The sequence below is a fragment of the Schistocerca gregaria genome, chromosome 3, assembly GCF_023897955.1.
Source record: "Schistocerca gregaria isolate iqSchGreg1 chromosome 3, iqSchGreg1.2, whole genome shotgun sequence".
NCBI classification, from domain to species: Eukaryota; Metazoa; Arthropoda; class Insecta; order Orthoptera; family Acrididae; genus Schistocerca; species Schistocerca gregaria.
Genome location: NC_064922.1, coordinates 32,037,878 through 32,109,966, shown reverse-complemented (window position 1 = coordinate 32,109,966; position 72,089 = coordinate 32,037,878).

Below are 72,089 nucleotides of genomic sequence, written 5' to 3'. Positions count from 1 at the left end.
AGTTTACGCTTTGATTGTTCCCTGGAAGACCAGTAGTACTTTCCAATGCACATCTGTGGGCATTCTGTAATCTGTGGACATTCAAGGTGTTGATGAAACACAGAAATTGCATCGGGATTGATAACAACAGTCACCATGCGCACATTCCTCCATGGGAGTAATGTCTCAAACAGTCTACGCTTTGATCGTTCCCTGCAAGACCAGTAGTAGTTTCCGATGCTCATCTGGTGGCATTCTGTAGTCTGTGGACCTTCAAAGTGTTGATGAAACACAGAAATTGAATCGGGATTGAATACAACAGTCACCATGCGCACTTTCCTCCATGGGAGTAATGTCTCAAACAGATTACGCTTTGATCGTTCTCTGGAAGACCAGTAGTAGTTTCCGATGCACATCTGGGGGCATTCTGTAATGTGCGGACTATCAGAGTGTTGATGAAACACAGAAATTGCATCAGGATTGAATACAACAGTCACCATGCGCACTTTCCTCCATGGGAGTAATGTCTCAATCAGTTTACGCTTTGTTCGTTCCCTGGTAGACCAGTAGTAGTGTCCGATGCACATCTGGAGACATTCTGTAATCTGTGGACCTTCAAAGTGTTGATGAAACACAGAAATTGCATCGGGATTGAATACAACAGTCACCATGCGCACTTTCCTCCACGGGAGTAACGTCACAAACAGTCTACGCTTTAATCTTTCCCTGGAAGACCAGTAGCAGTTTCCGCTGCACATCTGGAGGCATTCTGTAATCTGTGGACTATCAGAGTGTTGATGAAACACAGAAATTGCATCGGGATTGAGTACGACAGCCACCATGCGCACTTTCCTTCCTGGGAATAATGTCTCAAACAGTCTACGCTTTGATCGTTCCCTGCAAGACAAGTAGTAGTTTCCGATGCACATCTGGAGGCATTCTGTAATCTGTGGACCTTCAAAGTGTTGATGAAAAACAGAAATTGCACCAGGATTGAATACAACAGTCACCATGCGCACTTTCCCCCATGGGAGTCATGTCTCAATCAGTTTACGTTTTGATCGTTCCCTGTAAGACCAGTAGTAGTTTTTGATGCACATCTGGAGGCATTCTGTAATCTGTGGACTATCCGAGTGTTGATGAAACACAGAAAATGCATCGGGATTGATTACAACAGTCACCATGCGCACTTTCCTCCATGGGAGTAATGTCTCAAACAGTTTACGCTTTGATCGTTCCCTGAAGACAAGTAGTAGTTTCCGATGCACCGCTGGGTTCATTCTGTAATGTGTGGACTATCAGTGTGTTGATGAAACACAGATATTGCATCAGGATTGAATACAACAGTCACCATGCTCTTTTTCCTCCATGGGAGTAATGTCTCAAACAGTTTACGCTTTGATCGTTCCCTGGTAGACCAGTAGTAGTTTCCGGTGCACGTCTGGAGGCATTCTGTTATCTGTGGACTATCAGAGTGTTGTTGAAACACAGAAATTGCATCGGGAATGAATACAACAGTCACAATGCGCACTCTCCTCCAAGGGAGTAATGTCTCAAACAGTTTACGCTTTGATTGTTCCCTGGAAGACCAGTAGTACTTTCCGATGCACATCTGTGGGCATTCTGTAATCTGTGGACATTTAAGGTGTTGATGAAACACAGAAATTGCATCGGGATTGAATACAACAGTCACCATGCGCACATTCCTCCATGGGAGTAATGTCTCAAACAGTCTACGCTTTGATCGTTCCCTGCAAGACCAGTAGTAGTTTCCGATGCGCATCTGGTGGCATTCTGTAATCTGTGGACCTTCAAAGTGTTGATGAAACACAGAAATTGAATCGGGATTGAATACAACAGTCACCATGCGCACTTTCCTCCATGGGAGTAATGTCTCAAACAGTTTACGCTTTGATCGTTCCCTGGAAGACCAGTAGTAGTTTCCGATGCACATCTGGGGGCATTCTGTAATGGGCGGACTATCAGAGTGTTGATGAAACACAGAAATTGCCTCGGGATTGAATACAACAGTTACCATGCGCACTTTCCTCCATGGGAGTAATGTCTCAATCAGTTTACGCTTTGTTCGTTCCCTGGAAGACCAGTAGTAGTTTCCGATGCACATCAGGAGGAATTCTGTAATCTGTGGACTATCCGAGTGTTGATGAAACACAGAAATTGCATCGGGATTGAATACAACAGTCACCATACGCACTTTCCTCCATGGGAGAAATGTCTCAAACAGTTTACGCTTTGATCGTTCCATGGAAGACCAGTAGTAGTTTCCGATGCACCTCTGGGGGCATTCTGTAATGTTTGGACTATCGGAGTGTTGATGAAACACAGAAATTGCATCGGGATTGAGTACAGCAGTCACCATGCGCACTTTCCTCCATGGGAGTAATGTCTCAAACTGTCTCCGTTTCTATCGTTCCCTGCAAGACCAGTAGTAGTTTCCGATGCACATCTGGAGGCATTCTGTAATCTGTGTACCTTCAAAGTGTTGATGAAACACAGAATATGCATCGGGATTGAATACAACAGTCACCATGCGCACATTCGTCCATGGGAGTAATGTCTCAAACAGTTTACGCTTTGATCGTTCCCTGGAAGACCAGTAGTAGTTTCCGCTGCACATCTGGAGGCATTCTGTAATCTGTGGACTATCCGAGTGTTGATGAAACACAGAAATTGCATCGGGATTGAATACAAGAGTCACCATGCGCACTTTCCTCCATGGGAGTAATGTCTCAAACAGTTTACGCTTTGATCGTTCCCTTTAAGACCAGTAGTAGTTTCCGATGCACCTCTGGGGGCATTCTGTAATGTGTGGACTATCAGTGTGTTGATGAAACACAGATATTGCAATAGGATTGAATACAACAGTCACCATGCGCACTTTCCTCCATGGGAGTAATGTCTCAAACAGTTTACGCTTTGATCGTTCCCTGGAAGACCAGTAGTAGTTTCCGATGCACATCTGGGGGCATTCTGTAATGTGTGGACTATCAGAGCTTTGATGAAACACAGAAATTGCAACGGGATTGAGTACTACAGTCACCATGCGCACTTTCCTCCATGGGAGTAATGTCTCAAAGAGTCATCGCTTTGATCGTTCCCTGCAAGACCAGTAGTAGTTTCCGATGCACGTCTGGTGGCATTCTGTAATCTGTGGACCTTCAAAGTGTTGATGAAACACAGAAATTGCATCGGGATTGAATACAACAGTCACCATGCCCTTTTTCCTCCATGGGAGTAATGTCTCAAGCAGTTTACGCTTTGATCGTTCCCTGGTAGGCCAGTAGTAGTTTCCGGTGCACGTCTGGAGGCATTCTGTTATCTGTGGACTATCAGAGTGTTGTTGAAACACAGAAATTGCATCGGGAATGAGTACAACAGTCACCATGAGCACTTTCCTCCATGGGAGTAATGTTTCAAACAGTCTACGCTTTCATCGTTCCCTGGAAGACCAGTAGTAGTTTCCGATGCACATCTGGAGTCATTGTGTAATCTGTGGACCTTCAAAGTGTTGATGAAACACAGAAATTGCATCGGGATTGAATACAACAGTCACCATGCGCACTTTCCTCCATGGGAGTAATGTCTCAAACTCTCTACGCTTTGATCGTTCCCTGGAAGAACAGTAGTAGTTTCCGATGAACATCTAGAGGCATTCTGTAATCTGTGGACCTTCAAAGTGTTGATGAAACACAGAAATTGCATCGGGATTGAATACAACAGTCACAATGCGCACTTTCCTCCACGGGAGTAATGTCACAATGAGTCTACGCTTTGATCATTCCCTGGAAGACCAGTAGCAGTTTCCGCTGCTCATCTGGAGGCATTCTGTAATCTGTGGACTATCAGAGTGTTGATGAAACACAGAAATTGCATCGGGATTGAATACAACAGTCACCATGCGCACTTTCCTCCATGCGAGTAATGTCTCAATCAGTTTACGTTTTGATCGTTCCCTGGAACACCAGTAGTAGTTTCCGATGCACATCTGGAGGCATTCTGTAATCTGTGGACTATCCGTCTGTTAATGAAACACAGAAATTGCATCGGGATTGAATACAACAGTCACCATGCGCACTTTCCTCCATGGGAGTAATGTCTCAAACAGTTTACGCTTTGATCGTTCCCTGGAAGACCAATAGTAGTTTCCGATGCACCTCTGGGGGCATTCTGTAATGTGTGGACTATCAGTGTGTTGATGAAACACAGATATTGCATTAGGATTGAATACAACAGTCACCATGCGGACTTTCCTCCATGGCAGTAATGTCTTAAACAGTCTACGCTTTGATCGTTCCCAGGATGACCAGTAGTAGTTTCCGATGCACATCTGGAGTCATTCTGTAATCTGTGGACATTCAAAGTGTTGATGAATCAGAGAGATTGCATCGGGATTGAATACAACAGTCACCATGCGCACTTTCCTCCATGTGAGTAATGTCTCAAACAGTCTACGTTTTGATCGTTCCCTGGAAGAACAGTAGTAGTTTCCGAAGCACATCTGGAGGCATTTTGTAATCTGTGGACCTTCAAAGTGTTGATGAAACACTGAAATTGCATCGGGATTGAATACAACAGTCACCATGCGCACTTTCCTCCACGGGAGTAATGTCACAAACAGTCTACGCTTTGATCTTTCCCTGGAAGACCAGTAGCAGTTTCCGCTGCACATCTGGAGGCATTCTGTAATCTGTGGACTATCAGGGTGTTGATGATTCACAGAAATTGCATCGGGATTGAGTACAACAGTCACCATGCGCACTTTCCTCCATGGGAGAAGTGTCTCAAACAGTTTACGCTTTGATCGTTCCCTGGAAGACCAGTAGTAGTTTCCGATGCACCTCTGGGGGCATTCTGTAATGTTTGGACTATCGGAGTGTTGATGAAACACAGAAATTGCATCGGGATTGAGTACAACAGTCACCATGCGCACTTTCCTCCATGGGAGTAATGTCTCAAACAGTCTACGTTTCTATCGTTCCCTGCAAGACCAGTAGTAGTTCCGATGCACATCTGGAGGCATTCTGTAATCTGTGGACCTTCAAAGTGTTGATGAAACACAGAAATTGCATCGGGATTGAATACAACAGTCACCATGCGCACATTCCTCCATGGGAGTAATGTCTCAAACAGTTTACGCTTTGATCGTTCCCTGGAAGATCAGTAGTAGTTTCCGATGCACCTCTGGGGGCATTCTGTAATGTTTGGACTATCGGAGTGTTGATGAAACACAGAAATTGCATCGGGATTGAGTACAACAGTCACCATGCGCACTTTCCTCCATGGGAGTAATGTCTCAAACAGTCTACGTTTCTATCGTACCCTGCAAGACCAGTAGTAGTTTCCGATGCACATCTGGAGGCATTCTGTAATCTGTGGACTATCAGAGTGTTGATGAAACACAGAAATTGCATCGGGATTGAATACAACAGTCACCATGCGCACTTTCCTCCATGGGAGTATTGTCTCAATCAGTTTACGTTTTGATCGTTCCCTGGAAGACCAGTAGTAGTTTCCGATGCACATCTGGAGGCATTCTGTAATCTGTGGACTATCCGAGTGTTGATGAAACACAGAATTTGCATCGGGATTGAATACAACAGTCACCAAGCGCACTATCCTCCATGGGAGTAATGTCTCAAACAGTCTACGTTTTGATCGTTCCCTGGAAGAACAGAAGTAGTTTCCGATGCACATCTGGAGGCATTCTGTAATCTGTGGACCTTCAAAGTGTTGATGAAACACAGAAATTGCATCGGGATTGAATACAACAGTCACAATGCGCACTCTCCTCCAAGGGAGTAATGTCTCAAACATTTTACTCTTTGATTGTTCCCTGGAAGACCAGTAGTAGTTTCCGATGCACATCTGTGGGCATTCTGTAATGTGTGGACTATCAGAGTGTTGATGAAACACAGAAATTGCATCGGGATTGAATACAACAGTCACCATGCGCACTTTCCTCCATGGGAGTAATGTCTCAAACAGTCTACGTTTTGATCGTTCCCTGGAAGAACAGAAGTAGTTTCCGATGCACATCTGGAGGCATTCTGTAATCTGTGGACCTTCAAAGTGTTGATGAAACACAGAAATTGCATCGGGATTGAATACAACAGTCACAATGCGCACTCTCCTCCAAGGGAGTAATGTCTCAAACAGTTTACGCTTTGATTGTTCCCTGGAAGACCAGTAGTAGTTTCCGATGCACCTCTGGGGGCATTCTGTAATGTGTGGACTATCAGTGTGTTGAAGAAACACAGAAATTGCATCGGGATTGAATACAACAGTCACCATGCGCACTTTCCTCCATGGGAGTAATGTCACAAACAGTCTACGCTTTGATCTTTCCCTGGAAGACCAGTAGCAGTTTCCGCTGCACATCTGGAGGCATTCTGTAATCTGTGGACTATCAGAGTGTTGATGAAACACAGAAATTCCATCGGGATTGAGTACGACAGCCACCATGCGCACTTTCTTTCATGGGAGTAATGTCTCAAACAGTCTACGCTTTGATCGTTCCCTGCAAGACCAGTAGTAGTATCCGATGCACATCTGGAGGCATTCTGTAATCTGTGGACTATCAGAGTGTTGATGAAACACAGAAAATGCATCGGGATTGAATACAACAGTCACCATGCGCACTTTCCTCCATGGGAGTAATGTCTCAAGCTGTGTACGCTTTGTTCGTTTCCTGGTAGACCAGTAGTAGTTTCCGATGCACATCTGGAGACATTCTGTAATCTGTGGACCTTCAAAGTGTTGATGAAACACAGAAATTGCATCGGGATTGAATACAACAGTCACCATGCGCACTTTCCTCCACGGGAGTAATGTCACAAACAGTCTACGCTTTGATCTTTCCCTGGAAGACCAGTAGCAGTTTCCGCTGCACATCTGGAGGCATTCTGTAATCTGTGGACTATCAGAGTGTTGATGAAACACAGAATATGCATCGGGATTGAGTACGACAGCCACAATGCGCACTTTCCTTCATGGGAATAATGTCTCAAACAGTCTATGCTTTGATCGTTCCCTGGAAGACCAGTAGTAGTTTCCGATGCACCGCTGGGTTCATTCTGTAATGTGTGGACTATCACTGTGTTGATGAAACACAGAAATTGCATCAGGATTGAATACAACAGTCACCATGCCCTTTTTCCTCCATGGGAGTAATGTCTCAAACAGTTTACGCTTTGATCGTTCCCTGGTAGGCCAGTAGTAGTTTCCGGTGCACGTCTGGAGGCATTCTGTTATCTGTGGACTATCAGAGTGTTGTTGAAACACAGAAATTGCATCGGGAATGAGTACAACAGTCACCATGAGCACTTTCCTCCATGGGAGTAATGTTTCAAACAGTCTACGCTTTCATCGTTCCCTGGAAGACCAGTAGTAGTTTCCGATGCACATCTGGAGTCATTGTGTAATCTGTGGACCTTCAAAGTGTTGATGAAACACAGAAATTGCATCGGGATTGAATACAACAGTCACCATGCGCACTTTCCTCCATGGGAGTAATGTCTCAAACTCTCTACGCTTTGATCGTTCCCTGGAAGAACAGTAGTAGTTTCCGATGAACATCTAGAGGCATTCTGTAATCTGTGGACCTTCAAAGTGTTGATGAAACACAGAAATTGCATCGGGATTGAATACAACAGTCACAATGCGCACTTTCCTCCACGGGAGTAATGTCACAAAGAGTCTACGCTTTGATCTTTCCCTGGAAGACCAGTAGCAGTTTCCGCTGCTCATCTGGAGGCATTCTGTAATCTGTGGACTATCAGAGTGTTGATGAAACACAGAAATTGCATCGGGATTGAATACAACAGTCACCATGCGCACTTTCCTCCATGCGAGTAATGTCTCAATCAGTTTACGTTTTGATCGTTCCCTGGAAGACCAGTAGTAGTTTCCGATGCACATCTGGAGGCATTCTGTAATCTGTGGACTATCCGAGTGTTAATGAAACACAGAAATTGCATCGGGATTGAATACAACAGTCACCATGCGCACTTTCCTCCATGGGAGTAATGTCTCAAACAGTTTACGCTTTGATCGTTCCCTGGAAGACCAATAGTAGTTTCCGATGCACCTCTGGGGGCATTCTGTAATGTGTGGACTATCAGTGTGTTGATGAAACACAGATATTGCATTAGGATTGAATACAACAGTCACCATGCGGACTTTCCTCCATGGCAGTAATGTCTGAAACAGTCTACGCTTTGATCGTTCCCAGGATGACCAGTAGTAGTTTCCGATGCACATCTGGAGTCATTCTGTAATCTGTGGACATTCAAAGTGTTGATGAATCAGAGAGATTGCATCGGGATTGAATACAACAGTCACCATGCGCACTTTCCTCCATGTGAGTAATGTCTCAAACAGTCTACGCTTTGATCGTTCCCTGGAAGAACAGTAGTAGTACCGATGCACATCTGGAGGCATTTTGTAATCAGTGGACCTTCAAAGTGTTGATGAAACACTGAAATTGCATCGGGATTGAATACAACAGTCACCATGCGCACTTTCCTCCACGGGAGTAATGTCACAAACAGTCTACGCTTTGATCTTTCCCTGGAAGACCAGTAGCAGTTTCCGCTGCACATCTGGAGGCATTTTGTAATCCGTGGACTATCAGGGTGTTGATGATTCACAGAAATTGCATCGGGATTGAGTACAACAGTCACCATGCGCACTTTCCTCCATGGGAGAAGTGTCTCAAACAGTTTACGCTTTGATCGTTCCCTGGAAGACCAGTAGTAGTTTCCGATGCACCTCTGGGGGCATTCTGTAATGTTTGGACTATCGGAGTGTTGATGAAACACAGAAATTGCATCGGGATTGAGTACAACAGTCACCATGCGCACTTTCCTCCATGGGAGTAATGTCTCAAACAGTCTACGTTTCTATCGTTCCCTGCAAGACCAGTAGTAGTTCCGATGCACATCTGGAGGCATTCTGTAATCTGTGGACTATCAGAGTGTTGATGAAACACAGAAATTGCATCGGGATTGAATACAACAGTCACCATGCGCACTTTCCTCCATGGGAGTATTGTCTCAATCAGTTTACGTTTTGATCGTTCCCTGGAAGACCAGTAGTAGTTTCCGATGCACATCTGGAGGCATTCTGTAATCTGTGGACTATCCGAGTGTTGATGAAACACAGAATTTGCATCGGGATTGAATACAACAGTCACCAAGCGCACTATCCTCCATGGGAGTAATGTCTCAAACAGTCTACGTTTTGATCGTTCCCTGGAAGAACAGAAGTAGTTTCCGATGCACATCTGGAGGCATTCTGTAATCTGTGGACCTTCAAAGTGTTGATGAAACACAGAAATTGCATCGGGATTGAATACAACAGTCACAATGCGCACTCTCCTCCAAGGGAGTAATGTCTCAAACATTTTACTCTTTGATTGTTCCCTGGAAGACCAGTAGTAGTTTCCGATGCACATCTGTGGGCATTCTGTAATGTGTGGACTATCAGAGTGTTGATGAAACACAGAAATTGCATCGGGATTGAATACAACAGTCACCATGCGCACTTTCCTCCATGGGAGTAATGTCTCAAACAGTCTACGTTTTGATCGTTCCCTGGAAGAACAGAAGTAGTTTCCGATGCACATCTGGAGGCATTCTGTAATCTGTGGACCTTCAAAGTGTTGATGAAACACAGAAATTGCATCGGGATTGAATACAACAGTCACAATGCGCACTCTCCTCCAAGGGAGTAATGTCTCAAACAGTTTACGCTTTGATTGTTCCCTGGAAGACCAGTAGTAGTTTCCGATGCACCTCTGGGGGCATTCTGTAATGTGTGGACTATCAGTGTGTTGAAGAAACACAGAAATTGCATCGGGATTGAATACAACAGTCACCATGCGCACTTTCCTCCATGGGAGTAATGTCACAAACAGTCTACGCTTTGATCTTTCCCTGGAAGACCAGTAGCAGTTTCCGCTGCACATCTGGAGGCATTCTGTAATCTGTGGACTATCAGAGTGTTGATGAAACACAGAAATTCCATCGGGATTGAGTACGACAGCCACCATGCGCACTTTCTTTCATGGGAGTAATGTCTCAAACAGTCTACGCTTTGATCGTTCCCTGCAAGACCAGTAGTAGTATCCGATGCACATCTGGAGGCATTCTGTAATCTGTGGACTATCAGAGTGTTGATGAAACACAGAAAATGCATCGGGATTGAATACAACAGTCACCATGCGCACTTTCCTCCATGGGAGTAATGTCTCAAGCTGTGTACGCTTTGTTCGTTTCCTGGTAGACCAGTAGTAGTTTCCGATGCACATCTGGAGACATTCTGTAATCTGTGGACCTTCAAAGTGTTGATGAAACACAGAAATTGCATCGGGATTGAATACAACAGTCACCATGCGCACTTTCCTCCACGGGAGTAATGTCACAAACAGTCTACGCTTTGATCTTTCCCTGGAAGACCAGTAGCAGTTTCCGCTGCACATCTGGAGGCATTCTGTAATCTGTGGACTATCAGAGTGTTGATGAAACACAGAATATGCATCGGGATTGAGTACGACAGCCACAATGCGCACTTTCCTTCATGGGAATAATGTCTCAAACAGTCTATGCTTTGATCGTTCCCTGGAAGACCAGTAGTAGTTTCCGATGCACCGCTGGGTTCATTCTGTAATGTGTGGACTATCACTGTGTTGATGAAACACAGAAATTGCATCAGGATTGAATACAACAGTCACCATGCCCTTTTTCCTCCATGGGAGTAATGTCTCAAACAGTTTACGCTTTGATCGTTCCCTGGTAGGCCAGTAGTAGTTTCCGGTGCACGTCTGGAGGCATTCTGTTATCTGTGGACTATCAGAGTGTTGTTGAAACACAGAAATTGCATCGGGAATGAGTACAACAGTCACCATGAGCACTTTCCTCCATGGGAGTAATGTTTCAAACAGTCTACGCTTTCATCGTTCCCTGGAAGACCAGTAGTAGTTTCCGATGCACATCTGGAGTCATTGTGTAATCTGTGGACCTTCAAAGTGTTGATGAAACACAGAAATTGCATCGGGATTGAATACAACAGTCACCATGCGCACTTTCCTCCATGGGAGTAATGTCTCAAACTCTCTACGCTTTGATCGTTCCCTGGAAGAACAGTAGTAGTTTCCGATGAACATCTAGAGGCATTCTGTAATCTGTGGACCTTCAAAGTGTTGATGAAACACAGAAATTACATCGGGATTGAATACAACAGTCACAATGCGCACTTTCCTCCACGGGAGTAATGTCACAAAGAGTCTACGCTTTGATCTTTCCCTGGAAGACCAGTAGCAGTTTCCGCTGCTCATCTGGAGGCATTCTGTAATCTGTGGACTATCAGAGTGTTGATGAAACACAGAAATTGCATCGGGATTGAATACAACAGTCACCATGCGCACTTTCCTCCATGCGAGTAATGTCTCAATCAGTTTACGTTTTGATCGTTCCCTGGAAGACCAGTAGTAGTTTCCGATGCACATCTGGAGGCATTCTGTAATCTGTGGACTATCCGAGTGTTAATGAAACACAGAAATTGCATCGGGATTGAATACAACAGTCACCATGCGCACTTTCCTCCATGGGAGTAATGTCTCAAACAGTTTACGCTTTGATCGTTCCCTGGAAGACCAATAGTAGTTTCCGATGCACCTCTGGGGGCATTCTGTAATGTGTGGACTATCAGTGTGTTGATGAAACACAGATATTGCATTAGGATTGAATACAACAGTCACCATGCGGACTTTCCTCCATGGCAGTAATGTCTGAAACAGTCTACGCTTTGATCGTTCCCAGGATGACCAGTAGTAGTTTCCGATGCACATCTGGAGTCATTCTGTAATCTGTGGACATTCAAAGTGTTGATGAATCAGAGAGATTGCATCGGGATTGAATACAACAGTCACCATGCGCACTTTCCTCCATGTGAGTAATGTCTCAAACAGTCTACGCTTTGATCGTTCCCTGGAAGAACAGTAGTAGTACCGATGCACATCTGGAGGCATTTTGTAATCAGTGGACCTTCAAAGTGTTGATGAAACACTGAAATTGCATCGGGATTGAATACAACAGTCACCATGCGCACTTTCCTCCACGGGAGTAATGTCACAAACAGTCTACGCTTTGATCTTTCCCTGGAAGACCAGTAGCAGTTTCCGCTGCACATCTGGAGGCATTTTGTAATCCGTGGACTATCAGGGTGTTGATGATTCACAGAAATTGCATCGGGATTGAGTACAACAGTCACCATGCGCACTTTCCTCCATGGGAGAAGTGTCTCAAACAGTTTACGCTTTGATCGTTCCCTGGAAGACCAGTAGTAGTTTCCGATGCACCTCTGGGGGCATTCTGTAATGTTTGGACTATCGGAGTGTTGATGAAACACAGAAATTGCATCGGGATTGAGTACAACAGTCACCATGCGCACTTTCCTCCATGGGAGTAATGTCTCAAACAGTCTACGTTTCTATCGTTCCCTGCAAGACCAGTAGTAGTTCCGATGCACATCTGGAGGCATTCTGTAATCTGTGGACCTTCAAAGTGTTGATGAAACACAGAAATTGCATCGGGATCGAATACAACAGTCACCATGCGCACATTCCTCCATGGGAGTAATGTCTCAAACAGTTTACGCTTTGATCGTTCCCTGGAAGATCAGTAGTAGTTTCCGATGCACCTCTGGGGGCATTCTGTAATGTTTGGACTATCGGAGTGTTGATGAAACACAGAAATTGCATCGGGATTGAGTACAACAGTCACCATGCGCACTTTCCTCCATGGGAGTAATGTCTCAAACAGTCTACGTTTCTATCGTACCCTGCAAGACCAGTAGTAGTTTCCGATGCACATCTGGAGGCATTCTGTAATCTGTGGACTATCAGAGTGTTGATGAAACACAGAAATTGCATCGGGATTGAATACAACAGTCACCATGCGCACTTTCCTCCATGGGAGTATTGTCTCAATCAGTTTACGTTTTGATCGTTCCCTGGAAGACCAGTAGTAGTTTCCGATGCACATCTGGAGGCATTCTGTAATCTGTGGACTATCAGAGTGTTGTTGAAACACAGAAATTGCATCGGGAATGAGTACAACAGTCACCATGAGCACTTTCCTCCATGGGAGTAATGTTTCAAACAGTCTACGCTTTCATCGTTCCCTGGAAGACCAGTAGTAGTTTCCGATGCACATCTGGAGTCATTGTGTAATCTGTGGACCTTCAAAGTGTTGATGAAACACAGAAATTGCATCGGGATTGAATACAACAGTCACCATGCGCACTTTCCTCCATGGGAGTAATGTCTCAAACTCTCTACGCTTTGATCGTTCCCTGGAAGAACAGTAGTAGTTTCCGATGAACATCTAGAGGCATTCTGTAATCTGTGGACCTTCAAAGTGTTGATGAAACACAGAAATTGCATCGGGATTGAATACAACAGTCACAATGCGCACTTTCCTCCACGGGAGTAATGTCACAAAGAGTCTACGCTTTGATCTTTCCCTGGAAGACCAGTAGCAGTTTCCGCTGCTCATCTGGAGGCATTCTGTAATCTGTGGAATATCAGAGTGTTGATGAAACACAGAAATTGCATCGGGATTGAATACAACAGTCACCATGCGCACTTTCCTCCATGCGAGTAATGTCTCAATCAGTTTACGTTTTGATCGTTCCCTGGAAGACCAGTAGTAGTTTCCGATGCACATCTGGAGGCATTCTGTAATCTGTGGACTATCCGAGTGTTAATGAAACACAGAAATTGCATCGGGATTGAATACAACAGTCACCATGCGCACTTTCCTCCATGGGAGTAATGTCTCAAACAGTTTACGCTTTGATCGTTCCCTGGAAGACCAATAGTAGTTTCCGATGCACCTCTGGGTTCATTCTGTAATGTGTGGACTATCAGTGTGTTGATGAAACACAGATATTGCATTAGGATTGAATACAACAGTCACCATGCGGACTTTCCTCCATGGCAGTAATGTCTGAAACAGTCTACGCTTTGATCGTTCCCAGGATGACCAGTAGTAGTTTCCGATGCACATCTGGAGTCATTCTGTAATCTGTGGACATTCAAAGTGTTGATGAATCAGAGAGATTGCATCGGGATTGAATACAACAGTCACCATGCGCACTTTCCTCCATGTGAGTAATGTCTCAAACAGTCTACGCTTTGATCGTTCCCTGGAAGAACAGTAGTAGTACCGATGCACATCTGGAGGCATTTTGTAATCAGTGGACCTTCAAAGTGTTGATGAAACACTGAAATTGCATCGGGATTGAATACAACAGTCACCATGCGCACTTTTCTCCACGGGAGTAATGTCACAAACAGTCTACGCTTTGATCTTTCCCTGGAAGACCAGTAGCATTTTCCGCTGCACATCTGGAGGCATTCTGTAATCTGTGGACTATCAGGGTGTTGATGATTCACAGAAATTGCATCGGGATTGAGTACAACAGTCACCATGCGCACTTTCCTCCATGGGAGAAGTGTCTCAAACAGTTTACGCTTTGATCGTTCCCTGGAAGACCAGTAGTAGTTTCCGATGCACCTCTGGGGGCATTCTGTAATGTTTGGACTATCGGAGTGTTGATGAAACACAGAAATTGCATCGGGATTGAGTACAACAGTCACCATGCGCACTTTCCTCCATGGGAGTAATGTCTCAAACAGTCTACGTTTCTATCGTTCCCTGCAAGACCAGTAGTAGTTCCGATGCACATCTGGAGGCATTCTGTAATCTGTGGACCTTCAAAGTGTTGATGAAACACAGAAATTGCATCGGGATCGAATACAACAGTCACCATGCGCACATTCCTCCATGGGAGTAATGTCTCAAACAGTTTACGCTTTGATCGTTCCCTGGAAGATCAGTAGAAGTTTCCGATGCACCTCTGGGGGCATTCTGTAATGTTTGGACTATCGGAGTGTTGATGAAACACAGAAATTGCATCGGGATTGAGTACAACAGTCACCATGCGCACTTTCCTCCATGGGAGTAATGTCTCAAACAGTCTACGTTTCTATCGTACCCTGCAAGACCAGTAGTAGTTTCCGATGCACATCTGGAGGCATTCTGTAATCTGTGGACTATCAGAGTGTTGATGAAACACAGAAATTGCATCGGGATTGAATACAACAGTCACCATGCGCACTTTCCTCCATGGGAGTATTGTCTCAATCAGTTTACGTTTTGATCGTTCTCTGGAAGACCAGTAGTAGTTTCCGATGCACATCTGGAGGCATTCTGTAATCTGTGGACTATCCGAGTGTTGATGAAACACAGAAATTGCATCGGGATTGAATACAACAGTCACCATGCGCACTATCCTCCATGGGAGTAATGTCTCAAACAGTCTACGTTTTGATCGTTCCCTGGAAGAACAGAAGTAGTTTCCGATGCACATCTTGAGGCATTCTGTAATCTGTGGACCTTCAAAGTGTTGATGAAACACAGAAATTGCATCGGGATTGAATACAACAGTCACAATGCGCCCTCTCCTCCAAGGGAGTAATGTCTCAAACATTTTACGCTTTGATTGTTCCCTGGAAGACCAGTAGTAGTTTCCGATGCACATCTGTGGGCATTCTGTAATGTGTGGACTATCAGAGTGTTGATGAAACACAGAAATTGCATCGGGATTGAATTCAACAGTCACCATGCGCACTTTCCTCCATGGGAGTAATGTCTCAAACAGTCTACGTTTTGATCGTTCCCTGGAAGAACTGAAGTAGTTTCCGATGCACATCTGGAGGCATTCTGTAATCTGTGGACCTTCAAAGTGTTGATGAAACACAGAAATTGCATCGGGATTGAATACAACAGTCACAATGCGCACTCTCCTCCAAGGGAGTAATGTCTCAAACAGTTTACGCTTTGATTGTTCCCTGGAAGACCAGTAGTAGTTTCCGATGCACCTCTGGGGGCATTCTGTAATGTGTGGACTATCAGTGTGTTGATGAAACACAGAAATTGCATCGGGATTGAATACAACAGTCACCATGCGCACTTTCCTCCACGGGAGTTATGTCACAAACTGTCTACGCTTTGATCTTTCCCTGGAAGACCAGTAGTAGTTTCCGATGCACATCTGTGGGCATTCTGTAATGTGTGGACTATCAGAGTGTTGATGAAACACAGAAATTGCATCGGGATTGAATACAACAGTCACCATGCGCACTTTCCTCCATGGGAGTAATGTCTCAAAGAGTCTACGCTTTGATCGTTCCCTGCAAGACCAGTAGTAGTTTCCGATGCACATCTGGTGGCATTCTGTAATCTGTGGACTTTCAAAGTGTTGATGAAACACAGAAATTGCATCGGGATTGAATACAACAGTCACCATTCGCACTTTCCTCCATGGGAGTAATGTCTCAAAGAGTCTACGCTTTGATCGTTCCCTGGAAGACCAGTAGTAGTTTCCGATGCACATCTGGGGGTATTCTCTAATGTGTGGACTATCAGAGCGTTGATGAAACACAGAAATTGCATCGGGATTGAATACAACAGTCACCATGCGCACTTTCCTCCATGGCAGTAATGTCTTAAACAATCTACGCTTTGATCGTTCCCAGGATGACCAGTAGTAGTTTCCGATGCACATCTGGAGTCATTCTGTAATCTGTGGACATTCAAAGTGTTGATGAATCACAGAAATTGCATCGGGATTGAATACAACAGTCACCATGCGCACTTTCCTCCATGGGAGTAATGTCTCAAACAGTCTACGCTTTGATCGTTCCCTGGAAGAACAGTAGTAGTTTCCGATGCACATCTGGAGGCATTCTGTAATCTGTGGACTATCAGGGTGTTGATGAAACACAGAAATAGCATCGGGATTGAGTACAACAGTCACCATGCGCACTTTCCTTCATGGGAGTAATGTCACAAACAGTCTACGCTTTGATCGTTCCCTGCAAGACCAGTAGCAGTTTCCGCTGCACATCTGGTGTCATTCCCTATTCTGTGGACTATCAGAGTGTTGATGAAACACAGAAATTGCATCGGGATTGAATACAACAGTCACCATGCGCACTTTCCTCCACGGGAGTAATGTCTCAACCAGTTTACGCTTTGATCGTTCCCTGGAAGACCAGTAGTAGTTCCCGATGCACATCTGAGACCATTCTGTAATGTGTCGACTATCAGAGTGTTGATGAAACACAGAAATTGCAAAAGGATTGAATACAACAGTCACCATGCGCACTTTCCTCCACGGGAGTTATGTCACAAACAGTCTACGCTTTGATCTTTCCCTGGAAGACCAGTATCAGTTTCCGCTGCACATCTGGAGGCATTCTGTAATCTGGGGACTATCAGGGTGTTGATGAAACACAGAAATTGCATCGGGATTGAGTACAACAGTCACCATGCGCACTTTCCTTCATGGGAGTAATGTCTCAAACAGTCTACGATTTAATCGTTTCCTGCAAGACCAGTAGTAGTTTCCGATGCACATCTGGAGGCATTCTGTAATCTGTGGACTATCCGAGTGTTGATGAAACACAGAAATTGCATCGGGATTGAATACAACAGTCACCATGCGCACTTTCCTCCATACCAGTAATGTCTTAAACAGTCTACGCTTTGATCGTTCCCAGGATGACCAGTAGTAGTTTCCGATGCACATCTGGAGTCATTCTGTAATCTGTGGACATTCAAAGTGTTGATGAATCAGATTGATTGCGTCGGGATTGAATACAACAGTCACCATGCGCACTTTCCTCCATGGGAGTAATGTCTCAAACAGTCTACGCTTTGATCGTTCCTTGGAAGTACAGTAGTAGTTTCCGATGCACATCTGGAGGCATTCCGTAATCTGTGGACCTTCAAAGTGTTGATGAAACACAGAAATTGCATCGGGATTGCATACAACAGTCACCATGCCCACTTTCCTTTACGGGAGTAATGTCACATACAGTCTACGCTTTGATCTTTCCCTGGAAGACCAGTAGCAGTTTCCGCTGCACATCTGGAGGCAGTCTGTAATCTGTGGACTATCAGGGTGTTGATGAAACACAGAAATTGCATCGGGATTGAGTACAACAGTCACCATGCGCACTTTCCTCCATGGGAGAAATGTCTCAAACAGTTTACGCTTTGATCGTTCCCTGGAAGACCAGTAGTAGTTTCCGATGCACCTCTGGGGGCATTCTGTAATGTTTGGACTATCGTAGTGTCGATGAAACACAGAAATTGCATCGGGATTGAGTACAACAGTCACCATGCGCACTTTCCTCCATGGGAGTAATGTCTCAACCAGTCTACGGTTCTATCGTTCCCTGCAAGACCAGTAGTTGTTTCCGATGCACATCTGGAGGTATTCTGTAATCTGTGGATCTTCAAAGTGTTGATGAAACACAGAAATTGCATCGGGACGAATACAACAGTCACCATGCGCACATTCCTCCATGGGAGTAATGTCTCAAACAGTCTACGCTTTGATCGTTCCCTGGAAGAACAGTAGTAGTTTCCGATGCACATCTGTAGGCATTCTGTAATCTGTGGACTATGAGAGTGTTGATGAAACACAGAAATTGCATCGGGATTGAATACAACAGTCACCATGCGCACTTCCCTCCATGGGAGTAATGTCTCAAACAGTTTACGATTTGATCGTTCCCTGGAAGACCAGTAGTACTTTCCGATGCACATCTGGGGGCATTCTGTAATGTGTGGACTATCAGAGTGTTGATGAAACACAGATATTGCATCGGGATTGAATACAACAGTCACCATGCGCACTTTGCTCCATAGGAGTAATGTCTCAATTAGTCTACGCTTTGATCGTTCCCTGGAAGACCAGTAGTAGTCTCCGATGCACATCTGGAGGCTTTCTGTAATCTGTGGACTATCAGAGTGTTGAAGAAACACAGATATTGCATCAGGATTGAATACAACAGTCACCATGCGCACTTTCCTCCAAAGGAGTAATGTCACAAACAGTCTACGCTTTGATCTTTCCCTGGAAGACCAGTAGCAGTTTCCGCTGCACATCTGGAGGCATTCTGTAATCTGTGGACTATCAGAGTCTTGATGAAACACAGAAATTGCATCGGGATTGAATACAACAGTCACCATGCGCACTTTCCTCCATGGGAGTAATGTCTCAATCAGTTTACGTATTGATCGTTCCCTGGAAGACCAGTAGTAGTTTCCGATGCACATCTGGAGGCATTCTGTAATCTGTGGACTATCCGTGTGTTGATGAAACACAGATATTGCATCGGGATTGAATACAACAGTCAATATGCGCACTTTCCTCCATGGGAGTAATGTCTCAAACAGTTTACGCTTTGATCGTTCCCTGGAAGACCAGTAGTAGTTTCCGATGCACCTCTGGGGGCATTCTGTAATGTGTGGACTATCAGTGTGTTGATGAAACACAGATATTGCATTAGGATTGAATACAACAGTCACCATGCGCACTTTCCTCCATGGGAGTAATGTCTCAAACAGTCTACGCTTTGATCGTTCCCTGGAAGACCAGTAGTAGTTTCCGATGCACATCAGGGGGCATTCTGTAATGTGTGGACTATCAGAGCGTTGATGAAACACAGAAATTGCATCGGGATTGAATACAACAGTCACAATGCGCACTCTCCTCCAAGGGAGTAATGTCTCAAACAGTTTACGCTTTGATTGTTCCCTGGAAGACCAGTAGTAGTTCCCGATGCACATCTGTGGGCATTCTGTAATGGGTGGACTATCAGAGTGTTGATGAAACCCAGAAATTGCTTCGGGATTGAATACAACAGTCACCATGCGCAGTTTCCTCCATGAGAGTAATGTCTCTAACAGTTTACGCTTTGATCGTTCCCTGGAAGACCAGTAGTAGTTTCCGATGCACATCTGGGGATATTCTGTAATGTGTGGACAATCAGAGTGTTGTTGAAACACAGAAATTGCATCGGGATTGAGTACTACAGTCACCATGCGCACTTTCCTCCATGGGAGTAATGTCTCAAAGAGTCTACGCTTTGATCGTACCCTGCAAGACCAGTAGTAGTTTCCGATGCACATCTGGTGGCATTCTGTAATCTGTGGACCTTCAAAGTGTTGATGAAACACAGAAATTGCATCGGGACTGAATACAACAGTCACCATTCGCACTTTCCTCCATGGGAGTAATGACTCCAACAGTCTACGTTTTGATCGTTCCCTGGAAGACCAGTAGTACTTTCCGATGCACATCTGGAGGCATTCTGTAATCTGTGGACCTTCAAGGTGTTGATGAAACACAGAAATTGCATCGGGATTGAATACAACAGTCACCATGCGCACTTTCCTCCACGGGAGTTATGTCACAAACAGTCTACGCTTTGATCGTTCCCTGCAAGACCAGTTGCAGTTTCCGCTGCACATCTGGAGGCATTCTGTTATCCGTGGACTATCAGGGTGTTGATGAAACACAGAAATTGCATCGGGATTGAGTACAACAGTCACCATGCGCACTTTCCTTCATGGGAGTAATGCACAAACAGTCTACGCTTTGATCGTTCCCTGCAAGACCAGTAGCAGTTTCCGCTGCACATCTGGAGGCATTCTGTAATCTGTGGACTATCAGAGTGTTGATGAAACACAGAAATTGCATCGGGATTGAATACAACAGTCACCATGCGCATTTTCCTCCATGGGAGTATTGTCTCAATCAGTTTACGTTTTGATCGTTCCCTGGAAGACCAGTAGTAGTTTCCGATGCACATCTGGAGGCATTCTGTAATCTGTGGACTATCCGAGTGTTGATGAAACACTGAAATTGCATCGGGATCGAATACAACAGTCACCATGCGCACTTTGCTCCATAGGAGTAATGTCTTAATTAGTCTACGCTTTGATCGTTCCCTGGAAGACCAGTAGTAGTCTCCGATGCACATCTGGAGGCTTTCTGTAATCTGTGGACTATCAGAGTGTTGAAGAAACACAGAAATTGCATCAGGATTGAATACAACAGTCACCATGCGCACTTTCCTTCAAAGGAGTAATGTCACAAACAGTCTACGCTTTGATCTTTCCCTGGAAGACCAGTAGCAGTTTCCGCTGCACATCTGGAGGCATTCTGTAATCTGTGGACTATCAGAGTCTTGATGAAACACAGAAATTGCATCGGGATTGAATACAACAGTCACCATGCGCACTTTCCTCCATGGGAGTAATGTCTCAAAGAGTCTACGCTTTGATCGTTCCCTGCAAGACCAGTAGTAGTTTCCGATGCACATCTGGTGGCATTCTGTAATCTGTGGACCTTCAAAGTGTTGATGAAACACAGAAATTGCATCGGGACTGAATACAACAGTCACCATTCGCACTTTCCTCCATGGGAGTAATGTCTCAAACAGTTTACGCTTTGATCGTTCCCTGGAAGACCAGTAGTAGTTTCCGATGCACCTCTGGGGGCATTCTGTAATGTGTGGACTATCAGTGTGTTGATGAAACACAGATATTGCATTAGGATTGAATACAACAGTCACTATGCGCACTTTCCTCCATGGGAGTAATGTCTCAAACAGTTTACGCTTTAATCGTTCCCTGGAAGACCAGTAGTAGTTTCCGATGCACATCTGGAGGCATTCTGTAATCTGTGGACTATCAGAGTGTTGTTGAAACACAGAAATTGCATCTGGAATGAGTACAACAGTCACCATGAGCACTTTCCTCCATGGGAGTAATGTTTCAAACAGTCTACGCTTTGATCATTCCCTGGAAGACCAGTAGTAGTTTCCGATGCACATCTGGAGTCATTCTGTAATCTGTGCACATTCAAAGTGTTGTTGAAACACAGAAATTGCATCGGGATTGAATACAACAGTCACCATGCGCACTTTCCTCCATGGGAGTAATGTCTCAAACAGTCTACGCTTTGATCGTTCCCTGGATGACCAGTAGTAGTTTCCGATGCACATCAGGGGGCATTCTGTAATGTGTGGACTATCAGAGCGTTGATGAAACACAGAAATTGCATCGGGATTGAATACAACAGTCACAATGCGCACTCTCCTCCAAGGGAGTAATGGCTCAAACAGTTTACGCTTTGATTGTTCCTTGGAAGACCAGTAGTAGTTCCCGATGCACATCTGTGGGCATTCTGTAATGGGTGGACTATCAGAGTGTTGATGAAACCCAGAAATTGCTTCGGGATTGAATACAACAGTCACCATGCGCACTTTCCTCCATGAGAGTAATGTCTCAAACAGTTTACGCTTTGATCGTTCCCTGGAAGACCAGTAGTAGTTTCCGATGCTCATCTGGGGACATTCTGTAATGTGTGGACAATCAGAGTGTTGTTGAAACACAGAAATTGCATCGGGATTGAGTACTACAGTCACCATGCGCACTTTCATCCATGGGAGTAATGTCTCAAAGAGTCTACGCTTTGATCGTACCCTGCAAGACCAGTAGTAGTTTCCGATGCACATCTGGTGGCATTCTGTAATCTGTGGACCTTCAAAGTGTTGATGAAACACAGAAATTGCATCGGGACTGAATACAACAGTCACCATTCGCACTTTCCTCCATGGGAGTAATGACTCAAACAGTCTACGCTTTGATCGTTCCCTGGAAGACCAGTAGTAGTTTCCGATGCACATCTGGGGGCATTCTGTAATGTGTGGACTATCCGAGCGTTGATGAAACACAGAAATTGCATCGGGATTGAATACAACAGTTACCATGCGCACTTTCCTCCATGGCAGCAATGTCTTAAACAGTCTACGCTTTGATCGTTCCCAGGATGACCAGTAGTAGTTTCCGATGCACATCTGGAGTCATTCTGTAATCTGTGGACATTCAAAGTGTTGATGAATCACAGAAATTGCATCGGGATTGAATACAACAGTCACCATGCGCACTTTCCTCCATGGGAGTAATGTCTCAAACAGTCTACGCTTTGATCGTTCCCTGGAAGAACAGTAGTAGTTTCCGATGCACATCTGGAGGCATTCTGTAATCTGTGGACCTTCAAAGTGTTGATGAAACACAGAAATTGCATCGGGACTGAATACAACAGTCACCATTCGCACTTTCCTCCATGGGAGTAATGACTCAAACAGTCTACGCTTTGATCGTTCCCTGGAAGACCAGTAGTAGTTTCCGATGCACATCTGGGGGCATTCTGTAATGTGTGGACTATCCGAGCGTTGATGAAACACAGAAATTGCATCGGGATTGAATACAACAGTTACCATGCGCACTTTCCTCCATGGCAGCAATGTCTTAAACAATCTACGCTTTGATCGTTCCCAGGATGACCAGTAGTAGTTTCCGCTGCACATCTGGAGTCATTCTGTAATCTGTGGACATTCAAAGTGTTGATGAATCACAGAAATTGCATCGGGATTGAATACAACAGTCACCATGCGCACTTTCCTCCATGGGAGTAATGTCTCAAACAATCTACGCTTTGATCGTTCCCAGGATGACCAGTAGTAGTTTCCGATGCACATCTGGAGTCATTCTGTAATCTGTGGACATTCAAAGTGTTGATGAATCACAGAAATTGCATCGGGATTGAATACAACAGTCACCATGCGCACTTTCCTCCATGGGAGTAATGTCTCAAACAATCTACGCTTTGATCGTTCCCTGGAAGAACAGTAGTAGTTTCCGATGCACATCTGGAGGCATTCTGTAATCTGTGGACCTTCAAAGTGTTGATGAAACACAGAAATTGCATCGGGATTGAATACAACAGTCACCATGCGCATTTTCCTCCATGGGAGTATTGTCTCAATCAGTTTACGTTTTGATCGTTCCCTGGAAGACCAGTAGTAGTTTCCGATGCACATCTGGAGGCATTCTGTAATCTGTGGACTATCCGAGTGTTGATGAAACACTGAAATTGCATCGGGATCGAATACAACAGTCACCATGCGCACTTTGCTCCATAGGAGTAATGTCTCAATTAGTATACGCTTTGATCGTTCCCTGGAAGACCAGTAGTAGTCTCCGATGCACATCTGGAGGCTTTCTGTATTCTGTGGACTATCAGAGTGTTGAAGAAACACAGAAATTGCATCAGGATTGAATACAACAGTCACCATGCGCACTTTCCTTTAAAGGAGTAATGTCACAAACAGTCTACGCTTTGATCTTTCCCTGGAAGAGCAGTAGCAGTTTCCGCTGCACATCTGGAGGCATTCTGTAATCTGTGGACTATCAGAGTCTTGATGAAACACAGAAATTGCATCGGGATTGAATACAACAGTCACCATGCGCACTTTCCTCCATGGGAGTAATGTCTCAATCAGTTTACGTATTGATCGTTCCCTGGAAGACCAGTAGTAGTTTCCGATGCACATCTGGAGGCATTCTGTAATCTGTGGACTATCCGAGTGTTGATGAAACACAGATATTGCATCGGGATTGAATACAACAGTCAATATGCGCACTTTCCTCCATGGGAGTAATGTCTCAAACAGTTTACGCTTTGATCGTTCCCTGGAAGACCAGTAGTAGTTTCCGATGCACCTCTGGGGGCATTCTGTAATGTGTGGACTATCAGTGTGTTGAAGAAACACAGAAATTGCATCAGGATTGAATACAACAGTCACCATGCGCACTTTCCTCCAAAGGAGTAATGTCACAAACAGTCTACGCTTTGATCTTTCCCTGGAAGACCAGTAGCAGTTTCCGCTGCACATCTGGAGGCATTCTGTAATCTGTGGACTATCAGAGTCTTGATGAAACCCAGAAATTGCATCGGGATTGAATACAACAGTCACCATGCGCACTTTCCTCCATGGGAGTAATGTCTCAATCAGTTTACGTATTGATCGTTCCCTGGAAGACCAGTAGTAGCTTCCGATGCACATCTGGAGGCATTCTGTAATCTGTGGACTATCCGAGTGTTGATGAAACACAGATATTGCATCGGGATTGAATACAACAGTCAATATGCGCACTTTCCTCCATGGGAGTAATGTCTCAAACAGTTTACGCTTTGATCGTTCCCTGGAAGACCAGTAGTAGTTTCCGATGCACCTCTGGGGGCATTCTGTAATGTGTGGACTATCAGTGTGTTGATGAAACACAGATATTGCATTAGGATTGAATACAACAGTCACCATGCGCACTTTCCTCCATGGGAGTAATGTCTCAAACAGTCTACGCTTTGATCGTTCCCTGGAAGACCAGTAGTAGTTTCCGATGCACATCAGGGGGCATTCTGTAATGTGTGGACTATCAGAGCGTTGATGAAACACAGTAATTGCATCGGGATTGAATACAACAGTCACAATGCGCACTCGCCTCCAAGGGAGTAATGTCTCAAACAGTTTACGTTTGATTGTTCCCTGGAAGACCAGTAGTAGTTCCCGATGCACATCTGTGGGCATTCTGTAATGGGTGGACTATCAGAGTGTTGATGAAACCCAGAAATTGCTTCGGGATTGAATACAACAGTCACCATGCGCACTTTCCTCCACTGGAGTTATGTCACAAACAGTCTACGCTTTGATCGTACCCTGCAAGACCAGTAGTAGTTTCCGATGCACATCTGGTGGCATTCTGTAATCTGTGGACCTTCAAAGTGTTGATGAAACACAGAAATTGCATCGGGACTGAATACAACAGTCACCATTCGCACTTTCCTCCATGGGAGTAATGACTCAAACAGTCTACGCTTTGATCGTTCCCTGGAAGACCAGTAGTAGTTTCCGATGCACATCTGGGGGCATTCTGTAATGTGTGGACTATCCGAGCGTTGATGAAACACAGAAATTGCATCGGGATTGAACACAACAGTTACCATGCGCACTTTCCTCCATGGCAGCAATGTCTTAAACAGTCTACGCTTTGATCGTTCCCAGGATGACCAGTAGTAGTTTCCGATGCACATCTGGAGTCATTCTGAAATCTGTGGACATTCAAAGAGTTGATGAATCACAGAAATTGCATCGGGATTGAATACAACAGTCACCATGCGCACTTTCCTCCATGGGAGTAATGTCTCAAACAATCTACGCTTTGATCGTTCCCTGGAAGAACAGTAGTAGTTTCCGATGCACATCTGGAGGCATTCTGTAATCTGTGGACCTTCAAGGTGTTGATGAAACACAGAAATTGCATCGGGATTGAATACAACAGTCACCATGCGCACTTTCCTCCACGGGAGTTATGTCACAAACAGTCTACGCATTGATCATTCCCTGCAAGACCAGTAGCAGTTTCCGCTGCACATCTGGAGGCATTCTGTTATCCGTGGACTATCAGGGTGTTGATGAAACACAGAAATTGCATCGGGATTGAGTACAACAGTCACCATGCGCACTTTCCTTCATGGGAGTAATGCACAAACAGTCTACGCTTTGATCGTTCCCTGGAAGACCAGTAGTAGTCTCCGATGCACATCTGGAGGCTTTCTGTAATCTGTGGACTATCAGAGTGTTGAAGAAACACAGAAATTGCATCAGGATTGAATACAACAGTCACCATGCGCACTTTCCTCCAAAGGAGTAATGTCACAAACAGTCTACGCTTTGATCTTTCCCTGGAAGACCAGTAGCAGTTTCCGCTGCACATCTGGAGGCATTCTGTAGTCTGTGGACTATCAGAGTCTTGATGAAACACAGAAATTGCATCGGGATTGAATACAACAGTCACCATGCGCACTTTCCTCCATGGGAGTAATGTCTCAAAGAGTCTACGCTTTGATCGTTCCCTGCAAGACCAGTAGTAGTTTCCGATGCACATCTGGTGGCATTCTGTAATCTGTGGACCTTCAAAGTGTTGATGAAACACAGAAATTGCATCGGGACTGAATACAACAGTCACCATTCGCACTTTCCTCCATGGGAGTAATGTCTCAAACAGTGTACGCTTTGATCGTTCCCTGGAAGACCAGTAGTAGTTTCCGATGCACCTCTGGGGGCATTCTGTAATGTGTGGACTATCAGTGTGTTGATGAAACACAGATATTGCATTAGGATTGAATACAACAGTCACCATGCGCACTTTCCTCCATGGGAGTAATGTCTCAAACAGTTTACGCTTTAATCGTTCCCTGGAAGACCAGTAGTAGTTTCCGATGCACATCTGGAGGCATTCTGTAATCTGTGGACTATCAGAGTGTTGTTGAAACACAGAAATTGCATCGGGATTGAGTACAACAGTCACCATGAGCACTTTCCTCCATGGGAGTAATGTTTCAAACAGTCTACGCTTTGATCATTCCCTGGAAGACCAGTAGTAGTTTCCGATGCACATCTGGAGTCATTCTGTAATCTGTGGACATTCAAAGTGTTGTTGAAACACAGAAATTGCATCGGGATTGAATACAACAGTCACCATGCGCACTTTCCTCCATGGGAGTAATGTCTCAAACAGTCTACGCTTTGATCGTTCCCTGGAAGACCAGTAGTAGTTTCCGATGCACATCAGGGGGCATTCTGTAATGTGTGGACTATCAGAGCGTTGATGAAACACAGAAATTGCATCGGGATTGAATACAACAGTCACAATGCGCACTCTCCTCCAAGGGAGTAATGTCTCAAACAGTTTACGCTTTGATTGTTCCTTGGAAGACCAGTAGTAGTTCCCGATGCACATCTGTGGGCATTCTGTAATGGGTGGACTATCAGAGTGTTGATGAAACCCAGAAATTGCTTCGGGATTGAATACAACAGTCACCATGCGCACTTTCCTCCATGAGAGTAATGTCTCAAACAGTTTACGCTTTGATCGTTCCCTGGAAGACCAGTAGTAGTTTCCGATGCTCATCTGGGGACATTCTGTAATGTGTGGACAATCAGAGTGTTGTTGAAACACAGAAATTGCATCGGGATTGAGTACTACAGTCACCATGCGCACTTTCATCCATGGGAGTAATGTCTCAAAGAGTCTACGCTTTGATCGTACCCTGCAAGACCAGTAGTAGTTTCCGATGCACATCTGGTGGCATTCTGTAATCTGTGGACCTTCAAAGTGTTGATGAAACACAGAAATTGCATCGGGACTGAATACAACAGTCACCATTCGCACTTTCCTCCATGGGAGTAATGACTCAAACAGTCTACGCTTTGATCGTTCCATGGAAGACCAGTAGTAGTTTCCGATGCACATCTGGGGGCATTCTGTAATGTGTGGACTATCCGAGCGTTGATGAAACACAGAAATTGCATCGGGATTGAATACAACAGTTACCATGCGCACTTTCCTCCATGGCAGTAATGTCTTAAACAGTCTACGCTTTGATCGTTCCCAGGATGACCAGTAGTAGTTTCCGATGCACATCTGGAGTCATTCTGTAATCTGTGGACATTCAAAGTGTTGATGAATCACAGAAATTGCATCGGGATTGAATACAACAGTCACCATGCGCACTTTCCTCCATGGGAGTAATGTCTCAAACAATCTACGCTTTGATCGTTCCCTGGAAGAACAGTAGTAGTTTCCGATGCACATCTGGAGGCATTCTGTAATCTGTGGACCTTCAAGGTGTTGATGAAACACAGAAATTGCATCGGGATTGAATACAACAGTCACCATGCGCACTTTCCTCCACGGGAGTTATGTCACAAACAGTCTACGCTTTGATCATTCCCTGCAAGACCAGTAGCAGTTTCCGCTGCACATCTGGAGGCATTCTGTTATCCGTGGACTATCAGGGTGTTGATGAAACACAGAAATTGCATCGGGATTGAGTACAACAGTCACCATGCGCACTTTCCTTCATGGGAGTAATGCACAAACAGTCTACGCTTTGATCGTTCCCTGGAAGACCAGTAGTAGTCTCCGATGCACATCTGGAGGCTTTCTGTAATCTGTGGACTATCAGAGTGTTGAAGAAACACAGAAATTGCATCAGGATTGAATACAACAGTCACCATGCGCACTTTCCTCCAAAGGAGTAATGTCACAAACAGTCTACGCTTTGATCTTTCCCTGGAAGACCAGTAGCAGTTTCCGCTGCACATCTGGAGGCATTCTGTAATCTGTGGACTATCAGAGTCTTGATGAAACACAGATATTGCATCGGGATTGAATACAACAGTCACCATGCGCACTTTCCTCCATGGGAGTAATGTCTCAAAGAGTCTACGCTTTGATCGTTCCCTGCAAGACCAGTAGTAGTTTCCGATGCACATCTGGTGGCATTCTGTAATCTGTGGACCTTCAAAGTGTTGATGAAACACAGAAATTGCATCGGGACTGAATACAACAGTCACCATTCGCACTTTCCTCCATGGGAGTAATGTCTCAAACAGTTTACGCTTTGATCGTTCCCTGGAAGACCAGTAGTAGTTTCCGATGCACCTCTGGGGGCATTCTGTAATGTGTGGACTATCAGTGTGTTGATGAAACACAGATATTGCATTAGGATTGAATACAACAGTCACCATGCGCACTTTCCTCCATGGGAGTAATGTCTCAAACAGTTTACGCTTTAATCGTTCCCTGGAAGACCAGTAGTAGTTTCCGATGCACATCTGGAGGCATTCTGTAATCTGTGGACTATCAGAGTGTTGTTGAAACACAGAAATTGCATCGGGATTGAGTACAACAGTCACCATGAGCACTTTCCTCCATGGGAGTAATGTTTCAAACAGTCTACGCTTTGATCATTCCCTGGAAGACCAGTAGTAGTTTCCGATGCACATCTGGAGTCATTCTGTAATCTGTGGACATTCAAAGTGTTGTTGAAACACAGAAATTGCATCGGGATTGAATACAACAGTCACCATGCGCACTTTCCTCCATGGGAGTAATGTCTCAAACAGTCTACGCTTTGATCGTTCCCTGGAAGACCAGTAGTAGTTTCCGATGCACATCTGTGGGCATTCTGTAATGGGTGGACTATCAGAGTGTTGATGAAACCCAGAAATTGCTTCGGGATTGAATACAACAGTCATCATGCGCACTTTCCTCCATGAGAGTAATGTCTCAAACAGTTTACGCTTTGATCGTTCCCTGGAAGACCGGTAGTAGTTTCCGATGCTCATCTGGGGACATTCTGTAATGTGTGGACAATCAGAGTGTTGTTGAAACACAGAAATTGCATCGGGATTGAGTACTACAGTCACCATGCGCACTTTCATCCATGGGAGTAATGTCTCAAAGAGTCTACGCTTTGATCGTACCCTGCAAGACCAGTAGTAGTTTCCGATGCACATCTGGTGGCATTCTGTAATCTGTGGACCTTCAAAGTGTTGATGAAACACAGAAATTGCATCGGGACTGAATACAACAGTCACCATTCGCACTTTCCTCCATGGGAGTAATGACTCAAACAGTCTACGCTTTGATCGTTCCCTGGAAGACCAGTAGTAGTTTCCGATGCACATCTGGGGGCATTCTGTAATGTGTGGACTATCCGAGCGTTGATGAAACACAGAAATTGCATCGGGATTGAGTACAACAGTTACCATGCGCACTTTCCTCCATGGCAGTAATGTCTTAAACAGTCTACGCTTTGATCGTTCCCAGGATGACCAGTAGTAGTTTCCGATGCACATCTGGAGTCATTCTGTAATCTGTGGACATTGAAAGTGTTGATGAATCACAGAAATTGCATCGGGATTGAATACAACAGTCACCATGCGCACTTTCCTCCATGGGAGTAATGTCACAAACAGTCTACGCTTTGATCGTTCCCTGGAAGAACAGTAGTAGTTTCCGATGCACATCTGGAGGCATTCTGTAATCTGTGGACCTTCAAAGTGTTGATGAAACACAGAAATTGCATCGGGACTGAATACAACAGTCACCATACGCACTTTCCTCCATGGGAGTAATGACTCAAACAGTCTACGCTTTGATCGTTCCCTGGAAGACCAGTAGTAGTTTCCGATGCACATCTGGGGGCATTCTGTAATGTGTGGACTATCCGAGCGTTGATGAAACACAGAAATTGCATCGGGATTGAATACAACAGTTACCATGCGCACTTTCCTCCATGGCAGCAATGTCTTAAACAGTCTACACTTTGATCGTTCCCAGGATGACCAGTAGTAGTTTCCGCTGCACATCTGGAGTCATTCTGTAATCTGTGGACATTCAAAGTGTTGATGAATCACAGAAATTGCATCGGGATTGAATACAACAGTCACCATGCGCACTTTCCTCCATGGGAGTAATGTCTCAAACAATCTACGCTTTGATCGTTCCCAGAATGACCAGTAGTAGTTTCCGATGCACATCTGGAGTCATTCTGTAATCTGTGGACATTCAAAGTGTTGATGAATCACAGAAATTGCATCGGGATTGAATACAACAGTCACCATGCGCACTTTCCTCCATGGGAGTAATGTCTCAAACAATCTACGCTTTGATCGTTCCCTGGAAGAACAGTAGTAGTTTCCGATGCACATCTGGAGGCATTCTGTAATCTGTGGACCTTCAAAGTGTTGATGAAACACAGAAATTGCATCGGGATTGAATACAACAGTCACCATGCGCATTTTCCTCCAGGGGAGTATTGTCTCAATCAGTTTACGTTTTGATCGTTCCCTGGAAGACCAGTAGTAGTTTCCGATGCACATCTGGAAGCATTCTGTAATCTGTGGACTATCCGAGTGTTGATGAAACACTGAAATTGCATCGGGATCGAATACAACAGTCACCATGCGCACTTTGCTCCATAGGAGTAATGTCTCAATTAGTCTACGCTTTGATCGTTCCCTGGAAGACCAGTAGTAGTCTCCGATGCACATCTGGAGGCTTTCTGTAATCTGTGGACTATCAGAGTGTTGAAGAAACACAGAAATTGCAATAGGATTGAATACAACAGTCACCATGCGCACTTTCCTTTAAAGGAGTAATGTCACAAACAGTCTACGCTTTGATCTTTCCCTGGAAGACCAGTAGCAGTTTCCGCTGCACATCTGGAGGCATTCTGTAATCTGTGGACTATCAGAGTCTTGATGAAACACAGAAATTGCATCGGGATTGAATACAACAGTCACCATGCGCACTTTCCTCCATGGGAGTAATGTCTCAATCAGCTTACGTATTGATCGTTCCCTGGAAGACCAGTAGTTGTTTCCGATGCACATCTGGAGGCATTCTGTAATCTGTGGACTATCCGAGTGTTGATGAAACACAGAAATTGCATCGGGATTGAATACAACAGTCACCATGCGCACTTTCCTTCATGGCAGTAATGCACAAAGAGTCTACGCTTTGATCGTTCCCTGCAAGACCAGTAGCAGTTTCCGCTGCACATCTGGAGGCATTCTGTAATCTGTGGACTATCAGAGTGTTGATGAAACACAGAAATTGCATCGGGATTGAATACAACAGTCACCATGCGCATTTTCCTCCATGGGAGTATTGTCTCAATCAGTTTACGTTTTGATCGTTCCCTGGAAGACCAGTAGCAGTTTCCGCTGCACATCTGGAGGCATTCTGTAATCTGTGGACTATCAGAGTGTTGATGAAACACAGAAATTGCATCAGGATTGAATACAACAGTCACCATGCGCACTTTCCTCCAAAGGAGTAATGTCACAAACAGTCTACGCTTTGATCTTTCCCTGGAAGACCAGTAGCAGTTTCCGCTGCACATCTGGAGGCATTCTGTAATCTGTGGACTATCAGAGTCTTGATGAAACACAGAAATTGCATCGGGATTGAATACAACAGTCACCATGCGCACTTTCCTCCATGGGAGTAATGTCTCAATCAGTTTACGTATTGATCGTTCCCTGCCAGACCAGTAGCAGTTTCCGCTGCACATCTGGAGGCATTCTGTTATCTGTGGACTATCAGGGTGTTGATGAAACACAGAAATTGCATCGGGATTGAGTACAACAGTCACCATGCGCACTTTCCTCCATGGGAGTAATGCACAAAGAGTCTACGCTTTGATCGTTCCCTGGAAGTCCAGTAGTAGTTTCCGATGCACATCAGGGGGCATTCTGTAATGTGTGGACTATCAGAGCGTTGATGAAACACAGAAATTGCATCGGGATTGAATACAACAGTCACAATGCGCACTCTCCTACAAGGGAGTAATGTCTCAATCAGTTTACGCTTTGATTGTTCCCTGGAAGACCAGTAGTAGTTCCCGATGCACATCTGTGGGCATTCTGTAATGGGTGGACTATCAGAGTGTTGATGAAACACAGAAATTGCTTCGGGATTGAATACAACAGTCACCATGCGCACTTTGCTCCATAGGAGTAATGTCTCAATTAGTCTACGCTTTGATCGTTCCCTGGAAGACCAGTAGTAGTCTCCGATGCACATCTGGAGGCTTTCTGTAATCTGTGGACTATCAGAGTGTTGAAGAAACACAGAAATTGCATCAGGATTGAATACAACAGTCACCATGCGCACTTTCCTCCAAAGGAGTAATGTCACAAACAGTCTACGCATTGATCTTTCCCTGGAAGACCAGTAGCAGTTTCCGCTGCACATCTGGAGACATTCTGTAATCTGTGGACTATCAGAGTCTTGATGAAACACAGAAATTGCATCGGGATTGAATACAACAGTCACCATGCGCACTTTCCTTCATGGGAGTAATGCACAAAGAGTCTACGCTTTGATCGTTCCCTGCAAGACCAGTAGCAGTTTCCGCTGCACATCTGGAGGCATTCTGTAATCTGTGGACTATCAGAGTGTTGATGAAACACAGAAATTGCATCGGGATTGAATACAACAGTCACCATGCGCATTTTCCTCCATGGGAGTATTGTCTCAATCAGTTTACGTTTTGATCGTTCCCTGGAAGACCAGTAGCAGTTTCCGCTGCACATCTGGAGGCATTCTGTAATCTGTGGACTATCAGGGTCTTGATGAAACACAGAAATTGCATCGGGATTGAATACAACAGTCACCATGCGCACTTTCCTCCATGGGAGTAATGTCTCAAACAGTTTACGCTTTGATCGTTCCCTGGAAGACCAGTAGTAGTTTCCGATGCACCTCTGGGGGCATTCTGTAATGTGTGGACTATCAGTGTGTTGATGAAACACAGATATTGCATTAGGATTGAATACAACAGTCACCATGCGCACTTTCCTCCATGGGAGTAATGTCTCAAACAGTTTACGCTTTAATCGTTCCCTGGAAGACCAGTAGTAGTTTCCGATGCACATCTGGAGGCATTCTGTAATCTGTGGACTATCAGAGTGTTGTTGAAACACAGAAATTGCATCGGGATTGAGTACAACAGTCACCATGAGCACTTTCCTCCATGGGAGTAATGTTTCAAACAGTCTACGCTTTGATCATTCCCTGGAAGACCAGTAGTAGTTTCCGATGCACATCTGGAGTCATTCTGTAATCTGTGGACATTCAAAGTGTTGTTGAAACACAGAAATTGCATCGGGATTGAATACAACAGTCACCATGCGCACTTTCCTCCATGGGAGAAATGTCTTAAACAGTCTACGCTTTGATCGTTCCCTGGAAGTCCAGTAGTAGTTTCCGATGCACATCAGGGGGCATTCTGTAATGTGTGGACTATCAGAGCGTTGATGAAACACAGAAATTGCATCGGGATTGAATACAACAGTCACAATGCGCACTCTCCTACAAGGGAGTAATGTCTCAATCAGTTTACGCTTTGATTGTTCCCTGGAAGACCAGTAGTAGTTCCCGATGCACATCTGGAGGCATTCTGTAATCTGTGGACATTCAAAGTGTTGATGAATCACAGAAATTGCATCGGGATTGAATACAACAGTCACCATGCGCACTTTCCTCCATGGGAGTAATGTCTCAAACAATCTACGCTTTGATCGTTCCCAGAATGACCAGTAGTAGTTTCCGATGCACATCTGGAGTCATTCTGTAATCTGTGGACATTCAAAGTGTTGATGAATCACAGAAATTGCATCGGGATTGAATACAACAGTCACCATGCGCACTTTCCTCCATGGGAGTAATGTCTCAAACAATCTACGCTTTGATCGTTCCCTGGAAGAACAGTAGTAGTTTCCGATGCACATCTGGAGGCATTCTGTAATCTGTGGACCTTCAAAGTGTTGATGAAACACAGAAATTGCATCGGGATTGAATACAACAGTCACCATGCGCATTTTCCTCCAGGGGAGTATTGTCTCAATCAGTTTACGTTTTGATCGTTCCCTGGAAGACCAGTAGTAGTTTCCGATGCACATCTGGAAGCATTCTGTAATCTGTGGACTATCCGAGTGTTGATGAAACATTGAAATTGCATCGGGATCGAATACAACAGTCACCATGCGCACTTTGCTCCATAGGAGTAATGTCTCAATTAGTCTACGCTTTGATCGTTCCCTGGAAGACCAGTAGTAGTCTCCGATGCACATCTGGAGGCTTTCTGTAATCTGTGGACTATCAGAGTGTTGAAGAAACACAGAAATTGCATCAGGATTGAATACAACAGTCACCATGCGCACTTTCCTTTAAAGGAGTAATGTCACAAACAGTCTACGCTTTGATCTTTCCCTGGAAGACCAGTAGCAGTTTCCGCTGCACATCTGGAGGCATTCTGTAATCTGTGGACTATCAGAGTCTTGATGAAACACAGAAATTGCATCGGGATTGAATACAACAGTCACCATGCGCACTTTCCTCCATGGGAGTAATGTCTCAATCAGCTTACGTATTGATCGTTCCCTGGAAGACCAGTAGTTGTTTCCGATGCACATCTGGAGGCATTCTGTAATCTGTGGACTATCCGAGTGTTGATGAAACACAGAAATTGCATCGGGATTGAATACAACAGTCACCATGCGCACTTTCCTTCATGGCAGTAATGCACAAAGAGTCTACGCTTTGATCGTTCCCTGCAAGACCAGTAGCAGTTTCCGCTGCACATCTGGAGGCATTCTGTAATCTGTGGACTATCAGAGTGTTGATGAAACACAGAAATTGCATCGGGATTGAATACAACAGTCACCATGCGCATTTTCCTCCATGGGAGTATTGTCTCAATCAGTTTACGTTTTGATCGTTCCCTGGAAGACCAGTAGCAGTTTCCGCTGCACATCTGGAGGCATTCTGTAATCTGTGGACTATCAGAGTGTTGAAGAAACACAGAAATTGCATCAGGATTGAATACAACAGTCACCATGCGCACTTTCCTCCAAAGGAGTAATGTCACAAACAGTCTACGCTTTGATCTTTCCCTGGAAGACCAGTAGCAGTTTCCGCTGCACATCTGGAGGCATTCTGTAATCTGTGGACTATCAGAGTCTTGATGAAACACAGAAATTGCATCGGGATTGAATACAACAGTCACCATGCGCACTTTCCTCCATGGGAGTAATGTCTCAATCAGTTTACGTATTGATCGTTCCCTGCCAGACCAGTAGCAGTTTCCGCTGCACATCTGGAGGCATTCTGTTATCTGTGGACTATCAGGGTGTTGATGAAACACAGAAATTGCATCGGGATTGAGTACAACAGTCACCATGCGCACTTTCCTCCATGGGAGTAATGCACAAAGAGTCTACGCTTTGATCGTTCCCTGGAAGTCCAGTAGTAGTTTCCGATGCACATCAGGGGGCATTCTGTAATGTGTGGACTATCAGAGCGTTGATGAAACACAGAAATTGCATCGGGATTGAATACAACAGTCACAATGCGCACTCTCCTACAAGGGAGTAATGTCTCAATCAGTTTACGCTTTGATTGTTCCCTGGAAGACCAGTAGTAGTTCCCGATGCACATCTGTGGGCATTCTGTAATGGGTGGACTATCAGAGTGTTGATGAAACACAGAAATTGCTTCGGGATTGAATACAACAGTCACCATGCGCACTTTGCTCCATAGGAGTAATGTCTCAATTAGTCTACGCTTTGATCGTTCCCTGGAAGACCAGTAGTAGTCTCCGATGCACATCTGGAGGCTTTCTGTAATCTGTGGGCTATCAGAGTGTTGAAGAAACACAGAAATTGCATCAGGATTGAATACAACAGTCACCATGCGCACTTTCCTCCAAAGGAGTAATGTCACAAACAGTCTACGCATTGATCTTTCCCTGGAAGACCAGTAGCAGTTTCCGCTGCACATCTGGAGACATTCTGTAATCTGTGGACTATCAGAGTCTTGATGAAACACAGAAATTGCATCGGGATTGAATACAACAGTCACCATGCGCACTTTCCTTCATGGGAGTAATGCACAAAGAGTCTACGCTTTGATCGTTCCCTGCAAGACCAGTAGCAGTTTCCGCTGCACATCTGGAGGCATTCTGTAATCTGTGGACTATCAGAGTGTTGATGAAACACAGAAATTGCATCGGGATTGAATACAACAGTCACCATGCGCATTTTCCTCCATGGGAGTATTGTCTCAATCAGTTTACGTTTTGATCGTTCCCTGGAAGACCAGTAGCAGTTTCCGCTGCACATCTGGAGGCATTCTGTAATCTGTGGACTATCAGGGTCTTGATGAAACACAGAAATTGCATCGGGATTGAATACAACAGTCACCATGCGCACTTTCCTCCATGGGAGTAATGTCTCAAACAGTTTACGCTTTGATCGTTCCCTGGAAGACCAGTAGTAGTTTCCGATGCACCTCTGGGGGCATTCTGTAATGTGTGGACTATCAGTGTGTTGATGAAACACAGATATTGCATTAGGATTGAATACAACAGTCACCATGCGCACTTTCCTCCATGGGAGTAATGTCTCAAACAGTTTACGCTTTAATCGTTCCCTGGAAGACCAGTAGTAGTTTCCGATGCACATCTGGAGGCATTCTGTAATCTGTGGACTATCAGAGTGTTGTTGAAACACAGAAATTGCATCGGGATTGAGTACAACAGTCACCATGAGCACTTTCCTCCATGGGAGTAATGTTTCAAACAGTCTACGCTTTGATCATTCCCTGGAAGACCAGTAGTAGTTTCCGATGCACATCTGGAGTCATTCTGTAATCTGTGGACATTCAAAGTGTTGTTGAAACACAGAAATTGCATCGGGATTGAATACAACAGTCACCATGCGCACTTTCCTCCATGGGAGAAATGTCTCAAACAGTCTACGCTTTGATCGTTCCCTGGAAGTCCAGTAGTAGTTTCCGATGCACATCAGGGGGCATTCTGTAATGTGTGGACTATCAGAGCGTTGATGAAACACAGAAATTGCATCGGGATTGAATACAACAGTCACAATGCGCACTCTCCTACAAGGGAGTAATGTCTCAATCAGTTTACGCTTTGATTGTTCCCTGGAAGACCAGTAGTAGTTCCCGATGCACATCTGTGGGCATTCTGTAATGGGTGGACTATCAGAGTGTTGATGAAACACAGAAATTGCTTCGGGATTGAATACAACAGTCACCATGCGCACTTTCCTCCATGAGAGTAATGTCTCAAACAGTTTACGCTTTGATCGTTCCCTGGAAGACCAGTAGTAGTTTCCGATGCACATCTGGGGACATTCTGTAATGTGTTGACAATCAGAGTGTTGATGAAACACAGAAATTGCATCGGGATTGAGTACTACAGTCACCATGCGCACTTTCCTCCATGGGAGTAATGTCTCAAAGAGTCTACGCTTTGATCGTACCCTGCAAGACCAGTAGTAGATTCCGATGCACATCTGGTGGCATTCTGTAATCTGTGGACCTTCAAAGTGTTGATGAAACACAGAAATTGCATCGGGACTGAATACAACAGTCACCATTCGCACTTTCCTCCATGGGAGTAACGACTCAAACAGTCTACGCTTTGATCGTTCCCTGGAAGACCAGTAGTAGTTTCCGATGCACATCTGGGGGCATTCTGTAATGTGTGGACTATCCGAGCGTTGATGAAACACAGAAATTGCATCGGGATTGAATACAACAGTTACCATGCGCACTTTCCTCCATGGCAGCAATGTCTTAAACAGTCTACGCTTTGATCGTTCCCAGGATGACCAGTAGTAGTTTCCGATGCACATCTGGAGTCATTCTGTAATCTGTGGACATTCAAAGTGTTGATGAATCACAGAAATTGCATCGGGATTGAATACAACAGTCACCATGCGCACTTTCCTCCATGGGAGTAATGTCTCAAACAGTTTACGCTTTGATCGTTCCCTGGAAGAACAGTAGTAGTTTCCGATGCACATCTGGAGGCATTCTGTAATGTGTGGACCTTCAAAGTGTGGATGAAACACAGAAATTGCATCGGGATTGAATACAACAGTCACAATGCGCACTCTCCTCCAAGGGAGTAATGTCTCAAACAGTTTACGCTTTGATTGTTCCCTGGAAGACCAGTAGTAGTTCCCGATGCACATCTGTGGCCATTCTGTAATGGGTGGACTATCAGAGTGTTGATGAAACACAGAAAATGCTTCGGGATTGAATACAACAGTCACCATGCGCGCTTTCCTCCATGAGAGTAATGTCTCAAACAGTTTACGCTTTGATCGTTCCCTGGAAGACCAGTAGTAGTTTCCGATGCACATCTGGGGACATTCTGTAATGTGTGGACAATCAGAGTGTGGATGAAACACAGAAATTGCATCGGGATTGAGTACTACAGTCACCATGCGCACTTTCCTCCATGGGAGTAATGTCTCAAAGAGTCTACGCTTTGATCGTACCCTGCAAGACCAGTAGTAGTTTCCGATGCACATCAGGGGGCATTCTGTAATCTGTGGACCTTCAAAGTGTTGATGAAACACAGAAATTGCATCGGGACTGAATACAACAGTCACCATTCGCACTTTCCTCCATGGGAGTAATGACTCAAACAGTCTACGCTTTGATCGTTCCCTGGAAGACCAGTAGTAGTTTCCGATGCACATCTGGGGGCATTCTGTAATGTGTGGACTATCCGAGCGTTGATGAAACACAGAAATTGCATCGGGATTGAATACAACAGTTACCATGCGCACTTTCCTCCATGGCAGCAATGTCTTAAACAGTCTACGCTTTGATCGTTCCCAGGATGACCAGTAGTAGTTTCCGCTGCACATCTGGAGTCATCCTGTAATCTGTGGACATTCAAAGTGTTGATGAAACACAGAAATTGCATCGGGATTGAATACAACAGTCACCATGCGCACTTTCCTCCATGGGAGTAATGTCTCAAACAATCTACGCTTTGATCGTTCCCTGGAAGAACAGTAGTAGTTTCCGATGCACATCTGGAGGCATTCTGTAATCTGTGGACTATCAGAGTGTTGATGAAACACAGAAATTGCATCGGGATTGAATACAACAGTCACCATGCGCGCTTTCCTCCATGGGAGTAATGTCTCAATCAGTTTACGTTTTGATCGTTCCCTGGAAGACCAGTAGTAGTTTCCGCTGCACATCTGGAGGCATTCTGTAATCTGTGGACTATCAGAGTGTTGATGAAACACAGAAATTGCATCGGGATTGAATACAACAGTCACCATGCGCGCTTTCCTCCATGGGGGTAATGTCTCAATCAGTTTACGTTTTGATCGTTCCCTGGAAGACCAGTAGTAGTTTCGGATGCACATCTGGAGGCATTCTGTAATCTGTGGACTATCCGAGTGTTGATGAAACACAGAAATTGCATCGGGATTGAATACAACAGTCACCATGCGCACTTTCCTCCATGGGAGTAATGTCTCAAACAGTTTACGCTTTGATCGTTCCCTGGAAGACCAGTAGTAGTTTCCGATGCACCTCTGGGGGCATTCTGTAATGTGTGGACTATCAGTGTGTTGATGAAACCCAGATATTGCATTAGGATTGAAGACAACAGTCACCATGCGCACTTTCCTCCATGGGAGTAATGTCTCAAACAGTCTACGCTATGATCGTTCCCTGGAAGAACAGCAGTAGTTTCCGATGCACATCTGGAGGCATTCTGTAATCTGTGGACCTTCAAAGTGTTGATGAAACACAGAAATTGCATCGGGATTGAATACAACAGTCACAATGCGCACTCTCCTCCAAGGGAGTTATGTCACAAACAGTCTACGCTTTGATCTTTCCCTGGAAGACCAGTAGCAGTTTCCGCTGCACATCTGGACGCATTCTGTTATCCGTGGACTATCAGGGTGTTGATGAAACACAGAAATTGCATCGGGATTGAGTACAACAGTCACCATGCGCACTTTCCTTCATGGGAGTAATGTCACAAACAGTCTACGCTTTGATCGTTCCCTGCAAGACCAGTAGCAGTTTCCGCTGCACATCTGGAGGCATTCTGTAATCTGTGGACTATCAGAGTGTTGATGAAACACAGAAATTGCATCGGGATTGAATACAACAGTCACCATGCGCGCTTTCCTCCATGGGAGTAATGTCTCAATCAGTTTACGTTTTGGTCGTTCCCTGGAAGACCAGTAGTAGTTTCCGATGCACATCTGGAGGCATTCTGTAATCTGTGGACTATCCGAGTGTAGATGAAACACAGAAATTGCATCGGGATTGAATACAACAGTCACAATGCACACTCTCCTCCAAGGGAGTAATGTCTCAAACAGTTTAGGCTTTGATTGTTCCCTGGAAGACCAGTAGTAGTTTCCGATGCACATCTGTGGGCATTCTGTAATGTGTGCACTATCAGAGTGTTGATGAAACACAGAAATTGCATCGGGATTGAATACAACAGTCACCATGCGCAGTTTCCTCCATGGGAGTAATGTCTCAGACAGTTTACGCTTTGATCGTTCCCTGGAAGACCAGTAGTAGTTTCCGATGCACATCTGGGGACATTCTGTAATGTGTGGACAATCAGAGTGTTGATGAAACACAGAAATTGCATCGGGATTGAGTACTGCAGTCACCATGCGCACTTTCCTCCATGGGAGTAATGTCTCAAAGAGTCTACGCTTTGATCGTTCCCTGCAAGCCAGTAGTAGTTTCCGATGCACATCTGGTGGCATTCTGTAATGTGTGGACAATCAGAGTGTTGATGAAACACAGACATTGCATCGGGATTGAGTACTACAGTCACCATGCGCACTTTCCTCCATGGGAGTAATGTCTCAAAGAGTCTACGCTTTGATCGTACCCAGCAAGACCAGTAGTAGTTTCCGATGCACATCTGGTGGCATTCTGTAATCTGTGGACCTTCAAAGTGTTGATGAAACACAGAAATTGCATCGGGACTGAATACAACAGTCACCATTCGCACTTTCCTCCATGGGAGTAATGACTCAAACAGTCTACGCTTTGATCGTTCCCAGGAAGACCAGTAGTAGTTTCCGATGCACATCTGGGGGCATTCTGTAATGTGTGGACTATCAGAGCGTTGATGAAACACAGAAATTTCATCGGGATTGAATACAACAGTTACCATGCGCACTTTCCTCCATGGCAGCAATGTCTTAAACAGTCTACGCTTTGATCGTTCCCAGGATGACCAGTAGTAGTTTCCGATGCACATCTGGAGTCATTCTGTAATCTGTGGACCTTCAAAGTAGTGATGAAACACAGAAATTGCATCGGGATTGAATACAACAGTCACCATGCGCGCTTTCCTCCATGGCAGCAATGTCTTAAACAGTCTACGCTTTGATCTTTCCCTGGAAGACCAGTAGCAGTTTCCGCTGCACATCTGGAGGCATTCTGTTATCTGTGGACTATCCGAGTGTTGATGAAACACAGAAATTGCATCGGGATTCAATACAACAGTCACAATGCGCACTCTCCTCCAAGGGAGTAATGTCTCAAACAGTTTAGGCTTTGATTGTTCCCTGGAAGACCAGTAGTAGTTTCCGATGCACATCTGTGGGCATTCTGTAATGTGTGGACTATCAGAGTGTTGATGAAACACAGAAATTGCATCGGGATTGAATACAACAGTCACCATGCGCACTTTCCTCCATGGGAGTAATGTCTCAAACAGTTTACGCTTTGATCGTTCCCTGCAAGACCAGTAGTAGCTTCCGATGCACATCTGGTGGCATTCTGTAATCTGTGGACCTTCAAAGTGTTGATGAAACACAGAAATTGCATCGGGATTGAATATAACAGTCACCATTCGCACTTTCCTCCATGGGAGTAATGTCTCAAACTGTCTACGCTTTGATCGTTCCCTGGAAGACTAGTAGTAGTTTCCGATGCACATCTGGAGGCATTCTGTAATCTGTGGACCTTCAAAGTGTTGATGAAACACAGAAATTGCATCGGGATGGAACACAACAGTCACCATGCGCACTTTCCTCCACGGGAGTTATGTCACAAAGAGTCTACGCTTTGATCTTTCCCTGGAAGACCAGCATCAGTTTCCGCTGCACATCTGGAGGCATTCTGTAATCTGTGGACTATCAGGGTGTTGATGAAACACAGAAATTGCATCGGGATTGAGTACAACAGTCACCATGCGCACTTTCCTTCATGGGAGTAATGTCTCAAACAGTCTACGCGTTGATCGTTCCCTGCAAGACCAGTAGTAGTTTCCGATGCACATCTGGAAGCATTCTGTAATCTGTGGACTATCAGAGTGTTGTTGAAACACAGAGATTGCATCGGGATTGAGTACAACAGTCACCATGAGCACTTTCCTCCATGGGAGTAATGTTTCAAACAGTCTACGCTTTGATCGTTCACAGGATGACCAGTAGTAGTTTCCGCTGCACATCTGGAGTCATCCTGTAATCTGTGGACATTCAAAGTGTTGATGAAACACAGAAATTGCATCGGGATTGAATACAACAGTCACCATGCGCACTTTCCTCCATGGGAGTAATGTCTCAAACAATCTACGCTTTGATCGTTCCCTGGAAGAACAGTAGTAGTTTCCGATGCACATCTGGAGGCATTCTGTAATCTGTGGACTATCAGAGTGTTGATGAAACACAGAAATTGCATCGGGATTGAATACAACAGTCACCATGCGCGCTTTCCTCCATGGGAGTAATGTCTCAATCAGTTTACGTTTTGATCGTTCCCTGGAAGACCAGTAGTAGTTTCCGCTGCACATCTGGAGGCATTCTGTAATCTGTGGACTATCAGAGTGTTGATGAAACACAGAAATTGCATCGGGATTGAATACAACAGTCACCATGCGCGCTTTCCTCCATGGGAGTAATGTCTCAATCAGTTTACGTTTTGATCGTTCCCTGGAAGACCAGTAGTAGTTTCGGATGCACATCTGGAGGCATTCTGTAATCTGTGGACTATCCGAGTGTTGATGAAACACAGAAATTGCATCGGGATTGAATACAACAGTCACCATGCGCACTTTCCTCCATGGGAGTAATGTCTCAAACAGTTTACGCTTTGATCGTTCCCTGGAAGACCAGTAGTAGTTTCCGATGCACCTCTGGGGGCATTCTGTAATGTGTGGACTATCAGTGTGTTGATGAAACCCAGATATTGCATTAGGATTGAAGACAACAGTCACCATGCGCACTTTCCTCCATGGGAGTAATGTCTCAAACAGTCTACGCTATGATCGTTCCCTGGAAGAACAGCAGTAGTTTCCGATGCACATGTGGAGGCATTCTGTAATCTGTGGACCTTCAAAGTGTTGATGAAACACAGAAATTGCATCGGGATTGAATACAACAGTCACAATGCGCACTCTCCTCCAAGGGAGTTATGTCACAAACAGTCTACGCTTTGATCTTTCCCTGGAAGACCAGTAGCAGTTTCCGCTGCACATCTGGACGCATTCTGTTATCCGTGGACTATCAGGGTGTTGATGAAACACAGAAATTGCATCGGGATTGAGTACAACAGTCACCATGCGCACTTTCCTTCATGGGAGTAATGTCACAAACAGTCTACGCTTTGATCGTTCCCTGCAAGACCAGTAGCAGTTTCCGCTGCACATCTGGAGGCATTCTGTAATCTGTGGACTATCAGAGTGTTGATGAAACACAGAAATTGCATCGGGATTGAATACAACAGTCACCATGCGCGCTTTCATCCATGGGAGTAATGTCTCAATCAGTTTACGTTTTTGTCGTTCCCTGGAAGACCAGTAGTAGTTTCCGATGCACATCTGGAGGCATTCTGTAATCTGTGGACTATCCGAGTGTAGATGAAACACAGAAATTGCATCGGGATTGAATACAACAGTCACAATGCACACTCTCCTCCAAGGGAGTAATGTCTCAAACAGTTTAGGCTTTGATTGTTCCCTGGAAGACCAGTAGTAGTTTCCGATGCACATCTGTGGGCATTCTGTAATGTGTGCACTATCAGAGTGTTGATGAAACACAGAAATTGCATCGGGATTGAATACAACAGTCACCATGCGCAGTTTCCTCCATGGGAGTAATGTCTCAGACAGTTTACGCTTTGATCGTTCCCTGGAAGACCAGTAGTAGTTTCCGATGCACATCTGGGGACATTCTGTAATGTGTGGACAATCAGAGTGTTGATGAAACACAGAAATTGCATCGGGATTGAGTACTACAGTCACCAAGCGCACTTTCCTCCATGGGAGTAATGTCTCAAAGAGTCTACGCTTTGATCGTTCCCTGCAAGCCAGTAGTAGTTTCCGATGCACATCTGGTGGCATTCTGTAATGTGTGGACAATCAGAGTGTTGATGAAACACAGACATTGCATCGGGATTGAGTACTACAGTCACCATGCGCACTTTCCTCCATGGGAGTAATGTCTCAAAGAGTCTACGCTTTGATCGTACCCAGCAAGACCAGTAGTAGTTTCCGATGCACATCTGGTGGCATTCTGTAATCTGTGGAACTTCAAAGTGTTGATGAAACACAGAAATTGCATCGGGACTGAATACAACAGTCACCATTCGCACTTTCCTCCATGGGAGTAATGACTCAAACAGTCTACGCTTTGATCGTTCCCAGGAAGACCAGTAGTAGTTTCCGATGCACATCTGGGGGCATTCTGTAATGTGTGGACTATCAGAGCGTTGATGAAACACAGAAATTTCATCGGGATTGAATACAACAGTTACCATGCGCACTTTCCTCCATGGCAGCAATGTCTTAAACAGTCTACGCTTTGATCGTTCCCAGGATGACCAGTAGTAGTTTCCGATGCACATCTGGAGTCATTCTGTAATCTGTGGACCTTCAAAGTGTTGATGAAACACAGAAATTGCATCGGGATTGAATACAACAGTCACCATGCGCGCTTTCCTCCATGGCAGCAATGTCTTAAACAGTCTACGCTTTGATCTTTCCCTGGAAGACCAGTAGCAGTTTCCGCTGCACATCTGGAGGCATTCTGTTATCTGTGGACTATCCGAGTGTTGATGAAACACAGAAATTGCATCGGGATTCAATACAACAGTCACAATGCGCACTCTCCTCCAAGGGAGTAATGTCTCAAACAGTTTAGGCTTTGATTGTTCCCTGGAAGACCAGTAGTAGTTTCCGATGCACATCTGTGGGCATTCTGTAATGTGTGGACTATCAGAGTGTTGATGAAACAGAGAAATTGCATCGGGATTGAATACAACAGTCACCATGCGCACTTTCCTCCATGGGAGTAATGTCTCAAACAGTTTACGCTTTGATCGTTCCCTGCAAGACCAGTAGTAGCTTCCGATGCACATCTGGTGGCATTCTGTAATCTGTGGACCTTCAAAGTGTTGATGAAACACAGAAATTGCATCGGGATTGAATATAACAGTCACCATTCGCACTTTCCTCCATGGGAGTAATGTCTCAAACTGTCTACGCTTTGATCGTTCCCTGGAAGACTAGTAGTAGTTTCCGATGCACATCTGGAGGCATTCTGTAATCTGTGGACCTTCAAAGTGTTGATGAAACACAGAAATTGCATCGGGATGGAACACAACAGTCACCATGCGCACTTTCCTCCACGGGAGTTATGTCACAAAGAGTCTACGCTTTGATCTTTCCCTGGAAGACCAGCATCAGTTTCCGCTGCACATCTGGAGGCATTCTGTAATCTGTGGACTATCAGGGTGTTGATGAAACACAGAAATTGCATCGGGATTGAGTACAACAGTCACCATGCGCACTTTCCTTCATGGGAGTAATGTCTCAAACAGTCTACGCGTTGATCGTTCCCTGCAAGACCAGTAGTAGTTTCCGATGCACATCTGGAAGCATTCTGTAATCTGTGGACTATCAGAGTGTTGTTGAAACACAGAGATTGCATCGGGATTGAGTACAACAGTCACCATGAGCACTTTCCTCCATGGGAGTAATGTTTCAAACAGTCTACGCTTTGATCATTCCCTGGAAGACCAGTAGTAGTTTCCGATGCACATCTGTAGTCATTCTGTAATCTGTGGACTATCCGAGTGTTGATGAAGCATTGAAATTGCATCGGGATCGAATACAACAGTCACCATGCGCACTTTGCTCCATAGGAGTAATGTCTCAATTAGTCTACGCTTTGATCGTTCCCTGGAAGACCAGTAGTAGTCTCCGATGCACATCTGGTGGCTTTCTGTAATCTGTGGACTATCAGAGTGTTGAAGAAACACAGAAATTGCATCAGGATTGAATACAACAGTCACCATGCGCACTTTCCTCCAAAGGAGTAATGTCACAAACAGTCTACGCTTTGATCTTTCCCTGGAAGACCAGTAGCAGTTTCCGCTGCACATCTGGAGGCATTCTGTAATCTGTGGACTATCAGAGTCTTGATGAAACACAGAAATTGCATCGGGATTGAATACAACAGTCACCATGCGCACTTTCCTCCATGGGAGTAATGTCTCAATCAGTTTACGTATTGATCGTTCCCTGGAAGACCAGTAGTAGTTTCCGATGCACATCTGGAGGCATTCTGTAATCTGTGGACTATCCGAGTGTTGATGAAACACAGAAATTGCATCGGGATTGAATACAACAGTCAATATGCGCACTTTCCTCCATGGGAGTAATGTCTCAAACAGTTTACGCTTTGATCGTTCCCTGGAAGACCAGTAGTAGTTTCCGCTGCACCTCTGGGGGCATTCTGTAATGTGTGGAGTATCAGTGTGTTGATGAAACACAGATATTGCATTAGGATTGAATACAACAGTCACCATGCGCACTTTCCTCCATGGGAGTAATGTCTCAAACAGTTTACGCTTTAATCGTTCCCTGGAAGACCAGTAGTAGTTTCCGATGCACATCTGGAGGCATTCTGTAATCTGTGGACTATCAGAGTGTTGTTGAAACAGAGAAATTGCATCGGGATTGAGTACAACAGTCACCATGAGCACTTTCCTCTATGGGAGTAATGTTTCAAACAGTCTACGCTTTGATCATTCCCTGGAAGACCAGTAGTAGTTTCCGATGCACATCTGGAGTCATTCTGTAATCTGTGGACATTCAAAGTGTTGTTGAAACACAGAAATTGCATCGGGATTGAATACAACAGTCACCTTGCGCACTTTCCTCCATGGGAGTAATGTCTCAAACAGTCTACGCTTTGATCGTTCCCTGGAAGTCCAGTAGTAGTTTCCGATGCACATCAGGGGGCATTCTGTAATGTGTGGACTATCAGAGCGTTGATGAAACACAGAAATTGCATCGGGAGTGAATACAACAGTCACAATGCGAACTCTCCTCCAAGGGAGTAATGTCTCAAACAGTTTACGCTTTGATTGTTCCCTGGAAGACCAGTAGTAGTTCCTGATGCACATCTGTGGGCATTCTGTAATGGGTGGACTATAAGAGTGTTGATGAAACACAGAAATTGCTTCGGGATTGAATACAACAGTCACAATGCGCACTTTCCTCCATGAGAGTAATGTCTCAAACAGTTTACGCTTTGATCGTTCCCTGGAAGACCAGTAGTAGTTTCCGATGCACATCTGGGGACATTCTGTAATGTGTGGACAATCAGAGTGTTGATGAAACACAGAAATTGCATCGGGATTGAGTAGTACAGTCACCATGCGCACTCTCCTCCAAGGGAGTAGTGTCTCAAAGAGTCTACGCTTTGATCGTACCCTGCAAGACCAGTAGTAGTTTCCGATGCACATCTGGTGGCATTCTGTAATCTGTGGACCTTCAAAGTGTTGATGAAACACAGAAATTGCATCGGGACTGAATACAACAGTCACCATTCGCACTTTCCTCCATGGGAGTAATGACTCAAACAGTCTACGCTTTGATCGTTCCCTGGAAGACCAGTAGTAGTTTCCGATGCACATCTGGGGGCATTCTGTAATGTGTGGACTATCCGAGCGTTGATGAAACACAGAAATTGCATCGGGATTGAATACAACAGTTACCATGCGCACTTTCCTCCATGGCAGCAATGTCTTACACAGTCTACGCTTTGATCGTTCCCAGGATGACCAGTAGTAGTTTCCGATGCACATCTGGAGTCATTCTGTAATCTGTGGACTTTCAAAGTGTTGATGAATCACAGAAATTGCATCGGGATTGAATACAACAGTCACCATGCGCACTTTCCTCCATGGGAGTAATGTCTCAAACAGTCTACGCTTTCATCGTTCCCTGGAAGAACAGTAGTAGTTTCCGATGCACATCTGGAGGCATTCTGTAATCTGTGGACCTTCAAAGTGTTGATGAAACACAGAAATTGCATCGGGATTGAATACAACAGTCACAATGCGCACTCTCCTCCAAGGGAGTAATGTCTCAAACAGTTTACGCTTTGATTGTTCCCTGGAAGACCAGTAGTAGTTCCCGATGAACATCTGTGGGCATTCTGTAATGTGTGGACTATCCGAGCGTTGATGAAACACAGAAATTGCATCGGGATTGAATACAACAGTTACCATGCGCACTTTCCTCCATGGGAGTAATGTCTCAAACAGTTTACGCTTTGATCGTTCCCTGGAAGACCAGTAGTAGTTTCCGATGCACCTCTGGGGGCATTCTGTAATGTGTGGACTATCAGTGTGTTGATGAAACACAGATATTGCATTAGGATTGAATACAACAGTCACCATCCGCACTTTCCTCCATGGGAGTAATGTCTCAAACAGTCTACGCTATGATCGTTCCCTGGAAGAACAGCAGTAGTTTCCGATGCACATCTGGAGGCATTCTGTAATCTGTGGACCTTCAAAGTGTTGATGAAACACAGAAATTGCATCTGGATTGAATACAACAGTCACAATGCGCACTCTCCTCCAAGGGAGTTATGTCAGAAAGAGTCTACGCTTTGATCTTTCCCTGGAAGACCAGTAGCAGTTTCCGCTGCACATCTGGACGCATTCTGTTATCTGTGGACTATCAGGGTGTTGATGAAACACAGAAATTGCATCGGGATTGAGTACAACAGTCACCATGCGCACTTTCCTTCATGGGAGTAATGTCACAAACAGTCTACGCTTTGATCGTTCCCTGCAAGACCAGTAGCAGTTTCCGCTGCACATCTGGAGGCATTCTGTAATCTGTGGACTATCAGAGTGTTGATGAAACACAGAAATTGCATCGGGATTGAATACAACAGTCACCATGCGCGCTTTCCTCCATGGGAGTAATGTCTCAATCAGTTTACGTTTTGGTCGTTCCCTGGAAGACCAGTAGTAGTTTCCGATGCACATCTGGAGGCATTCTGTAATCTGTGGACTATCCGAGTAATGATGAAACACAGAAATTGCATCGGGATTGAATACAACAGTCACAATGCGCACTCTCCTCCAAGGGAATAATGTCTCAAACAGTTTAGGCTTTGATTGTTCCCTGGAAGACCAGTAGTAGTTTCCGATGCACATCTGTGGGCATTCTGTAATGTGTGGACTATCAGAGTGTTGATGAAACACAGAAATTGCATCGGGATTGAATACAACAGTCACCATGCGCACTTTCCTCCATGGGAGAAATGTCTCAGACAGTTTACGCATTGATCGTTCCCTGGAAGACCAGTAGTAGTTTCCCATGCACATCTGGGGACATTCTGTAATGTGTGGACAATCAGAGTGTTGATGAGACACAGAAATTGCATCGGGTTTGAGTACTACAGTCACCATGCGCACTTTCCTCCATGGGAGTAATGTCTCAAAGAGTCTACGCTTTGATCGTTCCCTGCAAGCCAGTAGTAGTTTCCGATGCACATCTGGTGGCATTCTGTAATGTGTGGACAATCAGAGTGTTGATGAAACACAGAAATTGCATCGGGATTGAATACAACAGTCACCATGCGCACTTTCCTCCATGGGAGTAATGTCTCAGACAGTTTACGCTTTGATCGTTCCCTGGAAGACCAGTAGTAGTTTCCCATGCACATCTGGGGACATTCTGTAATGTGTGGACAATCAGAGTGTTGATGAAACACAGAAATTGCATCGGGTTTGAGTACTACAGTCACCATGCGCACTTTCCTCCATGGGAGTAATGTCTCAAAGAGTCTACGCTTTGATCGTTCCCTGCAAGCCAGTAGTAGTTTCCGATGCACATCTGGTGGCATTCTGTAATCTGTGGACCTTCAAAGTGTTGATGAAACACAGAAATTGCATCGGGACTGAATACAACAGTCACCATTCGCACTTTCCTCCATGGGAGTAATGACTCAAACAGTCTACGCTTTGATCGTTCCCTGGAAGACCAGTAGTAGTTTCCGATGCACATCTGGGGGCATTCTGTAATGTGTGGACTATCAGAGCGTTGATGAAACACAGAAATTGCATCGGGATTGAATACAACAGTTACCATGCACACTTTCCTCCATGGCAGCAATGTCTTAAACAGTCTACGCATTGATCGTTCCCAGGATGACCAGTAGTAGTTTCCGATGCACATCTGGAGTCATTCTGTGATCTGTGGACATTCAAAGTGTTGATGAATCACAGAAATTGCATCGGGATTGAATACAACAGTCACCATGCGCACTTTCCTCCATGGGAGTAATGTCTCAAACAGTCTACGCTTTGATCGTTCCCTGGAAGAACAGTAGTAGTTTCCGATGCACATCTGGAGGCATTCTGTAATCTGTGGACCTTCAAAGTGTTGATGAAACACAGAAATTGCATCGGGATTGAATACAACAGTCACCATGCGCACTTACCTCCACGGGAGTTATGTCACAAACAGTCTACGCTTTGATCTTTCCCTGGAAGACCAGTAGCAGTTTCCGCTGCACATCTGGAGGCATTCTGTTATCTGTGGACTATCAGGGTGTTGATGAAACACAGAAATTGCATCGGGATTGAGTACAACAGTCACCATGCGCACTTTCCTTCATGGGAGTAATGTCACAAACAGTCTACGCTTTGATCGTTCCCTGCAAGACCAGTAGCAGTTTCCGCTGCACATCTGGAGGCATTCTGTAATCTGTGGACTATCAGAGTGTTGATGAAACACAGAAATTGCATCGGGATTGAATACAACAGTCACCATGCGCGCTTTCCTCCATGGGAGTAATGTCTCAATCAGTTTACGTTTTGATCGTTCCCTGGAAGACCAGTAGTAGTTTCCGATGCACATCTGGAGGTATTCTGTAATCTGTGGACTATCCGAGTGTTGATGAAACACAGAAATTGCATCGGGATTGAATACAACAGTCACAATGCGCACTCTCCTCCAAGGGAGTAATGTCTCAAACAGTTTAGGCTTAGATCGTTCCCTGGAAGACCAGTCGTAGTTTCTGATGCACATCTGTGGGCATTCTGTAATGTGTGGACTATCAGAGTGTTGATGAAACACAGAAATTGCATCGGGATTGAATACAACAGTCACCATGCGCACTTTCCTCCATGGGAGTAATGTCTCAAACAGTTTACGCTTTGATCGTTCCCTGCAAGACCAGTAGTAGTTTCCGATGCACATCTGGTGGCATTCTGTAATCTGTGGACCTTTAAAGTGTTGATGAAACACAGAAATTGCATCGGGATTGAATACAACAGTCACCATTCGCACTTTCCTCCATGGGAGTAATGTCTCAAACTGTCTACGCTTTGATCGTTCCCTGGAAGACCAGTAGTAGTTTCCGATGCACATCTGGAGGCATTCTGTAATCTGTGGACCTTCAAAGTGTTGATGAAACACAGAAATTGCATCGGGATGGAACACAACAGTCACCATGCGCACTTTTTCTCCACGGGAGTTATGTCACAAAGAGTCTACGCTTTGATCTTTCCCTGGAAGACCAGCATCAGTTTCCGCTGCACATCTGGAGGCATTCTGTAATCTGTGGACTATCAGGGTGTTGATGAAACACAGAAATTGCATCGGGATTGAGTACAACAGTCACCATGCGCACTTTCCTTCATGGGAGTAATGTCTCAAACAGTCTACGCGTTGATCGTTCCCTGCAAGACCAGTAGTAGTTTCCGATGCACATCTGGAGGCATTCTGTAATCTGTGGACTATCAGAGTGTTGTTGAAACACAGAAATTGCATCGGGATTGAGTACAACAGTCACCATGAGCACTTTCCTCCATGGGAGTAATGTTTCAAACAGTCTACGCTTTGATCATTCCCTGGAAGACCAGTAGTAGTTTCCGATGCACATCTGTAGTCATTCTGTAATCTGTGGACATTCAAAGTGTTGTTGAAACACAGAAATTGCATCGGGATGGAATACAACAGTCACCATGCGCACTTTCCTCCATGGGAGTAATGTCTCAAAGAGTCTACGCTTTGATCTTTCCCTGGAAGACCAACATCAGTTTCCGATGCACATCTGGAGGCATTCTGTAATCTGTTGACCTTCAAAGTGTTGATGAAACACAGAAATTGCGTCGGGATGGAATACAACAGTCACCATGCGCACTTTCCTCCACGGGAGTTATGTCACAAAGAGTCTACGCTTTGATCTTTCCCTGGAAGACCAGCATCAGTTTCCGCTGCACATCTGGAGGCATTCTGTAATCTGTGGACTATCAGGGTGTTGATGAAACACAGAAATTGCATCGGGATTGAGTACAACAGTCACCATGCGCACTTTCCTTCATGGGAGTAATGTCTCAAACAGTCTAGGCTTTGATCGTTCCCTGCAAGACCAGTAGTAGTTTCCGATGCACATCTGGGGGCATTCTGTAATCTGTGGACTATCAGAGTGTTGTTGAAACACAGAAATTGCATCGGGATTGAGTACAACAGTCACCATGAGCACTTTCCTCCATGGGAGTAATGTTTCAAACAGTCTACGCTTTGATCATTCCCTGGAAGAACAGTAGTAGTTTCCGATGCACATCTGGAGTCATTCTGTAATCTGTGGACATTCAAAGTGTTGTTGAAACACAGAAATTGCATCGGGATTGAATACAACAGTCACCATGCGCACTTTCCTCCATGGGAGTAATGTCTCAAACAGTCTACGCTTTGATCGTTCCCTGGAAGAACAGTAGTAGTTTCCGATGCACATCTGGAGGCATTCTGTAATCTGTGGACCTTCAAAGTGTTGATGAAACACAGAAATTGCATCGGGATTGAATACAACAGTCACAATGCGCACTCTCCTCCAAGGGAGTACTGTCGCAAACAGTTTACGCTTTGATTGTTCCCTGGAAGACCAGTAGTAGTTCCCGATGCACATCTGTGGGCATTCTGTAATGGGTGGACTATCAGAGTGTTGATGAAACACAGAAATTGCTTCGGGATTGAATACAACAGTCACCATGCGCACTTTCCTCCATGGGAGTAATGTCTCAAACAGTTTACGCTTTGATCGTTCCCTTGAAGACCAGTAGTAGTTTCCGATGCACATCTGGGGACATTCTGTAATGTGTGGACAATCAGAGTGTTGATGAAACACAGAAATTGCATCGGGATTGAGTACTACAGTCACCATGCGCACTTTCCTCCATGGGAGTAATGTCTCAAAGAGTCTACGCTTTGATCGTTCCCTGCAAGACCAGTAGTAGTTTCCGATGCACATCTGGTGGCATTCTGTAATCTGTGGACCTTCAAAGTGTTGATGAAACACAGAAATTGCATCGGGACTGAATACAACAGTCACCATTCGCACTTTCCTCCATGGGAGTAATGACTCAAACAGTCTACGCTTTGATCGTTCCCTGGAAAACCAGTAGTAGTTTCCGATGCACATCAGGGGGCATTCTGTAATGTGTGGAGTATCAGAGCGTTGATGAAACACAGAAATTGCATCGGGATTGAATACAACAGTTACCATGCGCACTTTCCTCCACGGGAGTTATGTCACAAAGAGTCTACGCTTTGATCTTTCCCTGGAAGACCAGCATCAGTTTCCGATGCACATCTGGAGGCATTCTGTAATCTAAGGACTATCACGGTGTTGATGAAACACAGAAATTGCATCGGGATTGAGAACAACAGTCACCATGCGCACTTTCCTTCATGGGAGTAATGTCTCAAACAGTCTACGCTTTTATCGTTCCCTGCAAGACCAGTAGTAGTTTCCGATGCACATCTGGAGGCATTCTGTAATCTGTGGACTATCAGAGTGTTGTTGAAACACAGAAATTGAATCGGGATTGAGTACAACAGTCACCATGAGCACTTTCCTCCGTGGGAGTAATGATTCAAACAGTCTACGCTTTGATCATTCCCTGGAAGACCAGTAGTAGTTTCCGATGCTCATCTGGAGTCATTCTGTACTCTGTGGACATTCAAAATGTTGTTGAAACACAGAAATTGCATCGGGATTGAATACAACAGTCACCATGCGCACTTTCCTCCATGGGAGTAATGTCTCAAAGAGTCTACGCTTTGATCTGTCCCTGGAAGACCAGCATCAGTTTCCGATGCACATCTGGAGGCATTCGGTAATCTGTGGACCTTCAAAGTGTTGATGAAACACAGAAATTGCATCGGGATGGAATACAACAGTCACCATTCGCACTTTCCTCCATGGGAGTAATGACTCAAACAGTCTACGTTTTGATCGTTCCCTGGAAGACCAGTAGTAGTTTCCGATGCACATCAGGGGGCATTCTGTAATGTGTGGACTATCAGAGCGTTGATGAAACACAGAAATTGCATCGGGATTGAATACAACAGTTACCATGCGCACTTTCCTCCATGGCAGCAATGTCTTAAACAGTCTACGCTTTGATCGTTCCCAGGATGACCAGTAGTAGTTTCCGATGCACATCTGGAGTCATTCTGTAATCTGTGGACATTCAAAGTGATGATGAATCACAGAAATTGCATCGGGATTGAATACAACAGTCACCATGCGCACTTTCCTCCATGGGAGTAATGTCTCAAACAGCCTACGCTTTGATCGTTCCCTGGAAGAACAGTAGTAGTTTCCGATGCTCATCTGGAGGCATTCTGTAATCTGTGGACCTTCAAAGTGTTGATGAAACACAGAAATTGCAGCGGAATTGAATACAACAGTCACCATGCGCACTTTCCTCCACTGGAGTTATGTCACAAACAGTCTACGCTTTGATCTTTCCCTGGAAGACCAGTAGCAGTTTCCGCTGCACATCTGGAGGCATTCTGTTATCTGTGGACTATCAGGGTGTTGATGAAACACAGAAATTGCATCGGGATTGAGTACAACAGTCACCATGCGCACTTTCCTTCATGGGAGTAATGTCACAAACAGTCTATGCTTTGATCGTTCAATGCAAGACCAGTAGCAGTTTCCGCTGCACATCTAGAGGCATTCTGTAATCTGTGGACTATCAGAGTGTTGATGAAACACAGAAATTGCATCGGGATTGAATACAACAGTCACCATGCGCGCTTTCCTCCATGGGAGTAATGTCTCAATCAGTTTACGTTTTGATCGTTCCCTGGAAGACCAGTAGTAGTTTCCGATGCACATCTGGAGGCATTCTGTAATCTGTGGACTATCCGAGTGTTGATGAAACACAGAAATTGCATCGGGATTGAATACAACAGTCACAATGCGCACTCTCCTCCAAGGGAGTAATGTCTCAAACAGTTTAGGCTTTGATTGTTCCCTGGAAGACCAGTAGTAGTTTCCGATGCACATCTGTGGGCATTCTGTAATGTGTGGACTATCAGAGTGTTGATGAAACACAGAAATTGCATCGGGATTGAATACAACAGTCACCATGCGCACTTTCCTCCATGGGAGTAATGTCTCAAACAGTTTACGCTTTGATCGTTCCCTGCAAGACCAGTAGTAGTTTCCGATGCACATCTGGTGGCATTCTGTAATCTGTGGACCTTCAAAGTGTTGATGAAACACAGAAATTGCATCGGGATTGAATACAACAGTCACCATTCGCACTTTCCTCCATGGGAGTAATGTCTCAAACTGTCTACGCTTTGATCGTTCCCTGGAAGACCAGTAGTAGTTTCTGATGCACATCTGGAGGCATTCTGTAATCTGTGGACCTTCAAAGTGTTGTTGAAACACAGAAATTGCATCGGGATTGAATACAACATTCACCATGCGCACTTTCCTCCATGGGAGTTATGTCACAGAGAGTCTACGCTTTGATCTTTCCCTGGAAGACCAGCATCAGTTTTCGCTGCACATCTGGAGGCATTCTGTAATCTGTGGACTATCAGGGTGTTGATGAAACACAGAAATTGCATCGGGATTGAGTACAACAGTCACCATGAGCACTTTCCTCCATGGGAGTAATGTTTCAAACAGTCTACGCTTTGATCATTCCCTGGAAGACCAGTAGTAGTTTCCGATTCTCATCTGGAGTCTTTCTGTACTCTGTGGACATTCAAAGTGTTGTTGAAACACAGAAATTGCATCGGGATTGAATACAACAGTCACCATGCGCACTTTCCTCCATGGGAGTAATGTCTCAAAGAGTCTACGCTTTGATCTGTCCCTGGAAGACCAGCATCAGTTTCCGATGCACATCTGGAGGCATTCGGTAATCTGTGGACTTTCAAAGTGTTGATGAAACACAGAAATTGCATCGGGATGGAATACAACAGTCACCATGCGCACTTTCCTCCATGGGAGTTATGTCACAAAGAGTCTACGCTTTGATCTTTCCCTGGAAGACCAGCATCAGTTTCCGCTGCACATCTGGAGGCATTCTGTAATCTGTGGACTATCAGGGTGTTGATGAAACACAGAAATTGCATCGGGATTGAGTACAACAGTCACCATGCGCACTTTCCTTCATGGGAGTAATGTCTCAAACAGTCTACGCTTTGATCGTTCCCTGCAAGACCAATAGTAGTTTCCGATGCACATCTGGAGGCATTCTGTAATCTGTGGACTATCAGAGTGTTGTTGAAACACAGAAATTGCATCGGGATTGAGTACAACAGTCACCATGAGCACTTTCCTCCATGGGAGTAATGTCTCAAACAGTCTACGCTTTGATCGTTCCCTGGAAGAACAGTAGTAGTTTCCAATGCACATCTGGAGGCATTCTGTAATCTGTGGACCTTCAAAGTGTTGATGAAACACAGAAATTGCATCGGGGTTGAATACAACAGTCACAATGCGCACTCTCCTCCAAGGGAGTAATGTCTCAAACAGTTTACGCTTTGATTGTTCCCTGGAAGACCAGTAGTAGTTCCCGATGCACATCTGTGGGCATTCTGTAATGGGTGGACTATCAGAGTGTTGATGAAACACAGAAATTGCTTCGGGATTGAATACAACAGTCACCATGCGCACTTTCCTCCATGGGACTAATGTCTCAAACAGTTTACGCTTTGATCGTTCCCTGGAAGACCAGTAGTAGTTTCCGATGCACATCTGGGGACATTCTGTAATGTGTGGACAATCAGAGTGTTGATGAAACACAGAAATTGCATCGGGATTGAGTACTACAGTCACCATGCGCACTTTCCTCCATGGGAGTAATGTCTCAAAGAGTCTACGCTTTGATCGTTCCCTGCAAGACCAGTAGTAGTTTCCGGTGCACATCTGGTGGCATTCTGTAATCTGTGGACCTTCAAAGTGTTGATGAAACACAGAAATTGCATCGGGACTGAATACAACAGTCACCATTCGCACTTTCCTCCATGGGAGTAATGACTCAAACAGTCTACGCGTTGATCGTTCCCTGCAAGACCAGTAGTAGTTTCCGATGCACATCTGGAGGCATTCTGTAATCTGTGGACTATCAGAGTGTTGTTGAAACACAGAAATTGCATCGGGATTGAGTACGACAGTCGCCATGAGCACTTTCCTCCATGGGAGTAATGTTTCAAACAGTCTACGCTTTGATCATTCTCTGGAAGACCAGTAGTAGTTTCCGATGCACATCTGTAGTCATTCTGTAATCTGTGGACATTCAAAGTGTTGTTGAAACACAGAAATTGCATCGGGATTGAATACAACAGTCACCATGCGCACTTTCCTCCATGGGAGTAATGTCTCAAAGAGTCTACGCTTTGATCTTTCCCTGGAAGACCAGCATCAGTTTCCGATGCACATCTGGAGGCATTCTGTAATCTGTGGACCTTCAAAGTGTTGATGAAACACAGAAATTGCGTAGGGATGGAATACAACAGTCACCATGCGCACTTTCCTTCATGGGAGTAATGTCTCAAACAGTCTACGCTTTGATCGTTCCCTGCAAGACCAGTAGTAGTTTCCGATGCATATCTGGAGGCATTCTGTAATCTGTGGACTATCAGAGTGTTGTTGAAACACAGAAATTGCATCGGGATTGAGTACAACAGTCACCATGAGCACTTTCCTCCATGGGAGTAATGTTTCAAACAGTCTACGCTTTGATCATTCCCTGGAAGACCAGTAGTAGTTTCCGATGCACATCTGGAGTCATTCTGTAATCTGTGGACATTCAAAGTGTTGTTGAAACACAGAAATTGCATCGGGATTGAATACAACAGTCACCATGCGCACTTTCCTCCATGGGAGTAATGTCTCAAACAGTTTACGCTTTGATTGTTCCCTGGAAGACCAGTAGTAGTTCCCGATGCACATCTGTGGGCATTCTGTAATGGGTGGACTATCAGAGTGTTGATGAAACACAGAAATTGCTTCTGGATTGAATACAACAGTCACCATGCGCACTTTCCTCCATGGGAGTAATGTCTCAAACAGTTTACGCTTTGATCGTTCCCTTGAAGACCAGTAGTAGATTCCGATGCACATCTGGGGACATTCTGTAATGTGTGGACAATCAGAGTGTTGATGAAACACAGAAATTGCATTGGGATTGAGTACTACAGTCACCATGCGCACTTTCCTCCATGGGAGTAATGTCTCAAAGAGTCTACGCTTTGATCGTTCCCTGCAAGACCAGTAGTAGTTTCCGGTGCACATCTGGTGGCATTCTGTAATCTGTGGACCTTCAAAGTGTTGATGAAACACAGAAATTGCATCGGGACTGAATACAACAGTCACCATTCGCACTTTCCTCCATGGGAGTAATGACTCAAACAGTCTACGCTTTGATCGTTCCCTGGAAAACCAGTAGTAGTTTCCGATGCACATCAGGGGGCATTCTGTAATGTGTGGACTATCAGAGCGTTGATGAAACACAGAAATTGCATCGGGATTGAATACAACAGTTACCATGCGCACTTTCCTCCACGGGAGTTATGTCACAAAGAGTCTACGCTTTGATCTTTCCCTGGAAGACCAGCATCAGTTTCCGATGCACATCTGAAGGCATTCTGTAATCTGTGGACTATCAGGGTGTTGATGAAACACAGAAATTGCATCGGGATTGAGTACAACAGTCACCATGCGCACTTTCCTTCATGGGAGTAATGTCTCAAACAGTCTACGCTTTGATCGTTCCTTGCAAGACCAGTAGTAGTTTCCGATGCACATCTGGAGGCATTCTGTAATCTGTGGACTATCAGAGTGTTGTTGAAACACAGAAATTGCATCGCGATTGAGTACAACAGTCACCATGAGCACTTTCCTCCATGGGAGTAATGTTTCAAACAGTCTACGCTTTGATCATTCCCTGGAAGACCAGTAGTAGTTTGCGATGCACATCTGGAGTCATTCTGTACTCTGTGGACATTCAAAGTGTTGTTGAAACACAGAAATTGCATCGGGATTGAATACAACAGTCACCATGCGCACTTTCCTCCATGGGAGTAATGTCTCAAAGAGTCTACGCTTTGATCTGTCCCTGGAAGACCAGCATCAGTTTCCGATGCACATCTGGAGGCATTCGGTAATCTGTGGACCTTCAAAGTGTTGATGAAGCACAGAAATTGCATCGGGATGGAATACAACAGTCACCATGCGCACTTTCCTCCATGGGAGTAATGTCTCAAACAGTTTACGCTTTGATCGTTCCCTGGAAGACCAGTAGTAGTTTCCGATGCACATCTGGGGACATTCTGTAATGTGTGGACAATCAGAGTGTTGATGAAACACAGAAATTGCATCGGGATTGAGCACTACAGTCACCATGCGCACTTTCCTCCATGGGAGTAATGTCTCAAAGAGTCTACGCTTTGATCGTTCCCTGCAAGACCAGTAGTAGTTTCCGGTGCACATCTGGTGGCATTCTGTTATCTGTGGACCTTCAAAGTGTTGATGAAACACAGAAATTGCAACGGGACTGAATACAACAGTCACCATTCGCACTTTCCTCCATGGGAGTAATGCCTCAAACAGTCTACGTTTTGATCGTTCCCTGGAAGACCAGTAGTAGTTTCCGATGCACATCAGGGGGCATTCTGTAATGTGTGGACTATCAGAGCGTTGATGAAACACAGAAATTGCATCGGGATTGAATACAACAGTTACCATGCGCACTTTCCTCCATGGCAGCAATGTCTTAAACAGTCTACGCTTTGATCGTTCCCAGGATGACCAGTAGTAGTTTCCGATGCACATCTGGAGTCATTCTGTAATCTGTAGACATTCAAAGTGTTGATGAATCACAGAAATTGCATCGGGATTGAGTACAACAGTCACCATGCGCACTTTCCTTCATGGGAGTAATGTCACACACAGTCAACGCTTTGATCGTTCCCTGCAAGACCAGTAGCAGTTTCCGCTGCACATCTGGAGGCATTCTGTAATCTGTGGACTATCAGAGTGTTGATGAAACACAGAAATTGAATCGGGATTGAATACAAAAGTCACCATGCGCGCTTTCCTCCATGGGAGTAATGTCTCAATCAGTTTACGTTTTGATCGTTCCCTGGAAGACCAGTAGTAGTTTCCGATGCACATCTGGAGGCATTCTGTAATCTGTGGACCTTCAAAGTGTTGATGAAACACAGAAATTGCATCGGGATTGAATACAACAGTCACCATGGGCACTTTCCTCCATGGGAGTAATGTCTCAAACAGTTTACGCTTTGATCGTTCTCTGGAAGACCAGTAGTAGTTTCCGATGCACCTCTGGGGGCATTCTGTAATGTGTGGACTATCAGTGTGTTGATGAAACACAGATATTGCATTAGGATTGAATACAACAGTCACCATGCGCACTTTCCTCCATGGGAGTAATGTCTCAAACAGTTTACGCTTTGATCGTTCCCTCGAAGACCAGTAGTAGTTTCCGATGCCCATCTGGAGGCATTCTGTAATCTGTGGAATATCAGAGTGTTGTTGAAACACAGAAATTGCATCGGGATTGAGTACAACAGTCGCCATGAGTACTTTCCTCCATGGGAGTAATGTTTCAAACAGTCTACGCTTTGATCATTCCCTGGAAGACCAGTAGTAGTTTCCGATGCACATCTGGAGTCATTATTTAATCTGTGGACATTGAAAGTGTTGATGAAACACAGAAATTGCATCGGGATTGAATACAACAGTCACCATGCGCACTTTCCTCCATGGGAGTAATGTCTCAAACAGTCTACGCTATGATCGTTCCCTGGAAGAACAGCAGTAGTTTCCGATGCACATCTGGAGGCATTCTGTAATCTGTGGACCTTAAAAGTGTTGATGAAACACAGAAATTGCATCGGGATTTAATACAACAGTCACAATGCGCACTCTCCTCCAAGGGAGTAATGTCTCAAACAGTTTAGGCTTTGATAGTTCCCTGGAAGACCAGTAGTAGTTTCCGATGCACATCTGTGGGCATTCTGTAATGTGTGGACTATCAGAGTGTTGATGAAACACAGAAATTGCATCGGGATTGAATACAACAGTCACCATGCGCACTTTCCTCCATGGGAGTAATGTCTCAAACAGTTTACGCTTTGATCGTTCCCTGGAAGACCAGTAGTAGTATCCGATGCACATCTGGGGACATTCTGTAATGTGTGGACAATCAGAGTGTTGATGAAACACAGAAATTTCATCGGGATTGAGTACTACAGTAACCATGCGCACTTTCCTCCATGGGAGTAATGTCTCAAAGAGTCTACGCTTTGATCGTTCCCTGCAAGACCAGTAGTAGTTTCCGATGCACATCTGGTGGCATTCTGTAATCTGTGGACCTTCAAAGTGATGATGAAACACAGAAATTGCATCGGGATTGAATACAACAGTCACCATTCGCACTTTCCTCCATGGGAGTAATGTCTCAAACTGTCTACGCTTTGATCGTTCCCTGGAAGACCAGTAGTAGTTTCCGATGCACATCTGGGTGCATTCTGTAATATGTGGACTATCAGAGCGTTGATGAAACACAGAAATTGCATCGGGATTGAATACAACAGTCACCATGCGCACTTTCCTCCATGGGAGTAATGTCTCAAACAGTCTACGCTTTGATCGTTCCCTGGAAGAACAGTAGTAGTTTCCGATGCACATCTGGAGGCATTCTGTAATCTGTGGACCTTCAAAGTGTTGATGAAACACAGAAACTGCATCGGGATTGAGTACTACAGTCACCATGCGCACTTTCCTCCATGGGAGTAATGTCTCAAACAGTTTACGCTTTGATTGTTCCCTGGAAGACCAGTAGTAGTTCCCGATGCACATCTGTGGGCATTCTGTAATGGGTGGACTATCAGAGTGTTGATGAAACACAGAAATTGTTTCGGGATTGAATACAACAGTCACCATGCGCACTTTCCTCCATGGGAGTAATGTCTCAAACAGTTTACGCTTTGATCGTTCCCTGGAAGACCAGTAGTAGTTTCCGATGCACATCTCGGGACATTCTGTAATGTGTGGACAATCAGAGTGTTGATGAAACACAGAAATTGCATCGGGATTGAGTACTACAGTCACCATGCGCACTTTCCTCCATGGGAGTAATGTCTCAAAGAGTCTACGCTTTGATCGTTCCCTGCGAGACCAGTAGTAGTTTCCGATGCACATCTGGTGGCATTCTGTAATCTGTGGACCTTCAAAGTGTTGATGAAACACAGAAATTGCATCGGGACTGAATACAACAGTCACCATTCGCACTTTCCTCCATGGGAGTAATGACTCAAACAGTCTACGCTTTGATCGTTCCCTGGAAGACCAGTAGTAGTTTCCGATGCACATCAGGGGGCATTCTGTAATGTGTGGACTATCAGAGCGTTGATGAAACACAGAAATTGCATCGGGATTGAATACAACAGTCACAATGCGCACTCTCCTCCAAGGGAGTAATGTCTCAATCAGTTTACGTTTTGATCGTTCCCTGGAAGACCAGTAGTAGTTTCCGATGCACATATGGAGGCATTCTGTAATCTGTGGACTATCCGAGTGTTGATGAAACACAGAAATTGCATCGGGATTGAATACAACAGTCACCATGGGCACTTTCCTCCATGGGAGTAATGTCTCAAACAGTCTACGCTTTGATCGTTCCCTGGAAGAACAGTAGTAGTTTCCGATGCACATCTGGAGGCATTCTGTAATCTGTGGACCTTCAAAGTGTTGATGAAACACAGAAATTGCATCGGGGTTGAATACAACAGTCACAATGCGCACTCTCCTCCAAGGGAGTAATGTCTCAAAGAGTCTACGCTTTGATCGTTCCCTGCAAGACCAGTAGTAGTTTCCGGTGCACATCTGGTGGCATTCTGTAATCTGTGGACCTTCAAAGTGTTGATGAAACACAGAAATTGCATCGGGACTGAATACAACAGTCACCATTCGCACTTTCCTCCATGGGAGTAATGACTCAAACAGTCTACGCTTTGATCGTTCCCTGGAAGACCAGTAGTAGTTTCCGATGCACATCAGGGGGCATTCTGTAATGTGTGGACTATCAGAGCGTTGATGAAACACAGAAATTGCATCGGGATTGAATACAACAGTTACCATGCGCACTTTCCTCCATGGCACCAATGTCTTAAACAGTCTACGCTTTGATCGTTCCCAGGATGACCAGTAGTAGTTTCCGATGCACATCTGGAGTCATTCTGTAATCTGTGGACATTCAAAGTGTTGATGAATCACAGAAATTGCATCGGGATTGAATACAACAGTCACCATGCGCACTTTCCTCCATGGGAGTAATGTCTCAAACAGTCTACGCTTTGATCGTTCCCTGGAAGAACAGTAGTAGTTTCCGATGCTCATCTGGAGGCATTCTGTAATCTGTGGACCTTCAAAGTGTTGATGAAACACAGAAATTGCATCGGAATTGAATACAACAGTCACCATGCGCACTTTCCTCCACTGGAGTTATGTCACAAACAGTCTACGCTTTGATCTTTCCCTGGAAGACCAGTAGCAGTTTCCGCTGCACATCTGGAGGCATTCTGTAATCTGTGGACTATCAGGGTGTTGATGAAACACAGATATTGCATCGGGATTGAGTACAACAGTCACCATGCGCACTTTCCTTCATGGGAGTAATGTCACAAACAGTCTACGCTTTGATCGTTCCCTGCAAGACCAGTAGCAGTTTCCGCTGCACATCTGGAGGCATTCTGTAATCTGTGGACTATCAGAGTGTTGATGAAACACAGAAATTGATCGGGATTGAATACAACAGTCACCATGCGCGCTTTCCTCCATGGGAGTAATGTCTCAATCAGTTTACGTTTTGATCGTTCCCTGGAAGACCAGTAGTAGTTTCCGATGCACATCTGGAGGCATTCTGTAATCTGTGGACCTTCAAAGTGTTGATGAAACACAGAAATTGCATCGGGATTGAATACAACAGTCACCATGGGCACTTTCCTCCATGGGAGTAATGTCTCAAACAGTTTACGCTTTGATCGTTCCCTGGAAGACCAGTAGTAGTTTCCGATGCACCTCTGGGGGCATTCTGTAATGTGTGGACTATCAGTGTGTTGATGAAACACAGATATTGCATTAGGATTGAATACAACAGTCATCATGCGCACTTTCCTCCATGGGAGTAATGTCTCAAACAGTTTACGCTTTGATCGTTCCCTCGAAGACCAGTAGTAGTTTCCGATGCACATCTGGAGGCATTCTGTAATCTGTGGAATATCAGAGTGTTGTTGAAACACAGAAATTGCATCGGGATTGAGTACAACAGTCACCATGAGCACTTTCCTCCATGGGAGTAATGTTTCAAACAGTCTACGCTTTGATCATTCCCTGGAAGACCAGTAGTAGATTCCGATGCACATCTGGAGTCATTATTTAATCTGTGGACATTGAAAGTGTTGATGAAACACAGAAATTGCATCGGGATTGAATACAACAGTCACCATGCGCACTTTCCTCCATGGGAGTAATGTCTCAAACAGTCTACGCTATGATCGTTCCCTGGAAGAACAGCAGTAGTTTCCGATGCACATCTGGAGGCATTCTGTAATCTGTGGACCTTCAAAGTGTTGATGAAACACAGAAATTGCATCGGGATTTAATACAACAGTCACAATGCGCACTCTCCTCCAATGGAGTAATATCTCAAACAGTTTAGGCTTTGATAGTTCCCTGGAAGACCAGTAGTAGTTTCCGATGCACATCTGTGGGCATTCTGTAATGTGTGGACTATCAGAGTGTTGATGAAACACAGAAATTGCATCGGGATTGAATACAACAGTCACCATGCGCACTTTCCTCCATGGGAGTAATGTCTCAAACAGTTTACGCTTTGATCGTTCCCTGGGAGACCTGTAGTAGTTTCCGATGCACATCTGGGGACATTCTGTAATGTGTGGACAATCAGAGTGTTGATGAAACACAGAAATTTCATCGGGATTGAGTACTACAGTCACCATGCGCACTTTCCTCCATGGGAGTAATGTCTCAAAGAGTCTACGCTTTGATCGTTCCCTGCAAGACCAGTAGTAGTTTCCGATGCACATCTGGTGGCATTCTGTAATCTGTGGACCTTCAAAGTGATGATGAAACACAGAAATTGCATCGGGATTGAATACAACAGTCACCATTCGCACTTTCCTCCATGGGAGTAATGTCTCACACTGTCTACGCTTTGATCGTTCCCTGGAAGACCAGTAGTAGTTTCCGATGCACATCTGGGGGCATTCTGTAATATGTGGACTATCAGAGCGTTGATGAAACACAGAAATTGCATCGGGATTGAATACAACAGTCACCATGCGCACTTTCCTCCATGGGAGTAATGTCTCAAACAGTCTACGCTTTGATCGTTCCCTGGAAGAACAGTAGTAGTTTCCGATGCACATCTGGAGGCATTCTGTAATCTGTGGACCTTCAAAGTGTTGATGAAACACAGAAATTGCATCGGGATTGAATACAACAGTCACAATGCGCACTCTCCTCCAAGGGAGTAATGTCTCAAACAGTTTACGCTTTGATTGTTCCCTGGAAGACCAGTAGTAGTTCCCGATGCACATCTGTGGGCATTCTGTAACGGGTGGACTATCAGAGTGTTGATGAAACACAGAAATTGCTTCGGGATTGAATACAACAGTCACCATGCGCACTTTCCTCCATGTGAGTAATGTTTCAAAGAGTTTACGCTTTGATCGTTCCCTGGAAGACCAGTAGTAGTTTCCGATGCACATCAGGGGACATTCTGTAATGTGTGGACAATCAGAGTGTTGATGAAACACAGAAATTGCATCGGGATTGAGTACTACAGTCACCATGCGCACTTTCCTCCATGGGAGTAATGTCTCAAAGAGTCTACGCTTTGATCGTTCCCTGCAAGACCAGTAGTAGTTTCCGATGCACATCTGGTGGCATTCTGTAATCTGTGGACCTTCAAAGTGTTGATGAAACACAGAAATTGCATCGGGACTGAATACAACAGTCACCATTCGCACTTTCCTCCATGGGAGTAATGACTCAAACAGTCTACGCTTTGATCGTTCCCTGGAAGACCAGTAGTAGTTTCCGATGCACATCAGGGGGCATTCTGTAATGTGTGGACTATCAGAGCGTTGATGAAACACAGAAATTGCATCGGGATTGAATACAACAGTCACAATGCGCACTCTCCTCCAAGGGAGTAATGTCTCAAACAGTTTACGCTTTGATTGTTCCCTGGAAGACCAGTAGTAGTTCCCGATGCACATCTGTGGGCATTCTGTAATGGGTGGACTATCAGAGTGTTGATGAAACACAGAAATTGCTTCGGGATTGAATACAACAGTCACCATGCGCACTTTCCTCCATGGGAGTAATGTCTCAAACTGTCTACCCTTTGATCGTTCCCTGGAAGACCAGTAGTAGTTTCCGATGCACATCTGGAGGCAATCTGTAATCTGTGGACCTTCAAAGTGTTGATGAAACACAGAAATTGCATCGGGATTGAATACAACAGTCACAATGCGCACTCTCCTCCAAGGGAGTAATGTCTCAAACAGTTTACGCTTTGATTGTTCCCTGGAAGACCAGTAGTAGTTCCCGATGCACATCTGTGGGCATTCTGTAATGTGTGGACTATCAGAGTGTTGATGAAACACAGAAATTGCTTCGGGATTGAATACAACAGTCACCATGCGCACTTTCCTCCATGGGAGTAATGTCTCAAACAGTTTACGCTTTGATCGTTCCCTGGACGACCAGTAGTAGTTTCCGATGCACATCTGGGGACATTCTGTAATGTGTGGACAATCAGAGTGTTGATGAAACAAAGAAATTGCATCGGGATTGAGTACTACAGTCACCATGCGCACTTTCCTCCATGGGAGTAATGTCTCAAAGAGTCTACGCTTTGATCGTTCCTTGCAAGACCAGTAGTAGTTTCCGATGTACATCTGGAGTCATTCTGTAATCTGTGGACATAGAAAGTGTTGATGAAACACAGAAATTGCATCGGGACTGAATACAACAGTCACCATTCGCACTTTCCTCCATGGGAGTAATGACTCAACAGTCTACGCTTTGATCGTTCCCTGGAAGACCAGTAGTAGTTTCCGATGCACCTCTGGGGGCATTCTGTAATGTGTGGACTATCAGTGTGTTGATGAAACACAGATATTGCATTAGGATTGAATACAACAGTCACCATGCGCACTTTCCTCCATGGGAGTAATGTCCCAAACAGTTTACACTTTGATCGTTCCCTCGAAGACCAGTAGTAGTTTCCGATGCAGATCTGGAGGCATTCTGTAATCTGTGGAATATCAGAGTGTTGTTGAAACACAGAAATTGCATCGGGATTGAATACAACAGTCACCATGCGCACTTTCCTCCATGGGAGTAATGTCTCAAACAGTCTACGCTTTGATCGTTCCCTGGAAGAACAGTAGTAGTTTCCGATGCACATCTGGGGGCATTCTGTAGTGTGTGGACTATCAGAGCGTTGATGAAACACAGAAATTGCATCGGGATTGAATACAACAGTTACCATGCGCACTTTCCTCCATGGCAGCAATGTCTTAAACAGTCTACGCTTTGATCGTTCCCAGGATGACCAGTAGTAGTTTCCGATGCACATCTGGAGTCATTCTGTAATCTGTGGACATTCAAAGTGTTGATGAATCACAGAAATTGCATCGGGATTGAGTACAACAGTCACCATGAGCACTTTCCTCCATGGGAGTAATGTCTCAAACAGTTTACGCTTTGATCGTTCCCTTGAGGACCAGTAGTAGTTTCCGATGCACATCTGGGGACATTCTGTAATGTGTGGACAATCAGGGTGTTGATGAAACACAGAAATTTCATCGGGATTGAGTACTACAGTCACCATGCGCACTTTCCTCCATGGGAGTAATGACTCAAAGAGTCTACGCTTTGATCGTTCCCTGTAAGACCAGTAGTAGTTTCCGATGCACATCTGGTGGCATTCTGTAGTCTGTGGACCTTCAAAGTGATGATGAAACACAGAAATTGCATCGGGATTGAATACAACAGTCACCATTCGCACTTTCCTCCATGGGAGTAATGTCTCAAACTGTCTACGCTTTGATCGTTCCCTGGAAGACCAGTAGTAGTTTCCGATGCACATCTGGGGGCATTCTGTAATATGTGGACTATCAGAGCGTTGATGAAACACAGAAATTGCATCGGGATTGAATACAACAGTCACCATGCGCACTTTCCTCCATGGCAGTAATGTCTTAAACAGTCTGCGCTTTGATCGTACCCAGGATGACCAGTAGTAGTTTCCGATGCACATCTGGAGGCATTCTGTAATCTGTGGACCTTCAAAGTGTTGATGAAACACAGAAATTGCATCGGGATTGAATACAACAGTCACCATGCGCACTTTCCTCCACGGGAGTAATGTCACAAACAGTCTACGCTTTGATCTTTCCCTGGAAGACCAGTAGCAGTTTCCGCTGAACATCTGGAGGCATTCTGTAATCTGTGGACTATCAGGGTGTTGATGAAACACAGAAATTGCATCGGGATTGAGTACAACAGTCACCATGCGCACTTTCCTTCATGGGAGTAATGTCTCAAACAGTCTACGCTTTGATCGTTCCCTGCAAGATCAGTAGTAGTTTCCGATGCACATCTGGAAGCATTCTGTAATCTGTGGACATTCAAAGTGTTGATGAATCACAGAAATTGCATCGGGATTGAATACAACAGTCACCATGCGCACTTTCCTCCATGGGAGTAATGTCTCAAACAGTCTACGCTTTGATCGTTCCCTGGAAGAACAGTAGTAGTTTCCGATGCACATCTGGGGGCATTCTGTAGTGTGTGGACTATCAGAGCGTTGATGAAACACAGAAATTGCATCGGGATTGAATACAACAGTTACCATGCGCACTTTCCTCCATGGCAGCAATGTCTTAAACAGTCTACGCTTTGATCGTTCCCAGGATGACCAGTAGTAGTTTCCGATGCACATCTGGAGTCATTCTGTAATCTGTGGACATTCAAAGTGTTGATGAATCACAGAAATTGCATCGGGATTGAATACAACAGTCACCATGCGCACTTTCCTCCATGGGAGTAATGTCTCAAACAGTCTACGCTTTGATCGTTCCCTGGAAGAACAGTAGTAGTTTCCGATGCTTATCTGGAGGCATTCTGTAATCTGTGTACCTTCAAAGTGTTGATGAAACACAGAAATTGCATCGGGATTGAATACAACAGTCACCATGCGCACTTTCCTCCACGGGAGTTATGTCACAAACAGTCTACGCTTTGATCTTTCCCTGGAAGAACAGTAGTAGTTTCCGCTGCACATCTGGAGGCATTCTGTAATCTGTGGACTATCAGGGGGTTGATGAAACACATAAATTGCAGCGGGACTGAGTACAACAGTCACCATGCTCACTTTCCTTCATGGGAGTAATGTCACTAACAGTCTACGCTTTGATCGTTCCCTGCAAGACCAGTAGCAGTTTCCGCTGCACATCTGGAGGCATTCTGTAATCTGTGGACCATCAGATTGTTGATGAAACACAGAAATTGAATCGGGATTGAATACAACAGTCACCATGCGCGCTTTCCTCCATGAAAGTAATGTCTCAATCAGTTTACGTTTTGATCGTTCCATGGAAGACCAGTAGTAGTTTCCGATGCACATCTGGAGGCATTCTGTAATCTGTGGACTATCCGAGGGTTGATGAAACACAGAAATTGCATCGGGATTGAATACAACAGTCACCATGGGCACTTTCCTCCATGGGAGTAATGTCTCAAACAGTTTACGCTTTGATCGTTCCCTGGAAGACCAGTAGTAGTTTCCGATGCACCTCTGAGGGCATTCTGTAATGTGTGGACTATCAGTGTGTTGATGAAACACAGATATTGCATTAGGATTGAATACAACAGTCACCATGCGCACTTTCCTCCATGGGAGTAATGTCTCAAACAGTTTACTCTTTGATCGTTCCCTCGAAGACCAGTAGTAGTTTCCGATGCACATCTGGAGGCATTCTGTAATCTGTGGAATATCAGAGTGTTGTTGAAACACAGAAATTGCATCGGGATTGAGTACAACAGTCACCATGAGCACTTTCCTCCATGGGAGTAATGTTTCAAACAGTCTACGATTTGATCATTCCCTGGAAGACCAGTAGTAGTTTCCGATGCACATCTGGAGTCATTCTGTAATCTGTGGACATAGAAAGTGTTGATGAAACACAGAAATTGCATCGGGATTGAATACAACAGTCACCATGCGCACTTTCCTCCATGGGAGTAATGTCTCAAACAGTTTACGCTATGATCGTTCCCTGGAAGAACAGCAGTAGTTTCCGATGCACATCTGGAGGCATTCTATAATCTGTGGACCTACAAAGTGTTGATGAAACACAGAAATTGCATCAGGATTGAA